The sequence below is a fragment of the Lynx rufus genome, unplaced genomic scaffold (genome assembly GCF_022079265.1).
Source record: "Lynx rufus isolate CCGP_SWC_20201006 ecotype Redwood Valley unplaced genomic scaffold, mLynRuf1.p SCAF_15, whole genome shotgun sequence".
NCBI lineage: Eukaryota > Metazoa > Chordata > Mammalia > Carnivora > Felidae > Lynx > Lynx rufus.
Window position 1 is genome coordinate 11,800,396 of NW_025814829.1, and position 72,089 is coordinate 11,872,484.

General features: G+C 34.0%; 1 pseudogene; it reads left to right on the forward strand.

The window, feature by feature from the left end:
* The first annotated feature begins 31,355 nt into the window (after nt 1-31,355).
* LOC124510364 (splicing factor 3A subunit 1-like) lies at nt 31,356-36,241 on the forward strand (annotated as a pseudogene).
* The last annotated feature ends 35,848 nt before the right edge of the window (nt 36,242-72,089 follow it).

The following is a 72,089-nucleotide window of genomic DNA, read 5'->3' on the forward strand; positions in this document are numbered from 1 at the left end:
GATAAACCATTGATTGAATAAGTTATATGTTATCCAGGAGATACTTCTAGGATGTTGGATTTTTGCTATTAATGTACAATATATAGCAGTAAAGCAAAACAAATATTTGACTAAACTGTAGAAGACTATGTAGGGCTATCAAATTTCCTGAAACGTGACTTATGGCATTAATATTTTGAACCTTGCAGAAGATCTAAAAACTAGACATAATTTTAGTTGAACAAATGACACCAATTATCTGCTTGTCGACAGTTGACAAATCATTTATTTTCATGGTTCAGTGTGGTAGTAAAAAAATAAAAATGTCTGTTACTATAATCAAAGTGTATTGCTGTATATCATTCAATGACAATCTGGAGCAGTTTTCAATTACTCTAAGGACAGAATTTTTTTGGCAATTGACTGAACAGAAAGTGTAAGAAAGATTTAAGAAATATCTTGTAAGTGCTGAGCTCAGAACTTAGCACTGAATATCATCAATCTATATCCTCCTGAGACCAGAAGACTTACCAAAGAGTTATATCAAACTTACATAAGTTATTCTGCTTCACAGGCTGATACTGGGTAGTACAAATTCCTGAAATAGTATTGCAGACAGATACGGAATAACTAAATAACAGGTATTTACTTTTGCAAATATCTAATCGTCATCCAGAACACTTTAGAAAGATATTGTTAATTTTTTTTTTAGCTTTATTGTACAAATGAAGTTTCTGGAACATAGTGTCATGTAGTGGTTACAGACACACCTTTGGGCAAGGCACAGCAGACCTGAATCTTGGTTATGCAAATTTATTAACTTAGAGCAATTACTTAAATGCCATAGGTAGGTTCTTTTTTGTCTGTAATATAAGGAAAATAATATGGAATTTGAGAAATAAATAATATATAAAATGTACTCATCACAAATTAGTGTTCAGACAATTGAGTTAGTCTTCCTGCTTTTTATTACATACGTTATTCTAGATACAAGTTTCATGTAAATACTGAGTTATCGCAAAAATCCTGTGATAAATTACTTTGCTATGATTAATATATTCTTTATGACAGCTATATTTCTGTAAATATTGAAAGACAAAAGGAAAGGAATTAGATAGAATGACAGGTTTAAAATTGTTTATTTTGTATATATTTTTTAAATTGAGTATTAGTTGACACATTACATTGCAGACATTTTTCCAAAGAAAACAGATGGCCAACAGACACAGTTTAAGATAATTTAGTGAAATAAACTTGCTACATCCTGTATCTATATTTATGTATTTATGGGAAGAAATTAAAGATCTTTGCAGTGTTGCTCTAGTCATATAATAACATTAGTCAAGAGAAAATAAGATTTTTTTTAAAAAAAGAGTAGACATAAACTGATAATCTGTCCAAGTGAGTAATAGAACTGGTTAATTCATTTTTCTTTAGTTAACCAATAGAGAAATTTATCATAAAATCTTAACTAGAATTAACATGAAAGGACATAGTTCCATCTTGCAGAGTGTTGATTATGGCAAATAAGTATTACGTTATATGCTAACTGGAATTTAAATAAAAACTTAAAAAGAACCTTTACAGTTCACCCTTGAACAATGCAAGTGTCATGGGTGCTGACATCCCACAAAGTCAAAAATTCACATGTAATATCTGAGTCTCCCGAGAGTTAACTATAGTCTACTGTTGACCAGTACATAATTGATTAACACCTATTTTGTCCATTATATGTATTATGTACTGTATTCTTACAATAAGGTATGCTAGAGAAAAGGAAATGTTAAAAATAATCATAAGGAGGAGAAAATATATTTATAGTACTATACTAAAGAAAGAGTACTATACTCTAAAAGTATAGTACTGTACTTTTGAAAGAGAAAAAATAAAACTGTATAAATTGGCCCACACAGTTTAAACCTATGTTGTTCAAGGGTCAACTGTAATTAATTAATTCTTTCAGAAAAAAAAAAAAGTGAAGACCACACTGTCCAGTAACCTTTAATATAAACAAATCTGCCTTATTAAAATTTCCTCTCATCTTGAATTTTGTCCATGACAGATTTTTTTTATATTCAGTCTTAAAGTGACTTTTTGAGAGATAGCAGATAAACTTTCTACCCATTAGCTCCAGATGCCTTATTCCTGATTTGCTGACTCATCCAATAAGCAATCTCAAAACTGTCAATTTGCTCAAGAGGGAAAAAAGAAAAAAAATTAAAAAAAAAAAATGGAACCTGTAGTCTCTACCATAAAGGAAGTTACTTTATGAACAGCTGTTCTCTGAATGTTCAATTTAATGAATCACCAAACAAGAACTATCAAATATTATCAAAAATGTTGCTATTGAAAAACAGAAGTTGGCATTGAGCTTAGCTTCCCTCTGAAGAATCTGAGCCCATCCAGATGCTGAATTTGTCAGTAAAACATGGTTCCTTCTGTCAGTGACACCAGTACTGTACTTAAGGTGTTTATGAGTGAGAGGAAGAAGTACCTAACCTGAGTTAAACCTAAATTACCAAGACCAAATATCTCAGAAATCAATGCAGATAACTTATCAGGTATGTCTCAAAATGCTCCATCCATAATGATACAAACCTAAACTCAGCATTTTTATGAATAATTTGTGAAATTGCCTCTTTTCTGTGGAACTACACTCATTTCTCAAGCATACCTAGTGTATCATAATGAGGACATGGTATAGAGTTCAGCCACCAAGAAGTTTATATGATGTTCCCTCGAGGCTAGTTCGTTCAAAGAAAACTGACTTGAAAACTAAATTAAGCTGCAAATGTATTAAAAACCTTTGTTGTTGCCATGGATACTTCTATTTAGATGATGGTTAAATGGAGGATTGGCATTATAGTATTTATAGTCATTATAGGAGAGGGTTATATTTTAGCCAACTTTCTCCATGATTTTTAGGAAAAGAGAAAATCCAGGAAATACAATGTCATGTGCTACAATATTGCAAAATGGAAGGAGTGAGTATAGATTTTTTTTTAATCACTAAATTCACATTAGAAAAAGAATGATTATTTGCTCTTTGAAAGGCTTATAATTTTGGCAGTAGTAGTAGATTTTTACCATCACAGTGGTTTTATTTTTTAAGTTTATTATTTATTTTGAGAGAGTGAGAGAGCAAGTGGGGAAGGGGTAGAGAGAGAGGAGGAGAGAGAATCCCAAGCAGGCTCTGGACTGTCAGTGCAGAGCCTGACATGGGGCTTGAACTCACAAACCATGAGATCATGACCTGAGCTGAAGTCGGACACAACCGACCAACCATCACAAACAACCATCACAAAACAGTAGTTTTATCATAAAGTTTACTTGAAGGTCTGTGGATATTTGTTGCTTATATATTAACATTGTGTCATCTGATAACAGCAAGTCTGCATGTCAAATATCTCTGTGGCAAAGGTAGTAACCACATATTTTGTTTTCACATGTGAACTGCCTTTGATCAACTATGGTTTCTCTTACATAATTAACACTTCATATATTTAAGAACCATCGAAATTGTGAGTGCTTACCATGATTAAATTAGTGTGCAGTATTTTGTACCAACTCATCAGCTAAATGAAAGATTGTCACCTACTTTGAAAAAGCATACAGTTCTACTTGAGATGAGCAATGCTTAATAGGTGTCCGGTTTATTTAAATCAGAAGAATACAAGTGTATACACACACACACACACACACACACACACACACACACACACACACAAGGAAAGTTCCAAAGAGGCATTAGAGTAAATTTCTTACTATTGGTAGAGCTTTAATGGCAAAAAGATATGAAGAAAAATATCTTAAAATATATATAAAGAACACTTAAAAACAAAACAATTGTAATGATTTTCTTCAATCTTTTATAATCGTTTGTTTTCAGTAAGCAACTTAGGTATTTTCTCATAGAAATAATACTTATAAGAAAAAATCACGCGTATATAGAAATTAAACAATAAACAATTATTTTATTTAAATGTTTTAAAATCCATTTTAAACAATGGACTTTATTTTTAGAGAGGTTTAGGTCTACAGGAAAATTTGCCAGATAATCCCCATATACCTCTACTTCCCTCACACACGATTTCTTCTATTGTTAAAATATTGCATTCTTGTAATGTATTTGGCACAACTGATGTGCCAATATTGATCCATCAATATTAGCTAAATTCTGTGGTTTACATTAGAGTTTACTCTTTGTGTTTATAGTTCTGTGGATTTTGACCAATGTGTAATGTTATGTATCCGCCATTTCAGTCTCATTTAGAATAGTTTCACTGGTCTAATATCCCCTCTGTTCTATATGCTCATCCCTCCTGTCCTCATCTTGAACCCTTAGAAAACACTGATCTTTTACATCTCTACAGTTTTGCCTTTTACAGAATGTCATAAAGTGGAATCATATAGTACGTGGCTGCTTAGCAATATACACTTAAGGTTCCTCATGGCTTTTTATGGTTTTATAGCTCACTTCCTTATTTCTCTTAATAATATTCAGTCATATGGATTTACCCCAGTTTCTTTATCCATTTCTTTATCCATCTGTCTATTAAAGAACATCTTGATTGTGTCCATGTTTTGATGATTATTAATACACCTCTACAAACCATAGCTGCATGTTTTTGTATGTTCTTGTTTCCAACTCATTTGTATAAATATCTAGGAGGATGAGTCTTAAATTTTTATGCTACGATTATCTTCCACCTTTTAAGAAACTGCCAGACCATCTTTGAAAGTGGCTGTACCATTTTGCATTCCCACCAGCAATGAATGAGACTTCCTGTTACTTCACGTTTTCCTCAGCATTGAGGGTTGTCAGTGTTTTGGATTTTAAGCACTGTGATTAGGTGTGTAGTGACTTCTCATTGTAGTTTTAATTTACATTTTTCTGATGACGTATGACACTGAACATCTTTTAATATGCTATTAAAAGGTCAAATATACATTAATTATATGATGAATAGTTATAATGCTATTTCTCAGACATTTTCCAAAGGAGTAAATGATAGAAGGACGGGCTGGCATATCCAAAACCTGGACAATTGTTCATTTTTAAAAATGTATACTGTGGAATAATAATTTGTGAACAGAAAGTTTTTAGTTTATAGTTGTGAAAAAAAGGCTATGCGCCATTTGAGGTATATGATCCCAATTTTGAATAAAGAATAGCATATAAATGTTTTTAATATATAAGAAATTTTAGTATATATTAGTATACATATATACACACTATATTTAGGGTTTCGGTCACTATTTGGGGTTTCGGTCACTACAGACAACTCTTACAAGATGTTCCCATCTCATGAATCAAAACAATTTATATAACCTGTATATAATTAACAAAGCAAAGATGTAAATTTTGTGATTTTCAGAAATTACGCATGTGTGTTGTTTTTTTCTGATAGTGTATACATGAAGGCTTACAAGCAGTCTTCTTCAACTTTCTGCAGCCTATAATCTGGATTCTTAGAATCTGTTTTAGCTGTTTGAGCTCTTTATCTAGGTTTTTGCATCCATTATGTATTTTCAATTTTAGATGTAGCGTGTTGACTTACTATTATGATAGGTGAGTATTAGGCTCTTCTCCATGGCCCTTGCACGCGCGCGTGCACACACACACACACACACACAATAATATGTAATAACATTGTTCAATTTTGATACGCACTAACGTGTCCTTTTTTTTTCATAAGAATCTGAAATTTCAGAATGGGTTGATATTCATTTTTTGGCTTCACTTGGTCACAACCTTTTAATTGGATACATGTGATTCATAGAGTTCTTATTTCTTTTATTATTTTCATGCTTCAGTTTCCTCCATTCTCTTTCTGGTGCAGAGAATGATTGCTAACTTCCCTGAATTTATCTCCCAATTTTCTCAAGTCTCTTATTTTCCATATTTTTGGTTTTATTCTTCATGTGACATTTCTTTTCTCAACTAAAAAAAATAGTTAAATATAATTAACATATAGCATCATATTGGCTTCAGGTGTGCAACATAGTGTTGAGCAGTCCTACACAATACTCTGCACTCATCGTGATAAGTGTACTCTTCATCCCCATCACCTGTTTCTCCATCTTCCCACCCACCTTCCCTGTGGTAATCCAGCTGTGTGTTTTCTATATTTAAGAGGGATTTTTATCTTTCTGTATTTTTTGTTTCTTAAATTCCATATGAGTGAAATGAATGGTATTTATTTTTCTCTGACTTATTTCACCTAGCATTTTACTCTCTAGATCCATTCATGTTGTTGAAAATAGCAAGATTTCATTCCTTTTTATGGCTGAGGAGTATTCCTTTATATATACACCACATCTTCTTTATCCATTCATATATGGACAGACACCTGAGTCGCTTCCATATCTTGGCTATTTTCAGTAATTTTGCAACACCTATAGGGATGTGTATATCTTTTTGAGTTAATGTTTTTATTTTCTTTAGGTAAATACTGAGTAGTGAAATTCTGGATCATATGGTAATTCTGTTTTTATCAAGTGGAATTTCTTTAACTCTATGTTTTAATTATTCCAAGATTTTTTTTTTATTTCATGAATTGTATTTGTAATGTGTAATACTTTTTCTGAGAGTTGTTTCTTTCAATGTTATGCTATTTTGTTTATAAATACCCAAATCTTCTAAATTCTTTATTATATTTTCTCTCTTTCTTATTATTATTAATTTTGTTTCTTTGTTTGAGAGAGTGTTGATCTCCCACCTTTGATGATTACTTCTGTATGGACGGAAATCTTTAACATAACATACCTATCTTTCTCAATCCCCTTACAACAATGTAACCCAGAGGAGGTGAATTTTGAAAACCCCAGTGGTGAGTTATGAAGGAGAAAATAAGTATGTGTAACTCTGTGCTCTCCTTTTTTTGTTTCTTCGAGTCAAGTTGCTTGTCTAGGCTACACAGTGCTGTGTGCCACATGCAAGCTTTGTCCCTTCGAGGCAGAGGTGCAGAGGACTGGATGTGGCACAAGTTGTTTCTGCCATGTCTGGATAATTTTGGGATCTTATATTAAGCACGTTTACTTATAGATCTTATTGATCTAAGATTTAGGAATAGCTTTATATGTTAGTAGTAAATATGACATTTTAGTCTGTTATTTGCCAACCCTCAGAGTTTTTTCTCAATTAGTTTGATATTGATAGGGGAATATTGTAGGAATATATTGATAATCCTACCCACCCACATTAAGACAATAACATCCAGAGTTATTATTTTCTCTCCAGATTACTATTTTATTTTTAATTCACTTGTTTTTTTAAATCTCTTTCATATAGTTTCCCTCAAGCACCACAGGTTATTAAGAATGAAGCACTGAAAGCTAATTAAAAGTTCATATGAAGTGGTGGGATTTATAATGCACAGGATTTATCAAGAGTAATATCGTGGACATTTAGGACTGGATATTCTTTGTTGTGCTGGCTGTCCTGTACATTGTAAGATGTCTATCCATTGGATGCCAGTGGCACCCCCTCATTGTGTCAGTCAAAGTGTGTTTATATTTAGCTACATATCACCTGTGGGTAACCTTACCTCTAGTTGAGAACCACTTGTTAAGGGTGGCATGGAGAAAAGATGGCAACATTTTTGTAAGATTTACAAGTAGCACTTCCAGTAGGGTTTTCACTTACATTAATTTCTCTAGAGAGAAGAATCTGCCCTGGCACAATCCATCCTCTGTTTGATGTCCAGATACTTGGTTGATATAATTTCTGTTGATTTGTGTTATCCTAAAATCTTTGTCTCTTTTAAAAATTGCCTTACTGTTGTTTTAAAGGGATTCTGACTCAAAAAGGAGGCAAGTAGGTAATTATGTGAGGGTTAATTTGCATGTTTGAATAGAATTCAGGCAGAATTTGTAGCCCAAAATGGCACAGATATTCTAGGTCGGTTATTCATTTATTCACTTACAAAATACTTATTTAAGGTTTATAGTTTCCATAATTCAGTGTAATCTGTAGAAGTAATGACATTAATTTGGGTATAGATCATTCACATTTAGATATTAGGATTAAAAGTTGCTACAAATATCTCTTATAAGGAACATAGCTATTTTTAGACTAGATGGAAAATCCAACTTAATTAAAAAACAACTCTGGATTACTCGATTCAATCAGGCTGAAATAGCCTGTGTTTATTTTCTTATTTACATACACTTGATAGCATAAAACAAGTAAAATGCCTAGTACAATTTCCTGATAGAAATAACTGATTTTGAATACTTCCTGTTTCAGGCTTAACTGTATCCACTCAAAAGTCTTATGTAGAAGTCTTGACACCTAGTCCCTCAAAATGTGACTGTGTGTGTGGATAGGGCCTTCCACAAGGTAAGCATGTGGAAATGAGGTCACACTAGTGTGTCCTAATCTAACATGACCCGTGTCCTTGTAAGAACAGGAGATTAGGATAGGCACACAGAGGAAAGACCACATGAAGATGCAGAGAGAAGACAGCCATCCAGAAGCCCAAGAGAGAGTCTCGGAGGAAACCAGCCCTTCATCTCAGACTTCTAGCCTCCAGAATCATGAGAAAATGTAGTTATGTCACGTAAGCCACCTCACCTGTAGTTCTCTGCTATGGCAGCCCTAGCTAACTAACGTATACATCCCAAATTCTCACGTAAGTGCCAGTAAAGAGAAGAATTAAGCCATAAAGAAAGCAAAGGAACAAAGGCAGCAAAACGACCACTGATTTCACAGCACAACCCAAGATGGCCAAGGGGTATCCCTGAAAATATCAGTTCACATAACAGAACTTCTAAAGGTTTGAAAAACTGGTGTGAAAGTGGTCACGTGGGTGTGACTGAAAATAGAAGGACAGATTATAAAGCCTATGTACGAAGCGGTAGTACCTTAGACTCTACCCTCACCTCCATTTCCACACCAGGATCTCATTTCAGCTTACAAGAAGACTTGTGGGGAGTCTTGTACACAAGTCCAGCACTTTGTATGGAGAAACAAAGGCATTAAAAGGAAGCTGAAGCCATGAGAAGTAAGAAATTCACCTTCTGTTTAGCGAGACCACCTCCACTCCACCTCCACTCCTCTCCCTACCCAGCCCTTTCTAAATCACTTGTCTTACAAAATGATGACAGCCCGGCATTCAACTTTGGCACATTATTGGGAGATTTGTTATTGAGCAAATGATAAAGCTACTTGAAAAATAGCAATATATACCTGCCTTAGTATGTGCCATGCATATATATCTTCTTTAAGTTAAATATATAGTAACTGATAATCTTAACAATTCTATGAATTAGAAGAATTACTAATATTTTCTTTTCTGTTTACCGTGCAATACAGTGAAAGTTCCAAGAGGGCCAAAGCTGGGGATTTAGTCACTTTCTCACTAATTTGTTTCCAGTAGAAAAGTATATGTCTCACAATAGTAAGTGCTCAGTAAATATTAGATGAATGAAGGGATGCTTGAATTACCATTTCATGGATGAAGAAACTAAAGCACATAGGAATTAAGTAATTTTTTAACCTGCAAAACAACGAAATGGCACACCTAATCCTTTTCACTCTCAAAGACTTGTAGATATTAATAGCTGGAGGTCTTTTCCCAAGGAGCCCGTATTTGTCATCTACCACACTGCATGGCATACACATGATTTTTTTTTTAACTGAGTTATAATTTAGGTACAGCAAATTTTGTTCCTTTTATGTGTACAAATCTAAGAATGTTGACAAATGTATAGAGTCATGTAAACATCCTCCAGATTCAAGGGAGAGAATATTCTCATCATCCCCCAAAATAGTTTCATGTCTGTATAATCAACCCCGTTTCCCCTTTCCAAGCCCTTAGCAACCACTGATCTGTTTTCTGTCCCTATACTTCCGGGTTTTTTTGCAGAATGTCATACAAATGTAATCATAGAATATGATTGTATATCTGACTTCTTTAATTTAGCATAGTGCTTTTGAGATCTCTCCCCATATACATTTTTAATTTTTAGTGTGTCACTATTTCTTTCCTTCTTATTGCTAAGTAGTATTGTATCATATAAATGCACTACAGTTGGTTCATTCACAAGTTAATGGGTATTTAGTTTTCAGGTTTTGGCAATTATGAAGAAACCTGCTATTACCATTGGTGTTAGGCTTTTGCATGGACTTGTGTCTTTACTTTGCTTGACAAATACTTAGGAGTATTGGTTTGCTGGGTCATATGATAGATACATGCTTAACTTTATAAGAAACTGACAAAGCAACTTCCAACGAGAATGCTCTATTTTGCATTGACAACAATATTGTGTAAGAGTTCCAAATGCTTCAAATGTCCCTAGCAATTAGCATATACACTGTATTTTTCTTTCTTTGTCTTTCCTTTCTGCCATTCTCCTGGGTGGTATTTCATAGTGACTTTAGTTTTATTTCCCAAATTGAACATATTTTCATACGTTTATTTACTATTCCTACTCATGAGTGTTTTATTCAAAAATGCCTAGATTAAAACCTCTACTCTGTCTCTTTAAGAAAAGTTTTTCTTGGGGCACTTGGGTGGCTCAGTCGGTTGAGCATCCGACTTTGGCTCAGGTCATGATCTCACGCTGGGCTCTTGAGTTAGAGCCCCACTTCGGGCTCTGTGCTGACAGCTTGGAGCCTGCTTCAGATTCCGTGTCTCCCTCTCTCTCTGCCCCTCCACCGCTCATACTCTGTGTCTCTCTCTCTGTCTCTCTCTCTCTCTCTCTCAAAAATAAGCATTCAAAAAAATTTTAAAAAAAGTTTTTCTTGTTCAGGTTGTTTATTCATGCTTAAAATGCAATAAAATGTTTTATGAGGATTAAATACATTTGCACATGAAGCACACATATCCTAGGCTATTAATAAATGCTATTTTGCTCCCTCTTGTTTATCTTTTTAAAAATATTTATTTATTTATCTATTTTGAGAGAGAGCAAGAGAGAGCGCGCAGGGAGTGGTAGAGAGAAAACACCAAGCAGGCTCTGTGCAATGTCAGCCTGAGCTGGACATGGGGCTTGATTTCACAAACCACAAGGTCGTGACCTGAGCCACAAGATCAAAAGCCGGGTGCTTAACCAACTGAGCCACCCAGGCGCCCCCTTTCCTCTGACTTAAAATTTCATTCTTCCTTTCTGTATTCAGAGATACCACTATTTGTAGGAGTTAATTACCAGGTACCCTCAAACTGTTCTAACTGTGCCCTTTCTTATGTTTCCTTCCTTGTATTCATTCTATAGGCTGTTCATTTTTCCTCAGAACTTATTTGATATGTCAATTCTCTGTTCAGTGGGGACAGATTCTCTGTTCCCTGTTGTCAGTGGGAATGTATGATTTAAGCTTGTTCTTAATTTCCTTTAGAGTCTTCCTTGATTGAATATCTCCAATTTTATTTCTGATCACATTATGTGCAGGTTAGGAAATATACTGTAGCTGCTGCTGCTGCTGCTGCTATTACTTCTTCTTCTTCCTCTCCTTTTCTTCTTCTTCTTCTTCTTCTTCTTCTTCTTCTTCTTCTTCTTCTTCTTCTTCTTCTTCTTCCTATATTCCAAGTACTATATTTGCCTCATTTCTTTACTTTTACTGATTCTCTCTCCTCTAATTTAGATACATTTTTTTTTATATCTGTAAATTTCAACAACTTCCAAGTTTGATATAGACAGACTTCTTCTGTCTTGTTGACCCTTAGATATTTCCCTTGAGTAGAGTGTGGCACATGTTATGTGCTTAATCTATATTAACAATAGTCTTTTAAAGACTAATGTTACTAAAAAAATTAAAGCTACTTTACATGAGAACTAAAGGCAAAAATTAATATTATATGTCAGAGAAAAATAAACCCTTTTAAAGTAGAAAAGGAAGTAGATAATCGATGCTAGTAGAGTTTATTCCTTCTTTCTTTAACTCAACAAACATGTAATTAACAATAGTATGCTACAGGTATTGTATGTTCATGCTATATTTACCAACTAGACTAGAAGTTGATTGAGAATAAAAACAATTTATTACTCCAATGATGGGGAAATATTTTATGGGCGACTGAAGAAAATAAAATGCAACAAATGATATAGGTTGGGTTTCTTTGTAGAATAATATTAATCAAGTGGCTTACAGACTACAGGACTACAGGCTGAATTATTGCTTAAAATGAATTATTGATGTCTATGCAAAAAAAACAAAGCAAAACTCAGGGTATAGTCATTGAAGAAAAGAGAAAACGGTATGAGTTATGGAAAGATATTTTCTTGGAATTTGTTGTTTCTTGTGATTGTGGACTCTTTTCCCTTAAAAAAAACCTACACTGATATTCAGATCAAAATCTGAAATGCAGTTAAAAATAGATTTCAAGTAGTTATTTAATAGATGACTTTGATTAATTTCCCTCCCATACACAGTCAATGTACAAGGGGTTTTTTGCCCCTTATAATGTTAATTTATGAGAGATGCTTTTTTTAATGAGCTAACCAAAGGAATTAACTTTTAAAAAGTTCCTTTTTCCCACAGGCTATTAAAATAGTAGTAGCTGATTTGGAATATATGCAACCCAGGGATTACTCACATTATTTCTACTTGATTGTGGTTTGAAAATGACTGCCCTGCTGTGCACCCTGGCCAAACCTAATGAAGGTCTGTCTGTTCCAGGAATTCCTCAGATTGGTGTCCTTGGTGTCTCCAGGGGCCTCTCAGTGTTTTGTTAAAAGCACATCACCAGTGAGCTTACTTTGATCGAGATTGTCACAGTATATATAGGTCCTTCAATGATTTTTTTAAATTATGAAGGGTATTTTTATATAATTGTGAACATTATGCTTGACCCCAGAATTATAGAAATTCTGAAATGTGTGGTTCAGCCATTATTAGGTTTCAGATAAGTTCAACCATTTTCAGTTCTCAAACCCACACAGCATGCTTTCAAGAACATATCTTGAACAAACTCACATTGAATAGCTTTCATTTTATGCATTATAGCATGTTTATGTAGCTGAAATATTTAATAAAAAGCCATGGTCAGATCATTTAACCTATTTTGAAACATATGAAGTTTATAAAGTAGGGCAGCCTTGTAAAATGAGAAGCAAGCACAATTTGAATCAGGACCCACGCTGTCTAGTCTGCCACACTCACTGTCCTTGTTCTGACCCGGATGATCTAAAAATGGGAGAAACATGCAAAGCAGTTTGTGGAGTAAGAGTACATGGGGGGAGGGGGTATAGCAACTCATCAACTTACTGACTGTGCATTCGTAATCAAATTGGGTTGATGTAGTGATTAAATTAAATTGGATTATCCATATAAGGTGCCTGCACATAACAAACCATTTAATGGTTATATATTATAATATAACATATAATATTAATATAATTAATATTATAACCCTCCACCAGCTATAGACGATGTTGTCTAAGGGGAAGACAAAGGGAATGAAAATGAAATGCAGTAAACCATAAATCTAGTCCTTCCATTAGCATTAATTTTTTGAGAGATTCTTTGAAAGGTGAGAGTGAGGGAAATGCAGAGCTCATTCTGATCCTGGAAACATTTTTCTGTCTGGAAAACACCCTTAGCAAGAGTGAGTACCAGACTCCCAAACTCTGTGTGTCCCTTCCTACATTGCTCTGCCTGAGGCAAGAATGAAATGGAGAACACAGAGTATGATGTGCGTGTTTCTAATGACAAACAGAAAAACACTCTCAACCGCAACCACACCAATCTGCCTAAGAAACAATCAGGACACGACCCCTCATCACATTCATGTCTGTTCCATCACTCACTCAAGAAACCCACAAGTCCTAGGATGTCACTTATCACCTATCCCTTCCAGAGCTGCATAGTTCTGTACATTCCCTTATCCATCCCCCACATGCACCCTGTCCCAACTGCAAAATATTTATTGCCAATATAATTAAAATACACTCTATCTTTAATCTTTACCACTACTACCTCTCTCTACTTCCTTCAACTTCTGTCTCTTAACTGAACTATGCATCTCCCTTGAGATCATTGCTAGTGGCTGTTTTGTTTTATTTTGTTTTTTTTTTCTTTTCTTTCATACCACTCTTAAATTGAGTTTATGAGATAGCTACATTCCTAACTCCTCCTTGCTGATTCCTGATCATTGTATTAGTCTTAGCCACATTGACCCCTGAAAACATTAAGCACAGAAATACGTATCATTAGACTATAACAGGTATCTTCAATAAGTATGATTATTTCAAAGGATGTGATATCTTTGGCATGTAAATATGGCAAACTGTCTAACTTTATTCTTTTAAGTGGCATTTTCTTCCTCTGGTGGAAAACACAATTCTCAGTTCAGTTTTCACCAGAGCAGTGAGGTCCATAGACAAGTAGTTTCCATGGACAAGTGCCAGCCCATAAATTGTTATTATATGTCTGTAATACAATAAATACAAAACTTGAAAAAACATTTGGAAAATTATAATAACTTGATAACTACATTCATGTCTATTGAATCTGGTATCTTTAAAGGCTTTTATTTTGTATGTATTTTTATTCTATTTTTAAATCATTTATTATGGTTTAGAAAATTATCATTCTGCATTGCTTTGGGGAAAGTAAAATAATCAAAAAATCAAGATGAACATAACAGGCACCTCCAACCATGGTGGAATGGGTGAAGAAATTAGATTCTGATTCCAGTTCACAGCTTCATCCACATGCACTCTCTACAGCACAGATACTGAGGGGCAGTCTCAAGGTTTCTAGCAAAAAAAAATTATATATATGATATAATATAAAATCATAACCGACATAACATAGCAGAACTTAGTACCAGGGAAATTAACCCAGCAGTGTGGCTCAGCCTGACAGAAGTTGACTATGTTCAAGCTGAAATAAACATACCATGTTGCTTGCAGGTAACAAGCTATCAAACAAGCTGCAATGATGAAGGGAAGGCTGATCTCCGCCCAGAACAACCAAGAGAAAATATTGGTCTGTTGATTTTGAATTATTGAGAAGTTTCACTCACATTGGAAATAAAACTTATAGTATGTTATAATCCTTTATATGGTTCATAATTAAGATAAAATAATGTTGTGTAGTAAAAGCAAATGAGTAATTCTGCAATTAGGAGAAAAATCCATTTCCATAGATCTATCTATCTATCTATCTATCTATCTATCAATCTAATATATACAAACATATATGTATGACCAAATCATTTGAACCACTTAAATCATCAGGCTCAATTTGTTATAAGCTATTAACTCATAGGAGACTCTTTTAAAAATAAAATTATTTTTTAAATTCAGGTTTGTAAGAAAAGAAAATATTATACTTTAAAGATCTGTAACAAATCAAGTTCATTTATTTTGCAATCTTAATCTGCAGTATTCCAGGAAAGTATTATAAGATTTGAGAAGTCCTTCCCAGATTCAACTACATATGGTAAATGAAACCATTACCTTTTCAGTTTAGGAATTCATAGATATGAAGTCACTGTATGAGCAGTAACTGTGGTTTGAAAACCCCACCAAACTCCAACTTTTTTTTTTTTTTTTCTGGAGCTGAGATGTAGAAGTACTGATTTTATTGAGAATGTCTAGATCTTGTTACTTGCATAGACACAGCTTTATTCATTTATTGAGTATTTTAGTGAAGTTATATTGAGTGCTTATTACTATGTGTCAGGTAATGATCTAGGAACCAGGGTTATAGCAATGAATAAAACCAACAAAATTCTTATGTGCAGAAGAAGAAATTAAATCAAAGATGAAGATAAGACATGTTGAGACATTTCCAAAAGTTAAACATGAAAAATGTCATTGAGATCTGACTTCTGATCTGAGTTCTGGAAAGTGCAGTAAGCAAGCTTGTAGATATCTGGGGAAAAGGCATTTCAAGAGAAGAGAAGAGCAGGTATAAGTGCCCAGAGACAGAACTGTCCCAGGCATGCTGTAAAAACAGCATGGAAGCCAGCATGATTGTAACAAAGAGGGCAAGGGAGTAATGGTACCATATGCAGTCAAAGAAGGGGTAGCAGGTCACATAGGGCTTTGTATGTTTTTTCTGTGAGAAGATGGAGAGCTGTTGAGAGTCTTGGAGCAGAGGCATGACATGATCGGAATGCTGAGTGTAAAAGAACACTGTTACTGTTCTATTGTTGTAATAATCAATTAGGCTAATAAAAATAAACTACTCGAATTTGTTAGAAGGCCTTGAAAACTTAAGTGACCCAGTGGTAATTCGATCCTCAGCTATGAGATGGTCAAAGATAGTCAAAATTTGGATTTCCTGATGGATTGGATAGGGGGTGTAGGAGAATGTGGTTGACTCTAACATTTCTGGAATTAGCAACTAGATAATTGTATCATCATAAACTGCACAAAGACCAGATTTGTGATGAGTGAGGGTCAGGAACTCTGTTTTGTACACTGAGTTGGGCAACTTTTAATTATGCACATTATACGTTGTCAAACTGGTCCTTTGACACCAAGTTCTAGTTGATACTACTGAATAACATTGAAATTAGGCATGTGGTACAATAGCAAGCCAATAGCTCAACTTCAGTAGCATTTGTAATCTCTGCCAATAGGGCAATGCTAGCTTGTATAAGAATTTAAATAAATGTAATTATATTTAATTTTAATTTTTAAAAAATGGAAGAAAACTAGCGGAGTCAGAATGGTACCTATGATGAGAATGGAAACTTCATAAACTCCATACCATTTAGACAAACGTGGAAATCCCTAGGCATGGCAGAAGCCATAGCAAACCTTCATCTTTTATCAAATGATACTGGATTTAAATGAATGAAAATAGTACCATTTATGAACTTGTACAAAAGTCTGACCGTGTATTTTAATGATGGTGCCTAAAGTTGATGGAGAATTTTAGACATTCTATGTTTCAAATTCCCTGAAAAGAGCTTCCTCTTACCCTATGAATATAAATTTCATGTTTAACTTTTGCACCCACATTTCAATACATATTTTCTGTTATTCTTTTATGTAAAAATGAGGTGTTTACTTGACTAGACTTGATCTAGAGAGAAACTGCCATCATTAAGTCATGCGAAATCAATTGATCTCATAGAATAAAATTGGATGCATCATGTTCAGAGTCCTATTACTTTCTGCCTTAACTTTACTTTCAAAAAGAACCCTATTGAAGAAACAAAGAGAATATTTCAAAACTCTCTTTTGATGGAAAGGGAATATATTGCACAATATGGTTATCAGAAAGTAACAGGGAAAGAATTCTCATACCCTGGTTCTGAATTATCTTTATAACTAATTGATATATTTTACTTTATTTTATTTTATTTTATTTTATTTTATTTTATTTTATTTTATTATTTTTTATTCTTGTAATTATTTTATAATTCTCCATTTCAGCGATTCTTTTTGGGAGGCTTAACCGTAGGCTTTTTCATTCAGTTAAAATGTTAGAATCCATAGTAGAAATTTCAGGAGTATTTTCCTCCCAACAAACTTCTATTTCTCTTCACAGTTAATCTGCAGGTGTATTTGATTAATAGATAGACCACAATGAAGCCAGATTCTAACTTCTAGATGTACTGTTGGAGTACCCAGCAGAATTACCACTATCTTAGGAGAAGATTATATTAGTGTTTAAGTGTATTAGATTTTTTTTTTTTTAGTAGATTTAGACTCAAGACACAGGGAATTGAAGTTTTACTTTATAGAATATGAGAATTGTTGGGAAACTAACAATTTCATGGAAATCATGAAAGACAAATATATTCTCTTAATGGGTTTGTTTCCTCTTAGCTTATACAAAATGAGAAAATAAACTTAAATAATAGAAGTAAGTATACAAAATCAGCTGACAAAACAGAAGGAAATGAAAATTTAATATATACTAAGAGTAAACAAAAAACAGAGAACATATTAAAATTAAGAAAACATGATAAATGATTAAGCTAAATTAAAGGAAGAATTTATACAGTATACTAGACACAAAAGTGTTAAATGTAATAAAACATAAATTAAGCTAAAAGACACATGAAATGAGCAATTATTCCTCTTCCTTGCTATGCTTTTATGTGCAGGTTCAATCTTTCATTGATTTAGGATAATCAACATATAAAATTCCTTTATTTTGCCTTCCCTGGGCTGCAATTTCATAGTTATGTTTTGAATTTGGGTTCCAAGTTATTTTTTTATTTGAACTGCACATTTTCAAAATATGCAGTCATTTCAGTGTTTGAATTCTAGCAATAATAGAAGATACACCACCATACAATTTTTGTTTCACTTATATTAAATTGAAACAAGATAGCTGTTAACAGATGTTTAAGAAAATATTTGTAGTAATTGCTACTATGTTGTCACTGCTAGGATATCAACCATATATAAGCTGATGAAAAGAAACAGACCAAAGCCGTTGTATTCTCAGGTCAGAAATGTCTCTAAGTACTCATAAATGTACTTGAAAATGAAAGCGTTTAATTGTATCACAACTGGCAATTCTAAAATTGCAAACGTCACAGCAAACTTAACCAAATGCAAAACTCTTTAGAATTCTTACTACAGGGAAGAAGTATATTTCAAACCCGGTCCAAGGACAGGATTTTAGCTTGCACAAGCTTTTTTTCAGCTATCTCCTTTGGCCATCATGATCACTTTTAAAATGCACTTCACTTATTCCTCTGATTAACCAAACTTACAAAAACTTCTTTGACGTTTTAAATATTTAACCCAAAAGAAAATTTCACAGGATAAAAAGGATTTTACATAACTGCTTGTCCATTAATGAAGGAGGGCTAAAATTCATGCATCTAATAGCTAAGTAGAATTTCAACTTATAGAGCTCTAAGTTTACTTATTCAGTTAGTTTTACTCCAGAGAAATTGGAAATCTGAATGAAAGTAATCAGAGATAATCCTTCTAAGGGAGCAAAAAGGTTCTGAGGTTATTTTTTTTTAATCTAGGTTTTGTGGATTGGCTCTAAATTTAATTCTTCCAGTTTCTCAGTCCCAGATCTTGAAGTCATTCTTTATGGGTCTCTTTGTACACATCCCATCCAATGTATCTTTGATTACAGCTGTCTCTATCTTTGATTTATATGCAGAATCTAAATACTTAGCACCAACCACCTCAGCCCAAACCAGCCTCATTTCTGACTTGGACTATCTCTATATCCTCTAAATGGAAATGCTTCCTCTGTTTTTATGCTTGCCCCAAATAGATAATTCCCCAAATGATCTCATTTAAATATAGCAGATCCTGTCACTCCTGACTCAAATCCTTCCAAAGGCTTCCTATTGCTCTCAAAAAAATAAGTAAAAAGTCTGCTTTCCTTATCAACATTCTTTGCCTTCATTTTGCCCCCTTTTCCTCTGCTTCTATTCATTCCTCTCTGTTTGGACCCAACTTTACCTCCATCCTATCATTTCAGCCTCACAACACAGATATCCCATCCCAGCCTTCACAGTGCTGGAGCCTGTGCTTAGACTGCTGGTCTCCAGTATCCATAAGACTTGCCTTCTTAGATCATTTGGGGTTTCTGCTCAAATACTCAAATATCAAGTAAAGATATTTTTTAAAACAAGACCTCCTGCTCTCCATTCACTCGTTCAACTTTGCTTATACTAAATACAACTATCTGGATTCAACATTTTGTTTTATATTTCTTTTGCCTTTTTCTACTATACATCTCTTCAAGAGATGTATAAGATCATACCTTATATGATCTCACATTAAGGTATATTTAAATAATTCAAAATAATAATAATAAATTTTAATTTTTTCCTGTTATCATGATTACCAAATGTAAGAAATGTAAATTAGAAGAAAGTTGCCAACATTACATATCACATATATCAATTGAATTATGCATTCTCTTACTCTCTCTGCTTTGATTTTTGGTTTATTTCCCATTTATCAGATATTTACAAACATCTTTTTATCACATAGATTAGCAGAGTGGAAAGGTTCAGGTTTGTGGAGATTAACTGACCTTATTTTGAGTTCTAAAGTTTGTCAGTTAAACGCCATTGTGATTTTGCCCAAGTCACAATTTTAAGCTCTGACTTCTTTACCTGTGAAATGGATATAGTAATATACCCTAAAATTTCTGCAGTATAGCATTCTGAGTATTGACAATGAATTGGGACAATCTATATCAAGTATTTATCATTTTACCTTGCAAAAAGAGTCTTAAAAATTTTGTAGCTTCATGGATTTGGTATCAAGCTGATGTGGCCTCCTAAAATGTGTTTGGAAGTGTTCTTTGCTCTCTTTTTTGAATAGTTTCAGAAGTGTTGCTAGGACTTATTTATTTATTTTTAATATGGTAAAATTCACCTGTTGCGGGCTTTCTTTGTGAAAGGTTTGTGATTAGTGATTCAGTCTCTTTATTATTGGTCTGTTCAAGCTTTCTATTTCTTCTTGATTCAGTTTTATTGTTTTAATTTTTTAAATATTTATTTTGAGAAAGAGAAAGAGCATGAGAATTGAAAGGGCAGAGAGGGCGGGGAGGGGGGAGAGAGTGACAGCAGGCTCTGGGCTGTCAGTGCAGAGCCCAGTGCAAGGCTCAATCTCATAAACCGTGATATCATGACTTGAGCAGAACTCTAGAGTTGGAGACTTAACCAGCCTAGCCACCCAGGTACCCCTCTTCTTGATTCAGTTTTGGCAGGTTCTATGTTCCTAAGAAATTGCTCATTTCTTCTAGGATATCCAATTTGTTAGCATATAATTTTTTTTGTAATAGTTTGTTACGACTTTTTTTCCCCTGTGGCATTCCTCTGTCTTTATTTTTTATTTTGTCTATTTGAGTCTTCTCTTTTTTTTGTTCTTGGTATAGTTAGGGGGTTGTAGATTTTGCTTATCTTTTCAAAAAATTAGTTTTTTCAAATTTTCCCATAATTTTTCTATTCTGTGTATCATAAATTTCTGTTCGAATCTTTATCATTTCCGTTCTGCTAATTTTGGGCTTAGGTTGTTCTTATGCCCAACTTTGCTTTTTCTTTTCAACATATTACTGGAAGTTCTAGCCATAACAACTAGGCAAGGAAAAAAAAGGCATCCAAAATGGAAAAGAAGTGAAATTTCTGTTTGCAGATGACAGATTCTTATATGTAGAAAACCCTAATAACTTCACACACACAAACTTTTAGAACTAATAAAAAAATTCAGTAAAGTTTCAGGGTATAAAATCAACATAAAAATTAGTGCATTTCTATTCACCCATAATGAACTATCTGAAAATAACATTAAGAAAAGCAATCCCATTTACAATAGCATGAAAAAAAAGTACTTAAGAATAAACTTAGCCAAGGAGGCAAAAGATCTGCACCTTGATAAATATAAAACACTGGAGAAATAAAGTAAAGCAGACAGAAATAAGTGGAAAACATCTTATGTTCATGGATTGGAAGAAATAATATTGTTAAAATGTTGATACTATTTGATGTGACCCACAGGCTTTATGTAATCCCTATCAAAATTCCAATGACTTTTTTTTTTTACAAAAATAGAAAACAATTCTAAAATACCTATGGGGGAAAAAAAAAGATACTGAATACCCAAAGTAATTTTGAGCAAGAAAAATAAAATGGGAGGTCATCACACTTCCCTATTTCCAAATACATTACAAAGCAGCAACAGTCAAAACAGTATGGTACTGGTATTAAAACAAACAGATAAACCAATGGAACAGAATGGAGAGCCCAGAAATAAACCCACACTTATATCGTCAACTGATCTTCATCAGGGGTGTGGAGAATACATAGTGGCTATGGTGACTCATCAGGTTGTGCAAACTAAATATGTACAGCTATCTTTTTTGTCAACCATTCCTAAATGAAATGGTTTAAAAAAAAAAGAGGAGGCATCCAAGGAAGCAGGAAAAATGAAACATGTTAATAAAAGTAATGATGTCATCAAAATTGAATGAGAAATCAGACATATGTTATAATTAGCAGGGGAGGTTATTAAAACAGGAATTATAATTGTATTTCAAAGGTTCAAAATTTAAATAGATGCATGAAATTTGCCTTTTTCATGTCTTAATATAATCAGCATGTAAAACTTCAAAAGCCAAATAAATACAGTCTTACATTGTATTTATAGATTCGTACAATATTTAACATTTTGTATATTCTTTATTCCTTTCTTCATTTGCTATTTTCCATTCAGAGCCATTTTTTATCTCGAAGTCTCTCTTCAGTTATTTTTACAACGGCTGGTTAATGTGAAATTCAAATTTAATAGTATGGAAATTATTTCATTTTTTGAAATATTTTTTTTAAAATAGAATTCTAGCATTCAGTACTTGAAGATATTATCCATTGTTTTCTGGCTTTCCATATTTCTATTGATAATTTGACCGTGGTTTTATCTTTGCTCCTTTAATGATAATATATTTTTTCTACTCTTGCTCATAATTTTTCCTCTGGGTTTTAAGGAGTTTTTTTTCCTCTGATACACCTAATTTTTCTTTTATTTATTCAATATGCTGTTCTTAATATGAACCAAGTCTGTATGTACACCATCCTTTCACAGTGTATTTAATCCATGTTTTTCTCAAAATAATTACCTCTGTCATAGTCTCCTCTCATTTGGGGACTCGTTACATGGAGGGTTGCTGAACTTCTTTTTTGTGTGTGTAACAGTCTGTCATATGACTCATCTCTTCATACTTTCTATGTAAGTTTTGTCTCTTTATGATCAGTCTGGATATTTTTTCTGACCCTTTCTCTTTTTTTCTTTTTAAATTTTTTAAATGTTTTTATTTATTTTTGACAGAGAGAGAGAGAGGGAGTACTAGTGAGGGATGGGCAGAGAGAAAGGGAGACACAGAACCCGAAGCAGGTTCCAGGCTCCAAGCTGCCAGCACAGAGCCCAACATGGGGCTCAAACTCACAAACTGCGAGATCATGACCCAAAGTCGGACACTCAGCTGACTGAGCCAGAAGCCTCTTTCAGACCCCTTTTCTTAGTCATTATTACTATCTGCTGCTGTCTTGCATACTATTAATCTGTTTATTTCTTAAATCTTATGATTTTCTTTTTCCTTTCTAAAATTTGTATTGAATAATGTAGACTCCAGATTTCAGGGAGTAATTTTCCCCCTTATTGAACATTCTGCTCAGAAATTAATAACAAAATATTTGAGAGATCATAGATGATAACTACCATATATTGATCACTTCTGGATCTATTCTGTTGTCTGCCCCATCTACCTCACAGGACTATTGTATGGATGAAATAAGAAAACTGAAAGAAATTTCTTTGAAAAGAATAAAGCCTAAAGTATATTGCAACTGTAAGAAATGGTTTTCTGTGTTTACCTGACATCAGTTATTTGACAAAATCTTGAATTTTGTCATCTGGTTCTATTTATCACACTGCTTATTTTCTTTTTACAGAATGATTGGAATTGCATATAAAAAATTTAAAAGTTCTTGATGGTATCTTTCTGCAAAGGGGAATTAACATTATTCCACAGGTAATTATAATAGGATCAGATTTCTTATATCTAAACAGTAATTGAATTGATTCATGTGAGAATTTATTTTTGAAGAGGATTGAACTATTTAATTTTAATCTTAATGTATAGCCTTTCTGGGGTTTTAATTGAAATCAAGGATATTTGCCAAGAACACACCTCCGTGGATATTTTTTAAAGTCTCATGTTTGTTTCCTCGGTCAATGAGACTATAAAAAGCTCTTCAGAGTGACTAGCTCCCTAGCCACTATGTTCTGCTTGGGTTCAAGATTTCTTGTTTGTAAAGCTTAGGGATTAGTAAGTTCACTGGGAGAAATGTCTCACATTGTGAGGCTTAGTTCCCTACAGTTCCCTTTTCTCCTTAAATTTGATCCCTCATGTCTGTACTGTCTTGGTAGAGCTTCATTGTCAATTTTGTCTCCTCAAGCATGGGACACTTCTGTAGCATCTATGCTTTTACTTTCTCTTTGACCCTTGTGTCCTTGTTTCTAATTGTAAATATCTCGGATAAAAAACAGAAGCTGGACTTACCGAAGCGTATGCATAAACTCATTTGTATGATTGTCAAAAAAAGAAGAAACAGCATCATTTTCTATCAGACTGAATCTATTAATGTGAATGTGCACACCAATTAGTTTTAGCCCAATGTGCTAGCTTCAGCCACTGGGACCTGATGATGGACATTATTTTAAAAGTGAGTAATTAGAAATTCCTTGTAATATCATAGATCAAAAATCCAAATATCAAGGAAATAGTAATGGTGGTGTAGAGTCATTATAAGTGGCCTGCCCATCCACCACCTAATCATGTCATCCCTGGAGGTCCCATAATAGCCTTCATTAAATTGTTGAGAAATTTACTGATGTAGTAATGGCCACAATAATTGAAAAATGGTTCAAGTGTCATTATCTGAAAAATAGGAATGCTGGGAAAAGATATTAAAGATGAAGCTCTCCCCCTGCTTGTTAAGATGATGAGATGACAGAGACCAGAAAATGATATTTAGCTCACATAGATCAAGTGACTAAGGAGCCCATACCAAGTAGCTGGTAGTGTGATAATGAGAATGTTCTGACCACAGGAATATTTTATATTTGTTGAATTGAGTTTGCATTCTCTAAATCAGAGTAGATTTCTCTTCCATTAATGCCCTCCATGGTTAACAATAATATGAATATCTTCTTCAAGGTGATTTTTCTAACACAGATGTTTTACTTGTTCATTACACACCAGACCCTGGTCCAAGGTGAGATGAAAAAAAAAAAAAAAACAAAAACCTTCTAATCACTTGATCACAAATGTGTGTGATTCTTATCACAATGCACTCATACAGAGACAGAAACATCTGCAAATATAAATAGTACAAACCTCAGAAAAATATATAAGCAATCCTTATTACGGATGATATGTTTTTCTAAATGCAACAAATATAAACATGACCTTTCATGCAGAATAGATACAACTCAGCATAATGACACTATTGCAGTTCTTTCTCTAGCACAATACATGTGTGTGTGTGTACAATAACCAGATTCAGTAGAGTATCTTTTCAGTGAAGAAAACTGTAAATTCTTAACAGTTAACATTATGACACCAAGACTTGGTAGAAGTTTGAAGTTCAAATTTGTCTTGATCACAGGTCAGGTAAAATTCTGTGCGTGATTTCTTTCCTCATTCATTCCTGCAAGTTTAAAAGCTAGAACCTAGATATTCTATTGCTTTGGTGGGACTCCCATCTTCAACATCCACTCCAAGAGCTATGGAAAGAGTCTACATTGTTTGTTATTTTAGTAGTAAATTTATGAGGAGGTGTCTCAAAAATGTGCAGGTTTTCAATTTGTCCTAGGTGATTCTGATGTTGAATATGCTTGGGAACAAGTGGACAAGGGAGAGAGTGAAGAGTAAGAGTAGAAAATGCCCTAACACCACACCCTAAGGAACTTTGACATTCATTTCTAGTAGAAGATTTTTGGCTCGGCAAAGGATATAGTTTAGCTTAAACTAGTAAAGTATCAGAAATAAATGTGTGCTGGGGCACCTGGATGGCTCAGTCGGTTAAGCATCTGGCTCTTGATTTTGGCTGAGGTCATGATCTCACAGTTCATCAGATTGAGCCCTACGTCTGGCTCTGCACTGACAGCATGGAGCCTGCTTGGGATTCTCTCTCTCTCTCTCTCTCTCTCTCTCTCTACCCCACTCACAGTCTCTCTCTCTCTCTCTCTCTCTCTCTCTCTCTCTCTTTTAAAACAAATAAACGTTAAAAAAATACTGTGTTCTATACTGTGAGGAATTGACTTCAAAGAGCATTTCAAGAATGGTTGGTCAAATATTTGGAATGTTCTAAAGAAGATAAAAAATGGAAAATGAAAAATTCCATTTCAATTTAACCACTTATTAAGCAAGGTCATTTTCAGTGAAGTGTAGGAAAAATGGGGAAAAAATAGAGTAATTTCAAAAAAGAGTGAGGTATAAGGAAGAAAAAATGTTAGGTATTCATTCAATAATTGTTGAAGAGAAATTAAAATTACATGCAAAGATGTATCTTTCAAAACCTAATCTTCTAGACTAAAATTATCCTATTTTAAAAAAACGTTCTCCCTACTCAAAATTGTTTGTATCATTTGCCTAAAATTATTCACACAAGTCAATAATGTAATCTGTTAAGATAAGAAAATTGTAATTCTATTATAAGCATAACAGTTGTGGATTTAGACGAGAGATAATAGCAAATGTCTATTATAAAGGGTCTATTATGATTGACTTTAAACAGTGGAAATTCTGGGGCACCTGGGTGGCTCAGTTGGGTAAGGGTCAGATTCTTTATTTTGGCTCAGGCCATGATCTCAGGGTTGGTGAGACGGAGCTCACCAGGCTCTGTATTGATGTGATGGAGCTGCCCCTCTCCCACTCATGAGCACATGCGCTTGCGTTCTCTCTCTCTCTCTCTCTCTCTCTCTCTCTCGCTCGCTCTCCTCTCTCTCTCTCCCCCTTTCTCTCTCAATAAACAAACTTAAAAAAAATTAGAATTATGTTTTATATAGCTAAAATGTTTCATGGAATATCTATCAATGTTCTTTTCCTAACAACCATAATATTAAAGCAAAGAGAAAAATACATTATAGTGTTCTAAAAGCAAGCCAAGGAACTGCGAAGCGGAGTGATGAAGAGTATGAATATGATAAAAGTAAATAACAAAGACTTGAAAAAAAGCAGCCAAAATATGTTCAATATGTAACAAATATTGTGTCAACTGTTTCTTAAAAATGTAACTCTGAAGCAACTTTGATGTCAAGAAAGTTGATAATGAGGATATTCTAAGTAAAAATTTAGTCGGCTAAATACAGGTTTTAATGGAAACAAAGCATATATATATATATATTTTTTAAATACTACCATTTGATATACATATTCATCAGAGCTAATTCATCCAGCTCCAATCACATCTTATTTTAACTTCAGAAGCACTGGCAGTTTTTGCCTTTATTATGAGAAAATGACAATCACATTAGAAAGCCTTGTCATTCTCCCAGTAATGAGTTTAATATGACATTTGGGAAAGTACTTTGCTGTGACTAGAATAGCAATGTTGATTTTACATTTTAAAAGATGCTTCAAAACACATACAGTGAAAACAGTTTCATACAGGGTTTTATTTTTCCACCCATTTCAATTTGAATGTGAGTTAAATTCAAAATTACAGTAATTGTGAACTGTTTTCATGTTACGATAAAGTTTCAAATTGTGGGCTAAGTCTTATTCTAGAAGCGGAATCTCATCAATAGAAAATGATTTTCAAAACTGCTATTATTGATTTTTAGTCTGAGAAATTTCCTTTATATGCAGGGCAAATTCTGATGATTGCACATTAAATCAGAAGTATTAAAATGAACACAATTGCTATCCTTCAATCACAGTGAAGTAACGAATTTTTGTTAGTCCAACCTTTTTAAGCTATTATATCTAGTTTTAGAATTAAAACTTGTATGGATCCATATTTAAGGGTATTTTGAAGAAAATGAGAGATGACTATTCTAATACAGTTTATTTCTAATCAATAATATTCATTTGTATTTTGCACCCTGCAGTTCTTGGAACTGTCATTTCATAAAATAAAAATGACACTAAGTATTGTTAAAGCAAAAATTGCACCAGATACAGTAAATGGGTAACGGAGATTTTATTGGAGGCTCTTGCAACAGCGAAGAGAGAACATAAGTCTAACTGTTTTTAAAAAGAGGGGCCAAGGGAGTTTTAAGAGCAGAGTTGGGGGAATCCTAGGCCATCTGTGTTTGGTCTTTGGACTTACCCATAGGAAATGTAAACTTTCTCCTCTCTTCATGACAGGAGGTAGCTTTAGGACTCTGAATAAGATGCTCACTAAGGCTAGGCTCCAATTCCCCACAGAGACTAGGAGATAGGGTAGCTAGCTACGAAAGTCAGTCCTGGGTTATAAAGCTGCTCAAAGACATTTGAAAAAGATTTACATCTCAAAGAGGCAGGGGAAGAATTTGCAATTAGAAGTGATTTAAAAGCAAATGCTCCAAGAAAGGAGAGTGGAGGGACCTCTTTGGTTAAACTATTTGGATTCTGTGAAGGCCAGAATAGGAGGGAGCTCATGTGCCTAGAGGCAGGAACAGATCTGCCTCAAGTTTACTTAAACTTAAGGAAATATTCAGGCTATGTTGGCCAGTATTTTTTTTTTAATTTGTTTCTGAGGTTATTTTTAAAAAGCAGTTTCAGGTTCACAGCAAATTGAGAGGAAGACTGAGTTCTCCCATAAACTGCTGCCCACTGTCACATTCATAGCCACCCTCATCTATCAACACTGATAGATGTTACATTTGTCAAAATTGATAAACCTACATTGACACATCACAATCACCTAAGTCCATAGTTTACATTAGTGTTCACTTTTGATGTACATTCCGTGGATTTGGATAAACGTATAGTGACATATATCCATCATTATGATACCCTACAGAATGACTTCACAGCCACAAAAATTCTCTGTTGTTCATCTGTGTTTATATTTTAAAGGAAAAATAAGTTCAAATGTCTTGGGTTACTATTTTCTTCAGGGTATTGTAATATGCGATTTCTCTTTTCCCTTAATTACCCATTATGTTTAGTGTTAGGGTCAGTCGTAAGGCAGGGTAAAGATAGGAGTCAGAGGCTAATAAATTTTAGCAGTCAAAGGCTTTATTTGGAAACTAAGGTCTCGGGCAAGGTTCCATGACTCAGGGAGAGAGAGAGAGGAGTCAGGGAAGTCGCATCCAGGTGTGGTGGGGTGGGGTTTTTAAGCTGCAGCGGTTCCGGGTTTAGGTCCGGGTGGGCCTTTTTCCAGTCCGGCGGGTCGTGCTGTCGCTGGGTGATTGGTTGACCTCCAATTCATTCTGGCAGCTACTAGGGGCTTTTCCTTGGGTTGTGCTGGCAAGATGGCCGTCCCCTCTACTGTGGTTCTAAGGACATCCTAACAATTGGATCTTGAAGTTTGGTATTTTTATTAGGATATGGCTTTTTTGTTTATCAATTTACATCATTTTTCCATAAGGTATTACGTTACCTTTCTTTTTTTCTTAAACGTCGTTTATTTTTGAGACAGAGACAGAGCATGAACGGGCAAGGGGCAGAGAGAGAGGGAGACACAGAATCTGAAGCAGGCTCCAAGCTCTGAGCTGCCAGCACAGAGCCCCATGTGGGGCTGGAACCCATTGACCACGAGATGATGACTTGGGCCGAAGTCAGACATTCAACCAACTGAGCCACTCAGGTGCCTTTTAAGTTACCTTTCAATATAGATGTTCAGATTTCCTTTTTATACATGAATATTTATTTTCATATGAAGAACTTTACTTGTTCTGTTTTCTTCTCCTTTACATACCTATATTGCATCCTATTTGTTCTTTATCCATTTTCACCAGTGCTTTTCTATTGCTATTTGTGTCTGCTATTTCCATTTATTTTCACATGTTATTTAGATGCCTTTCGCTTATACTATTTCTCTATTCAGATGTTTGTGCATTTTAGTGCATGTAATACACAGTTTATGAGTATCTTTTTCTTATATTATTTTGTTAATAGTTAACTCACATTTTATTTCCTCCTGTTAATTTATTATTTACTTTATTAGATGTATATTTTTTAATATCAAAGTCTAATTGCTTTGAGGTCTTAAAGAAATATATCTGAAATTCTATGTGTATTCCTAGATTAGTTATTTTCTGTGGTTTATTTTATATATGCTTTTTTATAAAATCCTCTTTTATCCATATTTTGGTAAATCTACTCATAAATCCTTAGTTGGTTCCTTTGGTCACTTTTCATTTCTGAATAGGTAGATCCAACAGCTATATATTGAGAAACAGTGTGGAAAGAAATAAAAGGAAAATCTAAGTGTGTTGATGGAAAATTTTGAATATATTACAAAACATATTTTCACACAAAAAAAACTATGCCCCCTCTGATTTGAAAACATGCTTCCCCTGAGTTATTTTTAAAATATCTTTCATTTGAAAAATAGTTGGCTCAGGAAGCACCATTAAATATAAAATGAAAAAAAAATATATAGCATTTATTAAGAAAGTAGATCTTAAAATTTATCATCACAAGAAAAAAAGGTACAAGTATGACAGATGTTAACTAGGCTATTGTGGTCATCATTTCACAATATATATAAATATTGAATCATTATGTTGTACACCTAAAACTAATATAAAGTTATATGCCTGCATTAAAAAAAAGAAGAAGAAAAAAGAAAACATATATTGGGTTACAAAATAGTAAAAATATAATTCCCAGTGGTTTACTGTGACAGTGGATATTTCACACTCAGGTAAAGTGCACTGTGAAACATGAAGATACTATGACTAAGTCTCCTTGTAATGATTCAGTGATGCAGGCTGTTTATTACCAGTTAAAACAACATTATTTTTCTGTTACTGTTTTATTACATTTAATCTTTTACCCAAAACACTACATTGTAAAATAAAAATACAATAATTCTCTTCCAAATTTCTCAAGTAAAGGCATATTGTAAATATCTATTACCATTAATATTTACTACATTGAAAGAAAAACAGCATAATAAAAATGCAAAGGTCATATGCTCAGTACCTATAAGAAAGAGTTCCTCCTTTTAATTGAAGTCATTAATTTTGTGAGAACCCCACTTTATTGTTTTATATTATTAACTCCATTACAAACTGGCACATTTCCAAACACCTGTTTTTGGAGACTCTGACTAGATGTCTGGCACTAGGAAACCTTTATCATTACTCTCATGAAATACTATGGTAGTGGAGATTAAAGCATGAGTGAATGTTGGGTAGATGAAAAAGGATGAGGAAATTATTAAGGAAACATATATATAAAGCTATTCCTGTTAGAAACCTGTTCAGAATACATAGATATGTTTACATATTTAATCATGTTATTTGATCATCTGTTAGCATTTGTGTGAATACTCAATATATCAGATAAATCTAAAACATATGAATTGTATTATTTTTTGTATTGGTCCACTGATCAAAACTATGTAACTGTAATTGCCCCAAGGGAATACAACCCAAGCACAAACTGTATTTTTTTGTCCATAATAGAGTGAAACTACATTCATAGAGAAATGATTGGAATTGCAGGGTTTTTTTCTTCAAATAGATGATTTTAATGTTAATTTGGTTGCATTTACTGTAATAATCACACATGTTCATTCAAAAAATTAAAAATAACAAGGACTTAACACTAATAAGCCCTATGATTAATACTGTAGTTCATAGAAGCACAGATAGAGAATATGAGGAAAAATATAAAATACTGATTTATGTGTGTTATCTCTTTCATTGCTCTTGGCTACTACTTATATAAGAATTTATTTTCTATGTCAGTGGCATTATGTGTTCTATACTATTCAATGAGATGGAATGTGGGACTTTTTTTAACTTTTGAAAATGGGTGCATGAGTGACACCAACAAAGGAAGGTTTTATATACTTAACACACTTTATGACAAGTCTAGCAACCTTGCAAAAAGGGTAAAACTTTCATTTCTAATTTTCTGGATATTGCTGTGGTTTATATAATGAATAGAATAAGATAATACAAATGTATCAACTAGTAATGGAAATGAAGAGTTTAATAAAGTATATGCTACATTAAACAAAATAGGGAAGATTTTAGTAAAGATATATGAAAGTTAAAAATATAAACATATAAGGTGTGCCTAGGTGGCTCAGTTGTTCTAATGTCCAATTCGATTTTGGTTCAGGTCACCATCTCATGGTTTATGGGTCTGAACTCTGATAAGGCTTTGTGTTGACAGAACAGAGCCTGCTCAGAATTCTCTCTCTCCTCTTCCTCTGCTCCCCCTTTCTCTCAAATAAATAAAAACATTAAAAAATATGTAAACATAAAAACATGATAGTTGAGGAAAAAATACTTGTTTTCTCAATTTTGTACATATCCAGTAAACCCTGCATCATCATGTGCATCACACAGGCAGTGGTTTTCTCAATTAACATATATTTCAAAAATGCGTGAAGCAATATTAAATGTGGTTTAAGAGGACATTCAAATGTAGTTAAAGTATTAAATAAGTAAGGATCATAAACACCAAATTTAGAATTCTTTCCTCTTGGAAAAGTTTTAGGAAATATGTTGAGAGGCTCCTGGCTGGCCCAGTTGGTTGAACGTTGGACTCTTGGTTTCAGCTCAGGTCACGATCCCATGATGGTGGGATTGAGCCCCTCATTCATCTCTGTGCTAAGCATGAAGCCTACTTAGAATTCGCTCCCTCCCTCTCCCTCTGTGCCCCTCTCTACTACTCAAACACACACTCTCTAAAACAAAAATTAAAAATTTAAAATAAGTAATAAAATTAAAATTAAAAAAAAAATAAAAGGAAATGTTATTTATTTTTTTATGTTTTAAGCTTAGTTATTTATTTTGAGTGAGAGAGAGAGACAGCGTGACTTGGGAAGGGGCTGAGAGAGAGAAAAAGGCAGAATCCCAAGCAGGTTCTGCACTGCCAGCACAGAACCCAATGTGGGACTTGAACTCAGGAAACCAGCTTATGACCTAAGCTGAAACCAAGAGTTGGACACCTAACTGACTGAGCCACCCAGGCACTCCAGGAAATATGTTGGCAAATGGAATATTGGGGCTTCAGTTTTTCCATAATGTTTGCTTCTTAATGAAAAAGATCTGAAATAATTAGTATTTCATAGAATTGATGGATTGATACCCAATTTTTCTTTATATTTTTATTTCATGTTTTGCTTGATAGGCAGTAGTAAATTTTTTTAAATGACATGCATTAACAATCAAGTCTGTTTACTGTTGTTTATTTTTTTTTAATGCTTATTTATTTTTGAGAGAGAGACAGAGCACAAGTCGGGGAGGGGCAGAGAGCGAGGGACACATCGAATCCAAAGCAGGCTCCAGGCTCTGAGATGTCAGCACAGAGCCCAATGTGGGGCTTGAACTCACAAACTGTGTGATCATGACCTGAACCGAAGTCGGATGCTTAACTGACTGAGCCACCCAGGTGCTCCTGTTTACTGTTGTTTAAAATTCAAATTTGTATGACAAACCATAGAGCAGATATTTGTTTCCTTCATAATACTGATATGACTTTTCTTACCTTGGAAAAGTAGAACAAAGATGAGAATACCACATCATGCTAAGTGAGTTTTAAATACAAATATACCAAGAATTAAACAGTATTCTTTACTGTTTTAACTAAATTAAATCTATTTTCCTAAATAAAGGTTGAGCATTTCATGTAATTAAATCCCTAAAACTGACTTTTTTAAAGTTTATTTATTTGGTTTTGAAAGAGAGTGAGTGGGGGGAAACCGTGTAAGTAAGAACAGAAAAGTGTGTTTAACTTTGAGTTATTGACGACATTAATGAGGTTAATCATGTGATTTTCTCTCTCAGCCTTATCAGTATGGTAGTCATATTCATTAACTTCCTAATATTGAATCATCTTTAAGTTTCTAGAATTAATGACACTTGGTGAAGATGCATAATTTTATATGCTTTTACTCTGTTAACTAATATATATCTAGGATATATGGCTATTTAAGTTAGTTTAGGTTATAATTTTATGTTCAAAGATTATAACCATTAAATTTCAATATTATACGTGCCGCATAAAAAAGAATTTGGAGTATTTTAAGTGTCATTATGCCTCTGGTGTTTGAAATTGTGTTGCACCTGTGGCCTTTTTCTGGAATAGGAGTTTAGGAGGAATTATTATCTATATACAAGAACTATAAAGATATGACCCATATGGGGAGAAAAGCAAATCAGTCAAATCTGGCCTAGAAATGACCTAGATGATAGGATTAGTAAGCAAGAATATTACAGTGATTATTAAAAGTATATTTCAATTGTTATTAAAGTATGCATTTCATATCAAGAAGATATAGGAAATATTGAGAATGTTAGAAGGAATGTGGAGTAGTAAAGGAGTCCCATATGAAAACTCTGTACATAAAAACTACAATATCTAGCATATCAGAAGGGAGGTTAGTGGGGGGATGGGTGAAATAGGTGAAGGGAATTACGAGTACACTTATGATGAGCACTGAGTAATTATCTATAGAATTATTAAATCACTATATTATATACCTGAAAGTAATAGAACATTGTATGTTTATACTGGAATTAAAATGAAAATTTAATTATAAGTAAATAAATATCCCCTAAAAAAACTACAATATCTAAAATTAAAACACACACACACACATACACACACACACAAACCAATTGTAATATGTAAACCCTACTTACATTCTTGTCAAAAGAAAGATGACTTTAGGAGACGTTCTGAAAAGAACTGGTGAAATTTTAGTGTGGACTGGATACTAGAAAATTTCATCAAGCTATTGTCAATTTTTTTTCAAATTATGTTATTTTAATTTATGTAAGAAATCTCATTTTTAAGAGATATATACTGAAGTCTTAAAAATATACTACATGGGATTAACAACAGATTATACATTATAGGAGAAAAATAATTTTAAAACATGGAAATAGAAACTAAAATGAAATAGGAAGAAAAATAAATAAACATAGCATCAGTGAGTTGAGCCACAAAATAAAGCAATCTCATGTAGGCCAAATCAAATTGGAGTTTCTTAAGAAGAAGAAAGAAATGGGGGTAAAAGTGATATTTAAATAAATATGTCTTAAAAAATAAAAATTTTATGAAATGATAAACTTACAAATAAGCTAAAAGCAACAAAAAATAAGAAACATAAAGAAAACTACATTAAGTCACAATGTAATCAAATAGCCTAAAACCAGTGGCACAGAGAAACTCTTAAAGGGAGTCACACACACACATACACACACTTAACATATACTAGCCATCCTCCAATGGTGCAGGGAGCCTGTCTTGAGGAAGGCAACACCACTCATGAACCCCTAGGCAGTACTGACTGTTCTAGTCAAGAAGACCAGACCCAGGCAGAGGAGTGTCCTCATCAGTACCAACAGCCACCATGCCCAGAGTACACACAGAAGAATCATCTTCAAAAGAGAATTCTTACCCTTCCAAACCGGTGGTGGGGATTATTTACCCTCTTCTACAAAGATCAGGGATATCATTGATAGCACTGACAAATTTGTGGCCAGAAACAGACCTGAATTTGAAGCTTAGAATATAACAGAATTAGATAGCCCTCAGTACAACTTCCTAAACCCCAGTGACCCTTACAATGCCTACCACCATCACTAGGTCAGTGATTGCAAGGAGGGGAAGGCTCAGGAGCCCTCAGCTTCCATCCTCAAGGTTATCAGGCAGCATTAGAAGCAAGCCACCCAACAGCAGCTGCCCTAGAATGCTCAACCCTAGGTAATTCAGGAGACCATCATGCCCAAAGAGCCTTCCCTCTAGTTTGACTTCATCATAGCATGGCCCTCCATCTCATAATCAACCTGCATCTCAGCCTTCAACCTGGATGTGATGAAGCTGATGGCTCAGCCTGTGGCAAGGAATGGGCACTTGTTTCTGACGCAGCTGATACAGAAAGAATAGCACAGCTACCAGTTTGACACTACTTCACCATGCTGGTGAAACATTATACCAAGGTCTTAATTCCACCCAAAGGCTTATTTGCAAAGCTCAAAAAAGAAGGGCACCTGGGTGACTCAGTTGGTTGAGTGTCCAACTCTTGATTTCAGCTCAGGTCATGATCCTAATGTCTTGGCATCTTCTCTTTCTGTGTGTCTCCCTCTGCCCCTCTTCCCCTGCCCCTCTTCCCTGCTCACACACACACACACACACTCTCTCTCTCTCTCTCTCTCTCTCTCTCTCTCTCTCTCTCTCTCCCTAAAATAAAATAAAATAAAATAAAATAATCTCAAAAAGAGAAGATTTGGACCAGGTATGTTACTGAATGGAGCAAGCCAAGTTCCAAGATGAGAAAAAGAAGAGGAGAAGGAGCGAATGTACATTTGTAAATCATCAGATCAGTTAGTGGTGGAATTGGCAGAAACAATGGACTTGAACTTTTCTCCCTTCACCACCTTGGAGAATCTGGGGGCCCAAAAACTCATTCAGGAGCACTGGGAAAAGTTTGGGGAGGGTGGGGCGGTCAAGATAGGGGCAGAGTCTGATGAGAAGGTTAAGAAACACTACAAGGTAGAGTAGTGTCCATCCCAGCTAGATCAGGACGCCCAAGTGCAAGGCAAGGATGAGGGTTCAGATGATGAAGAAGGGCAGAAAGTGTCCAACCTTCAGAGACCTACGCTTCCACCTCTGCCCTTGAATGCAGACCAAGTCATTGTATAGAGGGACTGTGATCCCAAGGCTCTCAAGCCCTGCTCAAGATAAATATTTTGTGTTCCCTATCTTGGGAGAAAAGATTTTGGCCAAAAAAAATATAGGAAAATGCGGTCATCAGGTTCAGAGGACAGCAGCATGGGACCAAAGAACACACAGACACATTATATACAGAGTTACAAAGATAAATCTTATTCTTATTGAAACTTTTCTTTGAAACAGTGTAAGTCAGAACACAGAGAAACTTCTTAAAGTACTGAAAGGATAAACAAGCAAACCTGACAACTTAAGAGATCTACTCCTGTAAAAAAATCTTTCAAAAATGAAGGAAAAATAAGGACTTTTTTAAGACATAACAAACTGAGAGAAATAAAAACCTGCTGACTATACGGAAAAAATATTAACTGAAAACCCTCAAACAGAAGGAAAATCATACCAACAAGAATGAAAACCACTGAAAAGAATAATGTGGGGAAATATAAAATACATTTTAAATCATAAATTTCTATACAATATAATGAACTGATTAAACCAAACAATAAAACAGCACATTGTGGGATTTATAATACATATAGAAGTAAAATGTCATAATGTGAACATCAAGGCCAGGAAAGGACACATGGTAGTATGTTGCTGGGAGATTCTTATAATTTTATGGGACATAGTATATATTACTTGAAAATAGAATATGATAAAAATACAGTACTATAATGTAACCCTTATATAACCACTAAAATAACATAAAGTAATAGGCAAGAGGCAAAAAAAGGAGACAAAGTCACAAAAAGTTATTCCAAAGAAATAAAAAAAAAAACAAAAAAAAACCCAAGATTAGACAAAAAACAGATGTCCAAATCATAGATTTAATCTCAAACATCAAAATTATGCAAAATATAAATTATCTGAACACACCAGTTAAAAGTAAAAGATAGTAATGATAATTTCTTATAAAATGTATTTATTTTGAGAGAAAGAGATGAGTGTTCACGAGAGAGATTAGGGTAGGGGCAGAGGGCGAGGGAGAGAGAGAATTGCAAGCAGGCTCTGTACTGCCAGAGCAGAGCCTGAGACAGACTGGTCTCATGAACCATGAGATTATGACCTGAGCCAAAATCAAGAGTCCGACACTTAACCAACTGAGTGACCCTGGTGCCCCAGTAGCGATAATTTTACAAGTATGTTCATTACTCTAATTTCAGTGAGGAAAAATGAAAAATACCATTTCCAAAAGAACACTTTTAGTAGGCAAGAATATAGCCTTTGAAATCTCTGCTGTACATTGTTTGTTTGTTTGTTTGTTTGTTTCAAAGATGGTAGCCATATTTTGACAAGATGATTTGAGTGGTCAGAGTGACTAAAGGCAGGGCAAAAATGAAGGGGAACTCTGTGGGGAATGGAATCAAATGAAAAAACAAACACCAAAGCACTTGGAACGTGACTGCCACATAAGGGGAAATAATTGTTGAAGGAAATGTGTTTCTTCTCAAAACATCAACTGACAAAGATGAGAGAAAAATGCATTTGTACTTGTTGGATACGCTTCTCATAACTACTTTAATGTTGGCAAAATAAGCTCAATAATCTCTGTTGTGATTTTTTATTTTTGTTATTTACAACTTACTTGCCTCTTTGAGGTGTAGTTTTATTTAATGAGGTAAGAAGATAATCAATATACACAAATGCTGTAATGGTTTTAAACTAGAATTTTCAGGGGCACCTGGGTGGCTCAGTGGGTTAAGTGTCTGACTTTGGCTCGGGTCGTGATCTCATGGTTCTTGAGTTTGAGCTGCACCTCAGGTTCTTGTGCTGACAGCTCAGAGCCTGGAGCCTGCTTTGGATTCTGTGTCTTCCTCTCGCTCTCTGCCCCTCACTGGCTCCACTCTGTCTTTCTCTCTCTCTCAAAGGTAAATAAACATTAAAAGAAATTTTAAAAATAAATAAACTAGAATTTTCATTCCAACTTTTATAATAAGTTTCATACTTCAGTAATTTGCAAGCTTCCAAAAAGTTCTAGGAACCCTTATTTAGAAAGTTACATATGCAATTGAGATAAATAATAGGCTTTTGAGACACATATGATTTCTTTCACTTGATTTTGAGTTGTGAGTCTAACTTCATGGGAGTAATGCATCAGTTTTTGCCAAGAATTCCCTAAAGAAGTAAATCTTTTTTTTGGCAGCAGAGATTTAAAAGCCACCAATAAAATCTAGCAAGATACTTTTAAATGGTGAGCTAATTGACAAGGATTTGTGTCACAGCTTTAGCTGAGCCAGTGTGGTTTTGGCTCATCAGGAAAAAATAAGACTTGAAAAAATAACACTTTGGACCAAACTAAAATGATTGAGATGTTGCTGCCCAAATTCTTGAAATTGCAACTGTGTTTTTATCTGTGGACCTTTGTTCTCAACTATTTTCTATGCCTACAATTTGCTCCAGATCTTCAGGTGGTTTACTCTCTCAGCTAAATACATGTCTTTGTTCAAATTATCTTCTCAGGAAAACTTTGTGAACTCGAACTAAAATCGCATGACTATTCTGCTTTATTTTTCATCATGGTGATTATCGCTCTTGGAATTTTGTTTGATATTTTCCCCTTGTGTGTTGCCTGTGTTATCCAGTAGATTGAAAGCTTCATGAAGGCAAAGAAGTCATCTTTGATATCTTTGAATGTTACAAATATATTCTAGTGTAACACTTCACATTACTGTAAAGTCAGATGTGAATAATTAAGAACAATGTGGTATAACCTGGCTTGTCCTGAGTAGCTACTGGTCAAAATATTAGAGATTCCATATGTGTGTACCCAAAAAAAAATGGACATAGTAAGAAGGAAAAATTGCTAAATTCTGATTTCTTTGTTTCACAGCATGCCTGTTTCTTAGTTATTTTGATATAAAATCTTAAAGTTTTACAATGTGTTTTAATCCACACCAACTGATTGACATTTGTCATCATTAACTGTGTGAGGGAGACTATTAATACATTGTTGATATTGGAGGCCACCAATGGAATACATACCTCCTAGTACCCATTCTCTGCTGCAGTCCCCTCTCAACAAATCTGGGTTTGGCTTCAGTTAATAAACCTTAACAGAGTGGTGCCTAACTGGCTTAGTCAGTGGAGCTGTGACTCTTGATCTCAGGGTTGTAAGTTAAATCCCAATGTTGGGTGTGGAAATTACATTAAAAAATTAAAACTTGAAAAATAAATAAAATTTAGCAGAAATAACACTATGCTCCTTGCAGTTCTCAGCCTTTAGAATTCTGACAGCTTCTACTTTGGAACCCTGCACATGCATGAAAAAACTCCATCTGTCCAGCTGGAGACACGATGATGACAAAGCCACATGAAAGGGAAGGATGCTAAATTCATGAAGAGAGAAAGATGACTAGTTGTAACAGTTTCCTACAGCTGCATTAACAACTTACCACAAATTGTGTGACCTAAAACAACAAATTTACTCCCTCACAGTTCTGGAGCTTAAAAGTCTGAAAACAAATGTCAGTGAGGTGGGTTCCTCCTGGAGGATTGGAGGGAGAATCTATCCATGTCTCTCTCCTATATTATAGTGGTCACCAGCAGCTGTTGGCATCCCTTGGCTATTGTACACACCATTTCAATCTCTGCCTCTCTCTTCACAAGATGTTCTTTCTGTGTGTAAGTCTTCTCTGCCTTTGTGACTCTCTCTTCTTTCTTTTATAAAGACACCATTTTTTATATTTAGGGTTCATCCTAATCTGGCATGACTTTATCTTAGCCAATTACATTTTCAATGACCCTGTTTACAAATAAGGTCACATGCTGAAATCATGGGTAGATGTGACTTTGGAAGGGAGTACTGTTCAACCCAGTACACCAGTCATCTCAGTGAGCCGGGTGATTCTATCTCTACCCTCCATCCAAATGCAGCCACACCATAAGGGAAGCACAGCTGATCTCAGATCACTCTAAAAAATCATGTAAGAGGAGGAAAAGGGGCAAAATGGGTAAAACGGATCAGGAGGTACGAGCTTCTAGTTATAAAATAAATAAGTCATGGGAATATAATGTACACCATGGGGAAAATTATCAATAATATTGTATTAACTTTGTATGGTGAGGATGGTAACTGGATATACTGTGGTGATCACTTCACAATGTATACAAGATGTCAAATGGCTTGCTGTACACACAAAACTAATGTAATAGTGTAAGTAAACTATATTTTCAATAAAATCAGAAAAAAGAATGATGGAAGAGAATAATAAGAATTGTGTTACACGTCTATGTTTTGGAGTTGTTATACAGCAATATATAATACAATGATTGGTTAATATTCTTCCCCTCAAACCCTTAGAGATTCTTGTTGAAGGATATAAATGTGAATATATAAATAAATGAACAACTAAGTGAGAGTAAGAACAAACAAGGTCTTGTGTCTCATATCTTGAATAGGCAGCAAAGATGTTCTAAACCAAAGCACAGCAGAGAAGCCCTATTCAAAGCAAAGTCACTATTACTCATGGTCAATAAATATAGCCAAGTTGTAAAAGCACCTGTTCATGCTAGCTAACTTTACCATCAAGGATTACAATTCATTGAAATGTCCTTTGGAAAAAAAAACTAGCATTAGTCAACTTGAACTTTTACTTATTGATCAACTATGCCAGCATTAGCTAGTGTTTATTTAATGTAGCTTTATAAAATGTTTATGTCAATGTATCCTATTTAATTTCAGTCACAACAGTTAGATCAACTTCACCCTCACCCTCCAGCAAGCATTTATGTACATGATAACTTTACAAAAGCAGTCCTTTGGTCTGTTTTTGTTTGTTTCTTTGTTTGTTTTGTTTTTTCATTTGGTTTTGTTTGTTTTTATATGGAAGATGTAGTTTTTGGAAACAGCTGTTCCGTGAGTTTGTTTGTTCCTTTATTTGATTAGTCAACTTTGTATTTTTAAGAACTTGAATCTTCTAATATCTTATGATAAAAAATGAATAACTTGCTATTGGACAACTTCAGTGATCTTTCTTTCTTTCTTTATTCTGACTTGTCTTCTTTTTTGTCTGCCCACCTTTTTTTTCTCCTTTCTTCTTTTTTTTCTTCTTTCCCTTCCTTCTACCCTCTCTCCCCCTCTCTCTCTCTCTTTCTCTGTCTCTCTTCCCTTTCAACAGATGCCATTTTTTATGCCAGAGTTGTTGTTTTTCCAGTATAAAAATTCATGAACATTTTATGCTCTGGAATTATGATTAATTTTCCCTGTAGAAAAACATCTGGTGCTAAATCTTTATTAATCTTACTAAAAATTACAACCTAATTTTCCAGAATTTTGTGGAGATACACAAGTGTGATAAAGAATTTCAGTTTTGAACTTACCAGACTCAACACCCAAATACAAATAATCCACTGAAGAAATGGGCAGAAGACATGAATAGACACCTTTCCAAAGAAGACATCCGATGGCTAACAGACACATGAAAAGATGCTCAACATCACTCATCATCAGGGAAATACAAATAAAAACCACACTGAGATACCAACTCACACCAGTCAGAATGGCTAAAATTAACAACTCAGGAACAACAGATGTTGGCAAGGATGTGGAGAAAAGGAAACCCTATTGCACTGTTGTTTGGAGTGTAAACTGGTGCAGCCACCCTGGAAAACAGTGTGGAGTTCCCTCAAAGAATTAAAAATAGAATCCCCCTACGACCCAGCAGTTGCACTACTAGGAATTTATCCAAAGGATACAAAACTGCTGATTTGAAGGGGCACAAGCACCCTGATGTTTGTAGCAGCACGATCATGATAGCCAAAATATGGAAAGAGCCCAAATGCCTATCAACTGATAAATGGATTAAGAAGCGGTACATATATATACACTGGAATATTACTCAGTGATCAAAAAGAATTAAATCTTGCCATTTGCCACAACATGGATGGAATTAGAATGTATTATGCTAAGCTAAATGATTTACAGAAAGATGTCATATGGTTTCACCCAAATGTGGGATTGGAGAAACTTAACAGATGGACACAGGGGAAGGGAAGGAAAAACAAGATAAAAACAGAGAGGGAGGAGAACCATAAGAGACTCTTAAATGCAGGAAACAAACTGAGGGTTGCTGGAGGGGTGTCGGGTGGGAGGATGAGTTAAAATAGGTGATGGGCATTAATGAGGGCACTTGTTGAGAGAACACTGGGTGTCATGTATAAGAGATGAATCACTGGGTTCTACTCCAGAAGCGAAGACTACACTGTATGTTAACTAACTTGAAAATAAATAATAAAACAAATAGTTTAGATTTCTTAGAAAATAAATATGCTTAATTAAGTGTGTACTGGAATTCAAGTAAATTTAATAAAAGGAATCTTACTCCTTATTCTTCACTTCTAACAACACATTATTCCAAGAATACTAACATGGAAACTTCATGTGTACTCTTTCCCAATTATGTTGTTAAATTGTTAAAAATTATAGGCCACAAGTGTTATTCTTTTTTATGGATGTCAGATTTGCATGTGAAAAGTTATAGAAAGTAAGGCGTCCGGTGACTCAGTCGGTTTAACATCCAACTCTTGACTTTGGCTCAGGTCGTGATTTCAGGGTCATGGGATCAAGCCCTGCATCAAGCTCTGTGCTGAGCATGGAGCCTGCTTGGGATTCAGTCTCTCTCCCCCTGCCCCTACCTTGCTGTCTCTCCCAAATAGTAATAATTTTAAAAAGTTACAGAAAGTGACCATTTTTCTCTTTCCAGGAATGTACATGTGAATGTATTTGCCCTCACATGAACAGAACAGTTATGTGAAAACAAAAAGATAATTTTGTTCTCTGCACTGGTTCTTTAAATACGGGGAGAAAAAAGCCCCCCCTCATTGGCTACATGGAATTATTTCTTCTGATCTTCAGTCTGAAAAATCAATGGCTTTTATTTTAAATAAATTCTAACAGATATGTGGATATAGATCTGAAATTTCACTAATGTGTTTTAACTTTCTTTACTCAGGCAGAAGTGGCATTTCTTTTATTATTCTTTGGAATCACATAAAATCACCAAACACAACTATTAAATGTAATAGCTGCACACATTAGATATTCAAGGTTGAAGTAACTAGAATGAAACAGCAGATTTTAAAGGAACAAGACTGTCACTTAGTGTCAATGTTACAATTCCATTTATCAGCTCCATTAACTTAATGGTCAAAAAAAAAATTCTCCATACTTTCTTCTCCCTGGTGCATATTCGCTCTCATACACATCTAAACTAATGCTAATAGAGAGTAAAGTGATGCTATCAGCATTCTTTTATGTAGCTTTTATTGTTTTCCATAAAATCCTGTCACTGGGATAAAACTAATGATTTTATACATCTGGCTCAGCCATACAAACTCCAGTTTTTTTTTTACTTTCCTTATTTTCATTCAATCCTTCTTTTCCACTTCAACTTAGACCACTTTTGTCACATGTAAGTTGAAATACCAAAAAGAAACCTCATCAAAGAAAAACAGGTGCTTTACTACCTTTTGATTCTCTGTCTTCATATGAACCATTTTAGATGACTATTTACCTCTCCAGTGCTCATTTATATTGCAGACAGCTACACAATAGACTTTCTGGTATTTAATGCTGAAAAGCCCAATTGGTGAAGTGTAGTAAAATTTTACTGCTTGTCTCAGTAAAAAAGGGAGCAATTCCTATACCTACTTTGCAGTTGAAAAGTTCAACCTTTATCTGTTTAGCCAGCTTTAATTCAAGAATAGGTCTCTTTCCACAGAGAAGAGAATTGCTGAGGCATCAGGCCCTTTCCAGCAATCCCCTGTGCAAGCTGATTTGCCTGCTGATGCTCATGCATTTTTTCCCCTCCTGTCGGGAAGTTTATATTGTTTTATTTATAAAGAACTCTTACCTGATAAATTTGTCAATAACTCATCATTTTCTGACTTTACCAATTTTTGTATGTATTAGTTTACAAATATTAAGTATGCCATTTTGTTACTCAGTTATGCACTTTTAAAATTGCATGAAATCTCTTGAGGGTCCTGTGTTATATCCAGAACATTTAAATAAAATGTGTGAATTAATTTTGACATGTAGTTTATTGCCACAAATCAATATGTCACAGATGCAGGTACTTGTTTATGAAACTAATGATCTCACTTAATATCTCTAATGTTTAGGGTTTTTTTAATACACACATTTTTTAATTTTTAACTAAAGCTATACCCTCCCATTTTTTTCCTCCCACATATAGGCATTCATATAAAATGTGCTAAGGATATAAAAATGATAGTTAAAAGAAAACCATTCATATTTTCATTGGTTTTATTATTTCAGTTTTAATAGAACTTTTTTTTTTCAACTCCAGTGTTTCCAAAGACTCGCAAAAGAATAGCAGCCATAAAAACCACTTGTGTGTTTGGTTCCTCTGCTTACAAGCTGTGGAACTTTGGTTCAGTCATTTAAAACTTTTTTCTATTATTATTACAATTATTTTAACTGTTCCAAGGGTATAACAGTAACTGCTTACTTCACAAGGTTTGTGTAAATCATGTGATATAAAATATAATTGTCCTTTTCTGAAAACCATAGTGTCATAACTAAAATATGAAATTCCAGTACTCAAATTCATACAAAATTAATTCAAATATGTCTTCTTTTACACATCTATGATTTGCATCAGGTAATAGTAAACTCACATTATACATTTGGACAACGGGCACTTTTCTCACTATTGTGAAATGCAGCTGTTGAGCACAAGTAAGAAAATTTCTGCCTTCCTGAGAGCTAAAGTCTTTTTATTTTAATGGAATATTTACCTATAAATATTGTGGATGTTACTGGTCTAGTAGACAAGTTTTACAAGTGTTCTTAAGTGAGATACTAAGATGATGTGTTTTTGGATACAGTGTTTATCTATATAAAGTTCTTTTTTTATAAGACATAAGATGAGCCTTAAGGAATAGTGGGTCAGGTCTATTCATCTTCCACATATGAAGACCCTGTATTTAATTTGAAATGTATAGTACTTCCTGAGGTTCTGCCCTTTATATTTTTACTTATTGTCTGCATAGCAAATGGGTATGTGAGAATTCTACTTCATTTCTACATTTCACTCAAATGCACGTTACCAAAGTGAAATAGAAAGTATAAAATGTCCCTGGTTTCCATTTTTATCTTCTTTTTTCAGGTGCTTTTGAAACTTGCCAAATGAAATTTTAATTACCTGGTAAAGTATTTTAAATTTAGTACTCACCTGACAAGTGATTATTTAAGATTTATGCTTGCATATTGACCATGCTTTATTTTATGCATATGCTTTAAATATAAATTTTCTACTTTTTTTCCAATTGTTGATAAATTTTTCTGTTCTAATAGTTCTTGAGATCAGTAATAACATGTAGGATTTCATTTATCTTCTCTTTCATTATGATTTGAAAAAAGATAATTTATATACAAGTTTATTGCTCAATATAGAATGTACAGTTGCAAATTGAAATGAATGTAACACTGAATGTCCCACAAACAGGTATATTTAACTAAAATTGTATGAGTAAACATGAGGTAAGGATAAATATCATTATTGTATAGTAATATAATTTTGAAAATATTTGAAATATGAGACAAATATTAAAATAAGAGAAATAAACTTGGTAATAAATGGGATATGTACCAGAGTTAGTTTTTTTTTTTTTTTATATATGAAGTTTATTGACAAATTGGTTTCCATACAACACCCAGTGCTCATCCCAAAAGGTGCCCTCCTCAATACCCATCACCCACCCTCCCCTCCCTTCCACCCCCCATCAACCCTCAGTTTGTTCTCAGTTTTTAAGAGTCTCTTATGCTTTGGCTCTCTTCCACTCTAACCTCTTTTTTTTTTTTTTTCCTTCCCCTCCCCCATGGGTTTCTGTTAAGTTTCTCAGGATCCACATAAGAGTGAAACCATATGGTATCTGTCTTTCTCTGTATGGCTTATTTCACTTAGCATCACACTCTCCAGTTCCATCCACGTTGCTACAAAAGGCCATATTTCATTTTTTCTCATTGCCACGTAGTATTCCATTGTGTATATAAACCACAATTTCTGTATCCATTCATCAGTTGATGGACATTTAGGCTCTTTCCATAATTTGGCTATTGTTGAGAGTGCTGCTATGAACATTGGGGTACAAGTGCCCCTATGCATCAGTACTCCTGTATCCCTTGGGTAAATTCCTAGCAGTGCTATTGCTGGGTCATAGGGTAGGTCTATTTTTAATTTTCTGAGGAACCTCCACACTGCTTTCCAGAGTGTCTGCACCAATTTGCATTCCCACCAACAGTGCAAGAGGGTTCCCGTTTCTCCACATCCTCTCCAGCATCTATAGTCTCCTGATTTGTTCATTTTGGCCACTCTGACTGGCGTGAGGTGATACCTGAGTGTGGTTTTGATTTGTATTTCCCTGATAAGTTTACCAGAGTTAGTTTTATATGTATGTCTATAAATCTAAACATAAGTATAAATATAATTATTAGAAGGAAATATATTCACAAGTTCCTATGTTAGTGGAATACTAACGGGTACTGTGGGTTTGAATGGGTACTGTGATTTAGACAATTTAAAAAATCAGGGCACCTGGGTGGCTTATTCGTTTAAGTGTCTGACTTCGGCTCAGGTCGTGATCTCATGGTTAGGGAGTTGGAGCCCGCATTGGGCTCCATGCTGACAGCTCAGACCCTGGAGCCTGTTTCAGGTTCTGTGTCTCCCTCCCACTGTCTTCCCCTCCCCCCTCACACTGTGTGTCTTCCTCAAAAATAAATAAACATTAAAAAAGTTTTTTTAAAAAAGGTAATTTAAAAATGTTCCTTTGATTTCGTATGTGATTACTAACATTGCTGCCATAAATATGTCTTTAAGCTTTGTTCTGAGATTTGAATTTAAAATATATTTTTAGAAGTATAGTAAAACCTTAGATTGTTACTAACTTGTTCTGTGAGTGTTCTGCAAATGAGTAAACATTTCTACTGAATTTTAACTTGATAAAGGAGCGATGTCTTCCAGTACGAGTAGCACATGACACCAAATGGCACGTGATCGCAACTGAGGAATGGATCTTTTCTCTTACTCTCTCTTGCTGCAGGACTGTGAGTTATTGTCTCCCATGCTCAGATATTCAGTCTCAGGCCACGGTGTTTGGCAGTAATAAGTGGCTTTTCAGAACATTGGAAGGTGCCCATAACTGGCACTAGTGTGTTTTTTGTCACTTCAAAACACCTACGGACAGTCCTTTGCTTTTGCATAAAAGAGGAACCTTAGGAATGCTTTGCTTCATTCTAGGTCAGGCTGCCTGCAGATACAGACCCTTTCTCCTCTGGTGCCTTATTGCCAGTTACATATACACTTTATGACAAGAGTTTATTAATACTGTACTGCCAACATCCGTGTGAGCGTATACAATGGCCCCCATGCAATAAGGTGGTAAGAAGATGATCATGGTGGAAGTTAAGAAGTAAATCATTGAGAAGTATGAATGAGGTATATGAGTGGCTGAAATTGAACGATTTTATAAAAAGTCTATGCCTCTCATCTGCAGAGCAGGAGAAGAAAAAGGCAGAGGAATCCCTCACTTCAAATGAGATTAGGGAGATGTGTAAAATGTGGGAAACGGTGCAACATTTTGTAGAAAAGCACTACACAGCTAAGGTTTTAGCAGTGTGAGCAATGAATCTGTTTCACAACAATGCAATGTCACATTTCCGTGAAATCCTCAAAAGGGGGCAAAAACAAGTGTCATTGGATAGGTTCCTGTTAAAGTTGTACAAAAAGGAAAAGATTCCATTGAGCCAATAGGTAGCAGTGATTCCATTAGTGATAGTGAAAGTTGTCCCACACAATAACCCTCCTTTCTCTTGCCTCCCTCACACCAGCCAAGAAGGTTTTAATTTATTTTTCTTTGTATTTTGTGTTTTCTTTATTATTTTGTATTATGATACAGTATTGTAATTTTATATGAATATTTTTGGGTTGTGGAACAAATCATCTGAGTTTCCATTATTTCTTACGGGCAGATTCACTTTGATATACAAGTGCTTTGGATTACAAGCATGTTTCTTGAAAGAATTATGCTCGCAAACCAAAGTTTTACTGTATTGGGAAATCAAGTGATAGGTTCTCTAACATAGTCTCACATGAACAAAAGTATTAAAATGTTGTAAAACACTTTCTTAATGTACTATGAGACAGGCAGCGTCTTTTATAGCTTTGTGACTATTTTTATTCCCATGCCATTTAATTGAAATGCAGATAATATGTTTTGGGTGCCATGTGCTGTTATTTAATATAGTTTCAGATAATTAGGAATGTATTATATTTCAGATAATAAAGAATTAGTGTTCTGTAATCCTTTGATGATGTTTTCTTGTTGTGTCAAGCAAAGTTCATGTTATTGTGGTATATAATTAGCAGTGACCAAATTCTCAATTCTACGTTGGAGTTCTGGAAATTGATACTATGGTCTCAATAGGATATTACTATGTAGTTTGATGTGACAAGGCTTGGTTCAGATCAACAGGCTTAATACTCTAAAAATCGGTTGACCTAAAATGTACTTACTTTCTTAGGGCTTATGACTTTATTTGTTAAAATGGAATAATGATGCATAATCACTTAGTAATTGAGTAAGCTAAAATCTCTCTGATTTTTAACACTGGCCTCTCAGTGAACCAAAGAAAGGTAGAGAAGTCAGAGATAAATGTTTTACCAACATGCAATCTTTACAAGTATATGTAATTAGCTTGGGCTCCACCTCAAACCATTTTCAGAAAATAAAATCATTTTAAATTGTTTTATGGATATTTCTACCTTTAAGAACCATATCTTAAGTAAACTCCTCTCTGGTTGTGATGTAGTTGGTGCTTTGTGGGTCTCATCATATCCTTGACTGGATGTTTGAAACTAGTGATTTTCTGTCTGGTTTTGTTTCTCATTTTCCCAATTTTCAGAGTATATGCACTATTTCTATGTTAGTTTGTTACTTAGTTTTCTTTTTCTCCTTCTCCCCCTCTCCTATCCTTTCCCATCCCTCCTCTCCTCCTTTTTCTCTTTCTTCTCCTTCTTCTTTACCAACCATAATGGGAAGAGGTCCTTTCTTCCTATTTAGTCCTCTACTTTATAATTTAGAAAAGCCATTTTGCAGTATTCTTGAAGATTTTGAAAGAGTGAAAAAAGGTAACTAAGTACAGTTTTCTAGCTTAAGTCAGTAAAATTCTGAGTTTAGGCCTTCTTTACTTTATTTCAATGCTCTGCAAGCCTTTATGCCATTCAGCATGTACAAAACATTTAGACAGTTATAAGTAATTTAATGAGTGATTAATTCTATAATAATATGTCAATGAAGGATCAGAATGTCCAGGTAGTGAAGAAATAGAATGACTACAGCCATCACATCAAACATTATTCATGGGATTATTCATGTCTTCATATTTAGCAAAATGTTTTTTCTCCTTAATGTCTCAAGGTAATACATGTTTGATTACATTTTTATCTCATAGTTTTATGTAAAGTTCACAATGAAGAAGTCATTTTATTATGTTCAGACATGATTTCCCTCAATGTGTGAAAAAATGGAATGCAAAATTTATAAAATAAGCAATACAAATAACATTTTTTTCATATTTAAATACTGATGAATCAAAAAACATCTTTGGCCTTTTAAAAACAATTTACAGTGTTACTAACTTCATGTAAACTTGTGTCAGTGTAACTTAAAATCAAAGTGCATGAAAAGCAGAGCCTTAAGAAGCAAGAGGAATAAAGTAAAATAGAGGAAATACTAAAACAAGTAAAATAAGATAAAAATTAGTACTATTTTACAGATGAACAATAGTAATAATATCTCAAAAAGCGGCAAAAAAATGAACTATTTAATAAGTTTTTCTTTGTTTTCAGATGTCAAACACATGGAGATTCCCAAAAGAGTAGCTGCTTTGAAATTATCTAAATATTTGTTATTCAGGTACATTGGCATTGTACATATAAAATCCTAAATTGTTTGACCTGTATTAGCATTTTTACCCCAAAATATTTTCATATCTTTCTGTCATTGACTGCTTCAAATATTTTAGTCATTATGGGAAAAATAATTTAGGCAAAGGTATATGGCTTTTGACATAAACTTATATTTTATTCTTGGATAAGAATAATGAAGATTAACACAGGTTAGGTTAATATAAGCAGAGAAATTACAAAATAGAAATGAAATATTAACATGATTTTGGGATTTATATATACTTTTCTTTATAGGAAGGAAGAGGTACTTCATTTTATTGATAAACATAATTTGGCACAAATATACATGGTCAGCTTCTTATATAAATCTTAGGGGTAGAGACCACCCTAAATTCAAAGAAGTCTTCTGTGGTGATCTATAATCATCATCCTGGTTCTTAACTTCTAATAATGGATCCCAACATTCATTCACCCCTTCAATAATAGACCACAAGAGGAACTGAAATAGAGAAGTCTTACTTACAGGTTTTGGAGAAAGTACCCATCATATCTTAAGGGGTCACACTGGGAAGTCAAGCCAGAGTGCAGATAGAGAAGCAAGACCTGAGCACATGTCTTTATTAGGGTTCATAGGTGGATTGCATTGGGTTTGCCAGGCTAATGTCAGATTGGGAAATTCAAACCAAAAGAGTAGGATGTTGGTAAGTTACATGAGAGTTTTATCTAAAGAGTACATAAGACTGTGGGAATCAGGGGAGACTGTTGGTCACAAGGATGTTGGGAAAGTCATAAACTCCTATCAAGGACTTTTATTTGCAGGGTGCTTTGCTGGTTCAGTCAGTAGAGCATGCAACTCTTGATCTGGGGTTGCAAGTTCAAGTCCTGTGTTGTGTGTAGAAATTACTTAAAAATAGAATCTTTTAAAAAATGGACTTACATCTGTTTATGACTGTGCAGGCTGTTATCTACAGCATGTACTTATATAGGGAGCTGATGTCAGTTGAAGATCACTGCAGGTTACTTGATAAACGAAATGGATACTGAGCAATATCATGGAGTAGTTTAGCTAAACCCTCAACTTGTAGTTTGAAACCTGGAAATGTGATGTCTCTAGCTCTGTTCTTCTTTTTAGGATTCCGTTGGTTATATGAGGTATTTTGTGGTTCCATACAGATTTTAGAATTGTTGTATTTCTGTGAAAATGCCAGGGAATTTTGATAGAGACTGCAAATCTGTAGAGTGATTTGAGTAGTGTCGACATCTTAACAACATTAACTCTTCTGATTAATGAATACAGGGTATCCTTCCATTTATTGGTGTATTCTTCAGCTTTTTCATAGTGCCTTGTAGTTTCCAGTGTGCAGATCTTTAACTTCCTTGGTTAAATTTATTACTAAGAATTCAATTGTTTTTAATAGTTTTATAAATGAGATTGTTTTCTAAATTCCATTTTGATAGTTCATTGTTAGTGTATAGAAATGAAGCGAAAAATTTGTATGTTGATTTTTTCCTGAAACTTTGCTTGCTAGTTCTAATATATTTTATTCAAATAGCTTTTTTTGTTGTAATAGATATTTTGTTTGTTTTCTAGACTCTTTAGGTTCTTCTATATGTAAAATAAGTTAAATAACATATATATATATTATATATATAATATATATAATATATATATTCTGATTTGGAGCACAGGATGGGGGAAAGATAGTCTCTTTAATAAATGATGTTTGAAAAACTGGATTCAATTAATGGTGTTGGGAAAATAATGAAATTGGATTTTTAGCTTAGAACATACACAAAAATTAACTCAAAATGGATTAAGGGCTCAACTGTAAGACCTGTAATCTTAAAACTTCTAGAGGGAAACATAGAGAAAAAGTTTCTTGGTCTTGGTAATAATTTTTGGATATGATACTAAAAGCATAGACAGCAAAAATAAACAAGTGAGACTACGTCAGTTAAGTAGTGTCTGTACAGCAGAGGAAACAATAAGATGAAAAGGCAACCTACACATTGCAAGAAAATATTTACAAACTGTATATCTAATAAAGGGTTAATATCTAAAACTTATAAGGAACTCATGCAACTCAATAGCAGAAACACAAATAACCCAATTTTAAAAATAGGCAAAGGACATTTATACAAAGAAAACATAAAAATGGCCAACAGTCATATTAAAGGGTGGTCACAACCAGAGAAATGCAAATCAAAACATAAATAGATACTACCTCACAACTGTTAGGAGAGATATTATCTAAAATAAAAGTGTTAAATGTTGGTGAAGGTGCAGAGAAAAAGTACCCTTGTACAAAGTTGGTGGGAATATAAATTGGTGTATCCACTGTGAAAACAGTATTGATATTCCTCAAAAAATTAAAAATAGAGTTATCATATGATCCAATAATCCTTCTTCCAGGTATATGTCCAAAAGAAATGAAATCTGGATCTTGAAATCTTCACTCCCACGTTCATTGCTGTTATTCACAATAGCCAAGATACAGAAAAAATTTAAGTGTCTATCAGCAGAGGGATAAAGAAAATGTGCTAAATATATACAATGAAATAGTATTTAACCCTGAAAAAGAAGAATATCCTGCTATTTGCAACAATGTGAATGAACCTGAAGGATATCATGCTTAATGAAATAAGCCAAACAGAGAAAGACAGAGTATGTGATCTCACTTGTATGTGGAATTTGAAAAAGCCAAGTTCATTGAAGCAACCTCGTTGCCAGGGACTGATGACTGGTAGGTAGGGAAAATGTGGAGATATTTGTCAAAAAGTACTCATTTTATTTTGTAAAATGAGTAGGTATCTATTGCATGGTAACTATAGTTCATAATACAGGATTGTATACTTACAAATAGCTGAGAGAGTAGATCTTGAGTGTTCTTACCACATAAACACACACACACACACACACACACACACACACACACACACACACGTATACTGACACACAAAGAATAGTAACTATAAGAGGTGATGGATGTGTTATATATATATATATATATATATATATATATATATATATATGTAAACATCACATCTTCTTTATCAATTTATCAGTCAGTGGACATTTGGGCTATTTTCATAATTTGGCTATTGTTGATAGCACTACTATAAACATTGGGGTATATGTGCCCCTTCAATCAGCATTTTTGCATCCTTTGGATAAATATCTACTAGTATAATTGCTGGGTCATAGGGTAGCTCTATATTTAATTTTTTGAGGAACCTCTCTACTATTCTCTAGAATATCAGTTTGCATTCCCATTAACAGTGCAATAGGGCTGCCCTTTTTCTGCATCCTTGCCAGCATCTACTGTTTCAGGGTTGTTCATTTTAGCCATTCCGACAGGTGTGAGGTGGTACCTCATTGTGGTTTAGATTTGTATTTCTCTGATAATGAGTGATGTTGAGCATCTTTCCATGTGTCTGTTAGCCATCTGGATGCCTTTGGGAAAATGTCTCTTCATGTCTTCTACCCATTTCTTCACTGGATTATTTGTTTTTTGAGTGTTGAGTTTGCTTGATAAGTTCTTTACAGATTTTTAAAGTTATTTATAAAAAATAAATAAATAAATAAATAAATAAAGTTATTTATAGATTTTAACCCTTTATCTGATATGTCAATTGCAAATATCTTCTCCCATTCTGTTGGTTGCCTTTTGCTTATACTGATTATTTCCTTTGCTGTGCAGAAGCTTTTATACTTGACAAGTTCCCAATAGTTCATGACTGCTTTTATTTCTCTTGTCTCTAGAGAACTGTTTAGTAAGAAGTTACTGTGGCCGAATTCAAAAAGGTTGCTTCCTGTGTTCTCCTCTAGGATTCTGATGGTTTCCTGTCTCACATTTAGGTCTTTCATGATTTTGAATTTATGTTTGTGTATGATGTAAGAGAATGTCCAGTTTCATTCTTCTGCATGTCACTGTTCAGTTTTCTGAGCACCAATTGCTGAAGAGACTGTCTTTTTACCATTGGATACTTTTTCCTGCTTTGTCAAAGATTAGTTGGCCATACATTTGTGGGTCCATTTCTGCATTCTCTGTTCCGTTCCACTGATCTATGTGTCTGTTTTTGTGCCATTACCATACTGTATCAAACTTTCATGTAAAAGGTCTGTATGCTGGAAACTATAGAAAACTTATGAAAGTAATTGAAGACAGAAAGAAATGGAAAAACATTCCATGCTCATGGATTGGAAGAACAAATATTAAAATGTTGATACTACCCAAAGCAAACTACACATTCAATGCAATTCCTATTAAAACAACACCAGCATTCTTCAAGAGCTAGAACAAATAATCCTAAAATTTGTAAGGAACCAAATAGGTTCAGGAGACCCTGAATAGCCAACGTAATGTTGAAAAAGAAAACCGTAGCTGGAGGCATCACAGTTCCAGACTTCAAGCTGTATTACAAAGCTGTCATCATCAAGACAGTGTAATACTGGTGCCTTTATTTTTTTTTATTTTTAAAGATTTCATTTTTTAAAATAATCTCTTCTTTCAACCTGGGTCTTGAACTCATAATTCCAAGGTCAAGAGCTGCATGCTCCACTGACCTAGCCAACCAGGTGCCCCTCACAATGTATATGTTTTAAATCATCATGTTACATACCTTAGATATATACAATTTTTATTGGTCAATTATACCTCAATATAGCTGAAAAAAAAAACCTTACTAAGAAAAATCCAGGCCATGGAAATATATTTAAATTATGTTCATGTGTGTGCATGTGTGTGCTTTGTGTACAGACACAAATATCCAAGGCAATGTCTCAATATATCTTTAATTCTTAGCTTGCCCTTTCTTCTCTCCATTTTTAAATATTCTTTTTAATCAGCTTAAGTTTGTTTATTTTATCACAACCCTCTTATTTCTGCAGTTCTCCATATTACTAATTATGTGTTTATACAATAAACTAATATACATATGTGTATGAATGTATGTATATGTGTATGTACTATAGATAAGGGAAACAATAAAACAACAATATAAAATGATTTCACTGAAAATAAAACATACTTATTTAACAAAGTAAATTTTATAATAACTCTGAGATAAAATACTAGTATCTCAGTAAAATTTAAAAAGTTATTTCTATTAAACTTAACCTGAATCTCTAGATATAAAAAATGTACATGTTAGGTTTCAGAAAACATTCACTTTTTAAGGAATGTGATAATTGTGACTTGACTGTATTTGCAAAGAAACAACTCTATATTAACTGCATAAAAACAGAGCACTCTTAAATTTAGCTTTACTCATTAATTTCAATTTGCATTAAGAAATTTACATGTACACCATTTTCACCCTTGCTGTTTCTCTGCTGTAATTAGCTTAATTTAACTGGAATCTCTAGATAGGTCACAGCTCTCAAGTTTAATAAAATAGAGTAAAATGGATTTAATAGAAATTCATAAATTATCAATGGTCTTTGGAGTAATACATAATTTATTTCTTGTCAATACCCAGAACATTTTGTAACATTCAAATAAATAGAAGAACTAATAGTGTTACATATAATATCCTTCTTAGCAAGATCATGGTGTTACTTCGGAAAAAAAAAATCTGAGAGTGCTGTGCCGTGGCTAGTATGGCATGCCATGTTTTACACAAACACTATTTAGCTAATATGACCTTCTTAACACAATAATTAACTCCTCCTTACTACAAGTTCTCCCTTCTTCCTTCTCTAGGTTATTTTTTATAGCATGCATTGCCATCTGACATCCATGTTTTAATTGTTGTTTGTGTGTCTCCCCACCTCCTCACATCCAAGCTGATAAGGTACGAGTACCAGGGTTTTCTCTTAATTCACTACTGTACCCTTAAGGCTAAGAACAAGGCATGGTAAAAATAGTATTCAAAATTCTTTATTGAAATAATAAATATTGAAACCACTATTAACACACACCATTAAAAATTAAGGTAAAGGTACTAAAGTAGGCAAAATGTACACAGTAAAAACCTTTAAATTATCTTCAACAATGGGCACCATCATGAAAGGGGTTTGTATGTATTCCAGTCATTCTTAAACCTTTGCTTTTGCTTACTAACTAAGTCAAAAGGATGTATCTGCTAATTAAAGGAAGATATATATTTATAGATCAAAGGAACAGAAAACTTGCGTCATTGAGAATTACTGGCAAATTACTAAAAACTTGCAAATAAAGTTGCAAGAGCTTAATTTAAACAGTTTATAATATGATAATTGAGTGGCTTTCATTAAGTAGGAAGTTAAAAGTTTGAAGTCAGGTAAGAATTGATATGGCTGAAAATGTTATAAAAATCATTTTTCCCCCAATTTTCCTCTCTACCTTTCAAAATCATTTTCTTTAGCAATTGACTGACAGAAGTTTCTGTGCAAAAACTTTCTTGCTCAGGTCCATTGGGAAGAGAATATTTCATTCTTGAAACTACAGTGAAGAAAGTGAAGATTTTTTTTTCCCAGACTCCTGCTAAATACTTTCAAAATTAGGCATGGGTGAATTGGGTTATATGACAGTCCCTGAGGCTGGGTTTTTAACTGAGACCTTGGCATTGAATCTGAGATTGGAATGAATGTCACTGGAACAGCTTTGTTTCCAAGAAGAGAAGAGAGATTCTCCAAGAGATGTCTTCAAGGAACAGTTAGCATGGCGGATGTGGAATGAATGCTGGGCAACAAAACCTTGTATGTGCTACACAAGTTTAGTCTTCATTTAGGCCCTTGCCTTGGATGTCCTTCCTCACTGCCAATCAGCTGGTGAAATGGTAGCTGCTAATAATTTTGAGGAGATATAAATAGAAAAGGCCATTCAAGAATTCTGACACATTTCTCATTTCACTGGATTTCTCTTTCTTGTCTAGAATATAGTAAAAAGAGATGAGCAATTTCTTGAAAAATTTCCAGAAAGGAGCAGAAAAACTAGTCAATGATTAGGGAATAAGACCTGTGAGAAAGAATTAAAAGAAATTTAATCTATATAAAATCTGTATGATGGTTAACTTAGTAATTTTAAGTTATAGAGGTGTTAGCTCTGCCAGCCCTGCTTATTCTGAAACTTCCATCTTAAATTTCTACTGACATGCTACTTGATAAGTGCAGACTGAATTCTAGTGTGGTACACATACCAGGCGATAATAATTACAATAATAAAAAGTTCAGTGCTTGAGCACTCAAACATCATTATTTTGCTAAGCACTTTATGTCTATTAACTCATTTTATCACTGGAACAACTTCAGTTCATATTACATTAAAAAATGAGTTTGAAGAGTTTTACTACTTGTACAGTCTCTGAGAGCTAGTGAATTACAGCAACAGGATATGATGCCAAATCTTTCAGGGTGTAATAACTTTGATGCCTGTCATAATTCCTGGATGCTGGTCTCTGTCTAGGATGTTTATCAAATTTCTCAGAATCCCTGTTGTTTTATTCTCAACCATCTTAGTCCACTGACCTTCCATTGACAATTTAATAAATGCTTATGAGAGCAGTTACAGTGTGCATAGTTGTGCATGATACCTCATATCTAAGGTGGATAAGAAAAAGTCACTGCCCTAAGGAACCCACAGTTTGTTGGAGAAAAGTTGAAAAATATATAAAAATATAAATAAATATAAAAATATAAAAATTGTGCTTAAAGACATCAGAGTGCTCACTACTAGGTAACAGAAGAAAAGTAAGGCATCTCTGAGAAAAATAACGTTATTTTGATTTCAAGTTATTTCTGCACATTTTCCTATGCAAAATGTGGCACTCATAATTAGGCATACAGTGGAGAACAAAAATTGTCATTAAAAATAACAATAAAAATACAACCTCATAAGTTCCAGATTAATAAGAAAACAGACACAGGCGAATATCTTCAAATATCTAAATAGAAATCTCATTACTATATTTAATGAAAAGAAATATTGAGTATTTCAAAAAGAGAATTGGAAAAAATAAATGAAAGATAAGGTATCTAAAACTACAAATAATAAACAAATGTATGAATTTAACAGTAGGTTTTAAGTAGCCAAAGAATGATTTAGATACCTGTGACACAGGCCAGGAAATTTAACTAGAATGAAGCATAATAAGCATGAAGGAAGGCAAGGAGGGGAGGAAGGAACTAAGTTTGTAGTTTCAATAAAAGTCCAGCCTGAGTCATATTTGCACACTAGTTATTCATGAACCAAAAGCTGTCCAGTCAAAGGGAGTGGTAGTGAGGTATGAAAACTCCCACTCTAGTGTACATGGAGACAAAGCAGCTCCAGAAGCCTAGGGGCTGTCTGTTCAGAGTTGTACTTTCAGCAATTGAAAATAAAACCCCACCAAACCCCATATATATGGTGGAAAGGCAAATGGGAAGTAACATTTGTTAAAAAATAGATGTCATCTTGAGAAGAAAAAGAATAATAAAGCCATGCAGATCATTCAAAGAGAGATAAAGGCACAATCTCCAGACAATCTGAATGAAAAAGCAATTGACAAGATGAAAGCAAAAGTTTAGAGGAGAAGGTAAACAGTAGATAATGAGAATGCTCTTGGTTTGGTAAATGACAGGCAAGGACTTTTGATAGAGTTCCCATAATTCTTGCATACCCACATATTTAGATATCAATGAAATTCATCGATGAATCTCAAGAACAGATTTAGCTCCCAATATACCTCTTTATTGTTTATATTTATTTATATATATACATATATGTGTGTGTATAGAAAATAGTTCGTCAAGTTCATATTATTGTAAGGCAAAACAATTTTTTCTTATAAAAGTAGTATTTCCAATATCAAACAGTGTTGTAAAAACATACATCAACAACACAGAAACTGTGGTAAATAATGACTACAAAAGAATGTTTAGTGGTGGCGGGGCTTGTGACTTTGCCCTAACAAAGCTCTTGTATAGCCCTTTTCCCACCTACTCATTTTCTAAGCTTGAGTTTGTGAACTTCCCAATATGTTTACAAAAATTCCTGTCCTTGCCAAAGTTAGCTAAAATATCTTAAAACAATCTTGACCAAAAAGTAAAACAAATTAAAAAAAAACAATCATAGATAATACTGAGAGTAAAATATTATATATCTGAAACTGAAACTGCAATATTCACTTTCAGAAACTTTAAGGGGAAATGTTATCTGTGTGCATTTGTGTATGTCAGTCATGACTTAAGTAAGTTATTCTTTCTAAGAATAATAAAAACACAAGGAATGAATTTTCAAAAAGAAAAAAATGGAAATGAGTAAATTAGGAAATAAAATTAGAAAATTAATAATTACAGGGCGCCTGGGTGGTTCAGTTGGTTAAGCATCCGACTTTGGCTCAGGTCATCATCTTAGGGTCCGTGAGTTCAAGCCCTGTGTTGGGCTCTGTGCTGACGGCTCAGAGCCTGGAGCCTGCTTCAGAGTCTGTCTCCCTCTCTCTGCCCCTACCTTGATTGCTCTCTCTCTCTCTCTCTCTGTCTCTCTCTCTCTGTCTCTCTCAAAAATAAATATTTTTTAAAAAGGTAAGTAATAATTACAAGAGGTAATTCTTTTGGGAAAATATGCAGTCCAGTACAATGCATAATAATAAAAGTGATAATTCCAAGATTAACCAATATAAAAAGAAGTTAACAGAATCATGAGATTACTTTCCCCAGCTTTTCAAATCGTATTGCCGGTGTGACTTCGGCAAAATGGCAGAGTAAAGCGCTCCCAAATCTGTCCTCCATTAAAAGAACAAGAAAACTGGCCAAAGGGGGGAAAATACAGAAATAAACAGAATCCACTTTTTTAGAATTCTGAAAATTAATGCTGTTAATGACAGCAGTCCCAAGAATGCTTTTTTTTTTTCAAGAAAAATTATGGAATCTCAGTAAGAACAGTGGGTTTAGGATATTTTAATTTGCTCCACCTCCAACTCTCCCTTTCTAACTCTTGGTATGCTTGATAACCCAGACCTAAATCGTGATGATGAAACTGCAATCTGATAACCACTGGGGTACGGGCAGATTGGAATCAGAGTTCCTTCAGACCCCCCTTACAGAGAATTTTTATTATGTCAGACTGTTGGGTTGTTCCCTGGAAGACTCTACTTGCAAAGCTGCCTTTATTTGAACAGACTTGAAGCCTACCAAGTGCACCTTTTCCCTAGGTCATTTGTCAAAAGCAATCAGAGGGAAATGTTAAACATTTCAACTGCCTGAGGTGATATCAATAGGGTAACTAAAAAGTTTTAAAGGAAAAGTTGGTAAGTGAGGTGGCTACAGGGGACTCTGAAAAGCTTCAACCTATTCCTGAGAATCTAGAAGGCTACATGTATGGGTAGTGCTGTTTGCATGCCCAAGGTGGGCATATTTAGAAAAGGCTGTCAAAGACCCTAAACTCTCACCTTTGGCTAACTGTGAGGCTCTACACAAGCAAGATGTAAAAACTAACTTAGAGGAGTAAACTGCTTGGGTGAGTGTTGAAGGTGAGTCTTAATATGCAGAGACCCTTGGCAATGAACTGGAGATTTAACTGATTGTAAGCATCTAAGAATATTTTTGTCCAATCATTTTAACAGACCACTAAGCAAATTTAACAGACATTAGTGGTCACATACACCACAGAATACAGACTTTATATAATTACTTTTAAAAAGTTACTAAACAAACATCAAACAGAAATCAAAACAAATCGTGGGAGGTGAGAGAATGTGATTAATTAAGTTGCCATATTATGTTACTTAAAACATACAATTTTGGGGGTGCCTGGGTGCCTTGGTTGGTTAACCATCCAAATTTGGCTCAGGTCATGATCTCACAGTTCTTGAGTTCGAGCCCCACATCAGGCTCTGTGCTGACAGCTCAGAGCCTGAAGCCTGCTTCACATTGTTTCCCTCTCTCTGCTCCTCCTTCACTCATGCTCTGTCTCTCTCAAAAATAAACATTAAAATTTTTTTTAAATATAAAATAAGAAACATAATATCTAATTTTTAACCAAAACATAGAAGAATGCAAAGAAACAGAAGTTGTGGCCTCTAAACAGAAATACATATATAAATAAAATAGTCCATAGAAATTGTCTTGGAGGAGGCCTTGATGTAGACTTTCTAAACAAAAGTGTCAAAGCAGTGATTTTTAAATATGTTCAGAAGAATAAAAGGAAACAGTGTCTAAAGAACTAAAGGAAAATGTGAGAACAGTATCTCCCCAGAGAGAATGTCAGTAAAGATAAACAAATTCTATTATAAAATAGAAAGTCTGGAATTGAAATGATAAATTTATTAGGCTCAGCAGAAGGTTTACAAGATCAGCAAAGTTTAAGATAGATCAATTGAGATTATCCAGTCTGAGAAACAAAAAGAAAAAAGAATGAAGTTAAAGAAGTAAAATTAACAAAACTTCAGAGATCTGGGGATGCCATCAAGCATGCCTGCATAGGGAGAATGGGAGCCTGGGAGAGGTGAGAGAGAAAGAGGTAGAAAAATTGTGAATAAATAGTGGCCAAAAACTTCTAAAATAGTGGCCAAAAACTTATAAAATTTGATGAGAAAATAATATATATATTCAAGAATCTCAGCCAACTCCAAGTCAAATAAATTCAAAGAAATTCACTCCTAGACACAATGATAACCAAATTATCAAATGCAAAAGACAGCAAAACATGAAGAGGCAAGGGAGAAGTGACTTGGACACACAAGGGATTCTCAGTAAGATTAACAGTTGTTTTAAGAAACTATGAAAGCCAGTAAGCCGTGGGATGACATATTTAAAGTCAAGAATTCTATAACTAATAAAATTCTCTTCCAAAAATAAAGGAAAGCCTAAGACATTCTCAGATATAAAAAAACAGAGAATGTGACAGTAGCAGACATGATGAACTAAAAATAAAAGGAGTACTTCATACTGAAATGAAATGACACTGGATAGCAACTTGAATCAAAGGTCAAAGTATTCAATCACAGGGAGAGCTTTTTGAAGATACTAGGTTTATGATTCATGGATCTCCTCAGCCATCACAGAAGAAGTTAGTAACAGTGATTATCCAAGAAATATCTGTGGAGGAGACAGTTTTCTACACAGTGAATCCCCATGTTATGCCCAGAAGACAGACAGGCATCATGAGAATTTTATTTGAGCACAAAAACTTCTAAAAGGAGTGAAAGGTATAGAGTAGGACATGAAAGAAGACGGTTGGACTCCCCAAATTCCAAACATTAGAAACAGACTGATAAAACGACTCAGCTTCAAATATATGGTACCTTTCATGAAGAAGTAAGGATGGCTTAGAGAGTGGAGCTGTGAACCTGAAAGAACTAGAAGTCACAGAAGATTTTTCCAGGGCTTGAAAACTAATGACGTTTACCTCATTGGAGATTATGACTGAGGACTACGCCCCCCCCCTTATTTTCCCTGTTTTTGAGCAGGAACATCAATAACTGTTATCATGTCCTTGCCCCCCAAGTATTTGGGGAACAGGTAATTTATTTTCTAGTCTCATAAGTAGACAGATCGAAAGGAATTCTGCCTCAAGATGGATTATACCCATACATAATTAGATCCTCACCTATACAGAGTTAGATGATTTCGATGGGAAGATGAGGAATTTTGGTCTGATAAAACTCAAGATGAGATTTTCCATATGTGTTGATAGTGCAATGGGATGACACTTTTGTAGACTCCAGAGTACCATAATGTGAGGTGAATGTGAATTTGGGGGAATTAGAGGGCTATGGTAGGCTTAATAGTGGTCTCCCTCATCGGTATTTACTTACTAATCCTCGAAACCAGTGAATATATTACCTTACATGATGTTACAAAGAAACAGGTCCAAAGTGGTGTCACTTTGAGTTCCAAACTGGTACTCAGCATTTACTCTAATTTCAGTTTCACCCTCTCACAGAAATATAGTCTTATCTTGTTAGCCATACTAATGAGCCTGCCACCTGTTCACTGTTCAGCCTCCAAAGAAGGATGAGTTAATCTGCATGATAAGACTCCTTGCTTTTTCCCATAAATTGAGGGAAGACTAGCCTTTTCAGCAAACTTTACCGGGGCAATATGATGTCTACCTACAAAGAAATGAAATTTGTCTCCTAGCTCACACAATATACAAAATTCATTTGCAGTGCAACACTTAAATGTAAAAGATAAAACAATAAAACTCTTAGTAAAATACATAGATATAAATTTTCATGTCCAATTGGCAGTGGTTTTTTAGATATAATACTAAAAGCACATAAATAGATGATTGATATATAGATGAAATAAGTAAGCTTCATTAAAATTTAAAATGTTTATACTTCAAATGATGGTATCCAGTAAGAGGAACGACACACATAGAATGGGGAAAATATTGGGAATTATATATGTGACGAAGACCTAGTATGTAGAAAATATAAAGAATTTTTACAACTCAAAACAAAACAATAAAAACAAATATACCTTTTAAAAATGAGTAAAAGATTTTAATGTACTATTTTCCAAGGAAGGTATACTAATAGCCAGTATACATGTGGTAAATGGCTCAAAATAGTCACCAGGGAAATGTAAATCAAATCCACAATGAGATGTCATTTCACACCCACTAGAGTTGCTGTAATCACAAAGACAATTACAAGTGTTCGCAAGGCTGTGGGGAAGTTGGAACCTTCATATATTTCTGGTTGGTGTATAAAATGGTGCAGCTGCTTTGGAAAAAAAAATGGTAGATTCTCAAAAATTTAAACAAAGTCTGGTCTGATATCTAAGGTGCTTAGAGGACATCATCCCTCCTCCTCATGACAAGAAAACGGAACAAATTGAAAATTTACTTTTCTTAAATTACCAGATAATTGAGGTCACAAGGCAAATTGCTGTCCCCAAAATGGAGATACCGATAGGCAAATGCAAAGAATCACAGTTTACCAGAAGAGAAACCTAGGTACAGAAGCCACTGCTGGAGCCAGAACTGGGATAGGAAAGCTTAAACTACAGTTAAAAAATTGCTTGAGGTTAATTGTGGACAAACTTGTCAGTTAAAATCTCTGGAGGATCCATTCTTAGAGGGGTCCCCACATTTTAGTGAATTTTATCTCCAGGAGCCATACCAGGATCTCATAGTTTGGATCAGAGAAGATTCCCCTAATACTTCCAGCAGCGGGAGGAAAGTGTGCTATTTTGAAATATGTTAGAGCATGCTGTTCTCCCTAACAAAGTTTGCCCTCAAAGAAATCTATTTTACCCAATCCCAACCAACTTAGGCTACTGGTGTCTAACTGGTCTAGGGGAAGGGAAATATTTGACTTCCTCTGAAAGGCCTAATTATAGGACAATAGAATGCTTCCCCGCCCCGAACACACATGTACCTCACCACCACATCAGTTGGTATCTTGTATAATAACTGAGATTATAGCAGAACTATCTGCATGTCTCAGGTACTATTTGAAAAGAAATCTCTAGGGGAGACAAAAATAAGACCCCTAGAGCAATTAACATAGCCTTAACATCTACAGCTATACCAAACAGTGAATATAACCTGACCTGTTAGTCACATGAACATTAAACCTCTCAGTAAGGGTCTGTATACCTCAGTTCTTTTACCCAATACAGTATGTCCAGCTTTCCACAGAAAATTACAAGGCATAGGAAAAGACAACACAGTTTAAAGAGAGCAATCACCAGAACCAGGCTCAGACATGGAAGATACTTTGGAAACATTAAACAAAGTTCAAATATGACTCAGCAACACCTCTAAAGTATAGAGAAAATTAAAAACATATTCGAGGAAAAAGTTGTACAGGGATTCTTCTAGCATCATTATTATTATAGTCAAAAAGTGGAGAGAAACTAAATTTCCGTCAACAGATGAATCAATAAACTTGATAGGGAATGATATTCAGACATAGAAAGGAATGAAGTACTGATTTATATTACAGTATAGTGAGTCATAAAGATACTATTCTCAGTAAGAAAGACAGAAACAAAAGGTTATATATTGTATGATTATATTTCTATTTACATGCAATGTCTAGACTGAACAAATTCTTTCAAAAGAACTCTTATCTTAGGTTCAAACAAAACATGCCCAAGGCATTGTATATAATCACATGTCATTTATTAAGGGGATAGTCGATAAGAAAAATGTGTGGATGCCAGTTTATAATATTATGCAAAGGAGGAGCAATAATTATTATGTGTATGGAATAACATAGTTACATATTTTAAATTAGTGTAAGTGTTTTAAGTAAAAAAGTGCACCATATAATATCATTAAAACAGATACATAAAAACCATCCTTATTTTGAAAGTGTGCATATTCAAAGACATATATCAAACACATTAAAGTTGGTACATGTATACACAGAGAGAGAATGAGAATAGTTATCAGGAATAAATGGGGGAAAGCAACAAATAATTTCGAAGTGAAGAAGTCCTTGATAGGATCCATCATAGGAAAAAAAAATTGTGGGAAATAGAGAGAAAAATCACAAATTTCTGCACAACAGATCGATGAAGGAAGGGAGGGAAACAGGAAGAATGTCATAATGGTAAAAGGGAGGAAGATTCTTTAATGCTTTAGATGTGCATAAAAGGCTTTTATCCTTTAATTCAGGAGGAAGGATATTTCAGTTACATATCTATATAAAAATTAGCAAAATACAAACTATGAAATGTGGCTTCACTCTCGATTTCCTCAAAAGTATGTTGAGTTAATTTAATAGACTTTTTCCCACTTTTCTCCCCAAAGTGATACAGAAAATAAATAAATTTCAAAAGTAATAAGACAACAGAGTATTGGACTTGATCACTTATAATCTGAATTAATCATATTATAGTTTTGGAGGATAATTATTGTTAAACATATCTTAATTAAATTATTTTTGCCTTTGGGAGTTCACCTTACTAAATAAAGAGAGTATAAAAATCAAATGCATGCATGCGTAAATGAATAAATGAATGAATGAATAATAAATGAAAAAATAAGATCACTAATAGAAACAAAACTGGTACAAATGACACTGAGATTTTATTTGAATTTGAAACAATTTGTGCATTTACAGTATCATAAATTTGTGCTTCCTCCAGATCAGTGGTAAGAAACTAGAGGCTCAGATATCCACCCATCATTCTGTTTAATCAGAGCATTTTTACTAACTTCCTACTAAGAGCAGTATTGTTCTTATATTAGTGTAAGAAATCTAAAGAATGAGAATATCAAAAGCAATATGTCATACCAGAACATTTTCTTTATTTGTGGCATGAAGCACATTATATATATATACATATATATATATATACACATATATATATATACATATATATATATATATACATATATATATAATGTTTTAGTAATAGTACTTTTCTTTCCAATGTGCACTGTGAGCTCCAAAATGAAGAGATTGAATGCAGCTCCTTTGTTCTACATTTGTGTCAGTAGGCAAATTAAAACAAATTAGTTGTGTTAGATGGATGTTGGAAATCCCTCGACAGTTGTTTTATGAGACACTTTTCTTTATTTTCCAATCAATTTTATTCTGTCTTATGTTTGACATGAACTTAGAAGTTTAAAAATTACCTTATTACACTAACTCTGTAATATTTCTAAACTCTGAGAGTCAATTAACAAAATATGATTTATACTCTTCATCTGAAAGATATTTGTCTAAACTATTTAAAAATCAGATGCAACTAAATATTTTCTGTAAGAATTTTCTAGAAATATTATGTTCCTAAAAAACAATGCATACAGTTAAACATTTCTTTCAAACACAATATTTCCATCAAAAGATCTTCCTAAAATCATTATTTCTATTTTCATAGCATATGGGACAAAATCTACCTCATTTTTCTAATGTTTTTCTAAGATTTTAAATTATTTCATTCACTTTTGCCTCCAGAAATTTTAGAAATCACTTACTTAGTTACATAGGAAACACTCTGGAATTTTTAAAGATTTCAACAAATTTTTAGATTAATTTTGGAGATAGATAGGCATTCTCATACACTGGTATAGATGTACATTTCTCCATTTTCTCAAGTCTTTTTTATGTTACTCAGCTAACTTTTATAATTTCTACCATTTGTTATTAATTTTATTGCTATGCATTTCATAGAATGTGTTTCTATTGTGAATAGGATTTTTTTTCATGACATTTTCAATTGTTTGAAGTGTCAGTTTGAAGAATGTGCATATTTTCTGCTCCTGGAAGTCTTGGAATACATGATCTGAAACTGCTCCTGGAGTACTCTAAGGGGTGAAATTTTACTGTCTCTCTAATATAGTAGACTTCTGATTTCTGCATGCTTTTTAATCACTTCTGATAGATTTAATTTTTTCCAGAAAATCATTTAATATGGGGAGGCATAATATATTTTTCAATTATAATTTATATACTTCTACTTATAACATTTTGTTTGCTTTTAGGACTGGCACACCAGAGAACAGACATTTTTAAAATTAGAATTGGACCTCTTAAAATGTATTCATTTTTCACAGTTTAGAATTCTTGACTGGCCTTCACTAGAAATGACAGAATTCTTTCCTGAGACCTGAGAACTTCATCTGCTGGCACTCATAAGGGGTTGATCCCTATGTGACCTGGCAACGTCAGGCTGCTAAACCAGCTGGCACCCACCGGGACTTGACTAATGCCACTTCCAGTGGCCTGGCAACATGATTTTGCCTTTCCCTGCTGTCACTCCTGACAACGTGAGTTCCTTCCTGAGTTTACCAGCTGAGGAAATGAAACCTAATAATATGGTGAGACTAATCTCAATATTTCATCACCTGTCAGTTGCCTGACAGTTGCTTGAACTGTAGAGGTCTTTTCTGACTGTACATTTTTGGGCTTTCTAACCTAAATGAAAAAGATAAAGTGCAGAAATCCAGAACTCACCAGACTGTTTGAATGAGAATGTGTAGTCAGACATCTTTCAGAGGAGACTTTTTGGGCTCCTAAATGGAGATGTTTTAGGGTTCTCAATATTTAGTAGGGGTGCAGAAACTTGAGACTACAGATAGGAGTGAAGGCCCTCTTGGACCCTACGGATTTCATCAGCATCTGAATGACACATCAGGAGTATTGATAGAGAATTGAAAATAATGCTTTCACACTGGAAATTTGTGAGCAAAGATTTTATTGCTCCTGACTACTACAGGAGAGACACCATCAGGTTAAACCTACAATCTGGTCCTTTCTTTCTCTGTGCTATACATGAATTGGTTCAGACAGAACAACAACAAAAATCTTTAAAATTAGTAACACCACCTATCATTTAATTTAGTAGAATGCTATAACAATCCTTGCAATATAGACCACTTTTTTTCTGATTAGCTAAAACATGGAAAATTTGTATGGTTGACTGGTTCGTTAAGTTCTTCACAACTGGTTTTTCAAAGAACTTGGTTCTCATACATCTCTATAGATATTTATCAGCTTATGATATATGCCTAAAACTCTCTATATTTCTATACTCCTAGGGGTAGCCAGGGGTAATTTTATATCTTAGAACTGGATTCTATCTAGTCAAACTACTTAAGATCATAAAGAAATCCTCTAGGTCAAATGTAACGGCATCCCTTGGGCAGTTTGATATTTGTTTATTTTTTCTCTCTTGTCAGAAGAGCAGTCTATGACTAATCTGATCCGAGTTGAGAAGAGTACTCATAGACCCCCAATTTTGTTTTGAGGTTTCAGTCATGATTCCATTTTTTTTTCTCAACACGTTTACTACTTTGTATTGTAACCATTCATATTTTCTGTACTGAATTTCATACAAATTTCTTCATAACTATATTTCTTTCTCTGGTTCATTTATATTATATAATTTTATTTCTCTATTTTTACTTGATATTATTTATCTGTTTTGTGGTTGATTTAAGAGGCACTTGTCTGCTTTTCCTTTTTTGATAGCTTCATTTTTTTGTCATTTCCACTTTCACCCATAATAATTCCATCTATATTCTTTTATTTTGTTGTATACTTCATCTTCTACCTTGTTAACTAAAAGTAAATATTCACATTATTTAAGTTTGCACTTTATTAATAAGTCCAATAGCTCATTTATAAGAACAATTGCTAGAGGACACCTGGCTGGTTCAGTCAGTAGAGATGAGATTCTTGATCTCGATGTCATAAGTTCAAGACCCACAGAGCTTATCTTAAAAAGAAAACAGAATTGCTACTTATGAGGAACAGCATAAAATTTAATTAGAAATGCATTAATTTAGTTAAATATAAGTATAAATATAATTTAGTTAAAAATAAAAGATTGAGATATAATTATATAACTGAATAGAATACTGTTTCTTAAATCACATCTACAAAAATTAAGAATATTATGTGGTATGTATTTTACATATATGTACACTTATATGTATATTTGTATATATATACTGTACAGAGGTGCCTGAGTGGCTTGGTCGCTTGAGCATCTGACTCTTGATTTCGGCTCAGGTCATTATCTCACTGACGTGAGATCTGGCCCCTCACCAAGCTCTGCAATGACAGTGGGGGGCCTGCTTGGAATTCTCTCTCTCTCTCTCTCTCTCTCTCTCTCTGTGTCCTTCCCCCACTCACGCTCTCTCTCTCTCTCTCTCAAAATAAATAAACTTAAAAAATACTGTACATAAGTTAGATACCTAAATTTGTACAATCTGTGATATAGCTGCTATTTTGTAATGCTTACTGTGTTTTTATGTTACTATTTTTTTAAATTTTATCAAATCTTGGAGACTACTTAATTTGGATCCATAAAGATCTACCTCATTAATTTGCTTGCATAGATACTAATTTATGTCATATTTGTGAATGTTTAAGTTGTTTCGATTATTTTGTCATTAACAAAGATGTTTCAATAGACATTCTCAAACTTAATATTTTATAACTGCAGTGTCAAATATGGTAGCCTTTGGCACATGTAAGCCCTTTAAATTTAAATTTTGATATATTAAAAAATACAACTAAAATTTCTGTTTTTCAGTATAATAGCTACGTTTCAAATACTCAGAAACCACATCTTGCTAGAGCTAACACTGAGGCACAAAAGACGTAGAACAATTTCCATTAGTCTGAAAGTTCTATTGGCCAGTACTGATTATGAATGCTAGCAAGTGATATTATTTTAGAGGTTTTGAGAGCAAAGGCATCATGTTTAAGTGTTTATACATTTTAAATTCACATACATCTATATAAAAATGGTTGTAGAATTTAACAGTCACACTGACAATGCATGAAAGTATCTAATTTTCATCAACATTGCTTGTTATCCTTAATAAAAAAAAAGTTCCTCAAAGTAATAGGAAACATGGTTTCTATTTACTAGTTTTTTATTTATTTGATTATCAGTGAATTTATTGTATTTGTTGAAATTTATATTTCAGATTCTTTAAATTGCTTAAATTATTTCTTTATACTCTATATAGTCTATTTAATATATTTTCATACAGACAGATTAATAAATTTGCAGGCATGTAGATACTTTCTCGATTCTATTCATATCTATGTACATTTTTCTAGAAACATGATTAAGTTTATTTGTTATGCCATCCAGAATTTCCCTTGCTTCATAGTATTTTCTACACACTACCCATGTTTATTTTTCTCCACATTCGTCCTCAATATGGGAAGATCTGTCTAGCTCTTAATAGGTAGGATGAGGGAATTGACCTTGAATTCCACTTCCTGTTGCCTGGCACTGATTCCAAATTCTATTTTCAAATCTGTAACAGAAGGGAAGGTTGATGTGCATGGTTCCCAGTCCAATTCCCAATTTCTGGCAGTTCTTCGTCTTCTGGCCCAGCTCTACTTTGATTAAGTGTTTTTCTGAACATTGTTTCCAGGTTTTCTGGTTTTGAGCCAAAGAACTGAGCCAATGTTGTACACTGAGGATTACACTTGTCAGCCAGCACTGCTACCAGGTTATGTTTTCTTTGCCCCGACTTCCAGCAATTTGCCCATGGGAGGTACCACTCTCTTCACAATGCACTTTGCCATTACCTGATTTTTCCTGTGCTTTTCCAGTTATTAACAGTGGATTTGAAATTTCTGTCTCAGAGAACGGCTTCAAGTCAGTGTTTCAGAGAGGTTTCTGCTCATCAGACGTTCTGCATCTTGGAGTTAGTTGATCAACGGTGGTAAAATTAGGAAGTACCTTCTTACTTCTAAGATCAGCTTTTAAAAGATTAGGGATTCAATCTATGAATTCAAGCCTGGCTCTGTATCTTTCTATTTCCTCCATCTAACTGTAGCATCTTGTCTCATACTAGTTTCAATTCCTACAAGACACCAGTATTGGGTTATCTGTCAGAATTACTATAGGAGGTTGCTAAGGGTTTTAAAAATATTCCACTGCATCTCCATCAGTATTTAATGAATAGTTGTGGGAAGATCTCATGGGGGCTGCAAGCCAGCTGTCATTTTGAACCAGAAATCTCTGATCATAAAATTTCAAAAATAATATCTTTTACTATAGCTGACAGTAAATACTGATATAGCTAGCATTGAAGCTGTTCTGAAACGCAGAGATTTATTTTAAAATGAATTTGGTATGTCAAAATTCCTCTTCAATTACATAAGTCAAGGGATTTTATTGAAGTCTGTTAATTTTAAGGATTCTTATTTTAAAAAAAAAGCAATGTGAGAGAATGCCTTTATGAAAAAGCAAATTTCTAAGAGCATCTTTAAAAAAAAAAGTAGTCAATATTCTGGGACATTCATATATTCTGTAGATACTCTTTATACTTTTTCAAATAAAATATCTTAAATAGAATTATTTGCATTATTGTCTGCCCATAATCTTTTATGTTATCAATTTTTAATCAGTTCAATTGGCTCAGTTTCACACTATAAATCTCAACTTGTTGAAGCGTCTGTGTTTAAGAAGCTCAACAGTAAACAGAAGTCACATATTTTATTGTCCTGTAGAATGAGTATATTTTGAAAATTCCCTGGTGTGTAGTATAAACCTACTTTTAAAATATAATTTTAAGGTGTGTTTGGGTGGC